This window comes from Phragmites australis, chromosome 21, assembly GCF_958298935.1.
Source record: "Phragmites australis chromosome 21, lpPhrAust1.1, whole genome shotgun sequence".
NCBI classification, from domain to species: domain Eukaryota; kingdom Viridiplantae; phylum Streptophyta; class Magnoliopsida; order Poales; family Poaceae; genus Phragmites; species Phragmites australis.
Genome location: NC_084941.1, coordinates 17,870,019 through 17,942,107, shown reverse-complemented (window position 1 = coordinate 17,942,107; position 72,089 = coordinate 17,870,019). Strand labels below are relative to the sequence as shown.

General features: G+C 43.1%; 1 protein-coding gene across 2 annotated transcripts; it reads left to right on the top strand.

The window, feature by feature from the left end:
* Positions 1-44,355: 44,355 nt before the first annotated feature.
* Positions 44,356-59,267, top strand: LOC133903056 (uncharacterized). 2 transcript variants are annotated; one of them, XM_062344400.1, is made up of 18 exons: positions 44,356-44,643; positions 44,732-44,797; positions 44,926-45,099; positions 45,821-45,895; positions 45,976-46,099; positions 46,178-46,242; positions 46,356-46,429; positions 46,559-46,668; positions 46,868-46,905; positions 47,165-47,279; positions 47,374-47,544; positions 55,002-55,076; positions 55,223-55,332; positions 56,202-56,277; positions 56,351-56,398; positions 58,348-58,580; positions 58,687-58,821; positions 58,927-59,267. In XM_062344400.1, exons 1-18 carry the CDS (start codon positions 44,434-44,436, stop codon positions 59,062-59,064), a joined length of 2,037 nt encoding a protein of 678 aa, XP_062200384.1. In that variant the 5' UTR covers positions 44,356-44,433; the 3' UTR covers positions 59,065-59,267. The 2 variants fall into 2 exon arrangements, with proteins under 2 accessions (XP_062200384.1, XP_062200383.1); XM_062344399.1 differs by having other exon boundaries at positions 46,556-46,668.
* Positions 59,268-72,089: the final 12,822 nt, after the last annotated feature.

Genomic DNA, 72,089 nt, shown 5'->3' with positions numbered 1-72,089 from the left:
TCATGATGCTCGTGGTAGTATAATAGTTTTTGGGTTTTTGATATGTACAACATACTCGTATGAGTGATGTTGTGCAGATTGATGTGAGTCAAGTTTGGAAAACTTATACTCGGATTGGTTGTTGTTTTTGTTCATGTGCAGTTATCGTCCCGAGGACAGACGTGGTTGGTGACAGGAGCAAGACTAGGTTTAGGTAGGACCGAAGGTCAAGACAATTAGAATGTCACATGAGACATTCAGGTAAAGAAGCCATGCATGTGAAAGCGATTACACTATTAAACGTATATAAGAGTTGTACGGGCTATTTTATGTGAAGTTGAATTGAGCCATAAGATATGTTGGAAGTTATATGGTCTATGGTGCGAAAAATCAGCGTGATGTTTGGCGTGAAAATATTTTGTTCCACGATGCATGCAGCATGTGTTCATTGAAATAAAAAGGATGAGTTGATGTCGATGGCACCGTGGAGATGTGCAACAACAGTGTGGCAGCATCACTGTGGAGATGCACAATGGTGCACAATGACCTGGGTAGCTGGATGCTCTAGTGTACTCGGGCGTGTGACCAGTGGCAGCCCAAGGAGGCTGGTCCAGGACATGGGATGTGCAGTGGTTGGAGGCCTCCAGCTCACGGGCCGGTGGCGGAGAATGGCCTAGAGTGGAGTGGCTGGAGTTTTTTTATTTTTATATTTTTTTGTTAAAATTTAAATAAATAGATTCTCGGTGAAGGTATTTGCAAAATTAGGCGCCTGTAGCCCTCTGAGAGGGCGGTTATGGGTCCTAACCGCTCCCTGAGAGGGCAGTAGGCCTAACCGCCCCCTCAGAGGGTGGGTGAGGCCTTCCTGCCCGGCCTAGAGGCTTACCGCCCCCTGAGGGGGCGGGTAGAGCTCCTTACCACCCTCTCAGGGGGCGGTAAGGGCTCCTCCCGCCCGTCGCTCCGCACCACCTGCTCGGTGCCCTGCTGCTATAAAAAGGTCAAAAATTGGCCAAAAAATCATAAAAATCCAAAAAAAAAGGAAAAGTTGAGAAGAGAGAGGAGAAGAGAGGAGAGGAGAGGGGAGGAAGAGAGGTCAGCGAAGCCCTGCTGCATTTGGGCCGCGGATTTGAAGGAAAATTTTGGGTAAATCTTTTTTTCCTTTTTATTGTTGTTAATTAGTGTAGTAGTAGTATATGACATAGATTTTAGACATTTATGACCTAGGGTTTAGAAAATTGTCAAATTTAGTTAGAAAATGGTACGATAGCAGTTCAATATAGAATATTTTTTTTAGTATATTATTTTCAGTATGTTATCTGTAGTATATTATTTTTAGTATATTAATTGTAGTATATTATTTGTAGTATATTATTTGTACCTACGGACGTAGGAGGCAATAGTAGATGATAATTTGCGAACCTAGGGTAGCATTTAAAAATTATTTTATCCGATAATCAGAAATATAGTTTGTTGTCTTAACATGGGTTTTGTTTGCGGGTGTTTCCAGGGATGGCAGATAAATTAATTTCAAATACATTATGGTGAGGGTGAAATTAGGTATGGTCCCAACGGTGTAGATCTGTCTGGTTTTCGTCATGTCATGAAGGGGCTTAGTAAAGCTAATGAGAGGACTATTGTGGGTGTGTGCAAATGGCTCATGCGGTTTTTCCAACTGGATCCGCAGCAATATGAGCTGAAGTTGAAAGCTGTCCTGAGCCGTGCTAGTCATGGATACTTTGGTGAGCTTGTTCCCATCGAAGCCACATCAACTTGGAGGCAGTATGTAGATATATGCTATGAACGTGGCCTGCCGCTTGTTTTGTTAGCTGAGGCGTACCTGAAAGATCAAAATGAGTGAACTCTGCAGAAGCAGTAGCAGGACCAAGTGAGGCAGTGGAAGATGAGTCAAAGGCGGCTAATGTAGGGTCTAGGGAGGAGGTTGGTGATGTTCCAGAGCTGCAACCGATGGGTATAGCTGATGAAGGGGAGCACATCCCTAGCATCATTGAAGATATGGATTTGGAGGATGAAGAGTTGGAGGAAGGCCTTGCCGATGGGAAATCTTCTGATGAGGAGGGTAATGCTACAGTTCCTGCAGAGTGGCGGGATCAAGAATTTTCGAAGTTGGTGGTTAGCGAGGCTGACCAGACACCGTGGCAGTACCATAAGAATGAGGTGTCACAGGGTGCTATGTACCCTACAAAAGAGGTAGTTATTGATGCAGTGAAATTCTGGTCGTTGTCTCTTCGTAGGCAATTCAAGGTTGTTAAATCAAGTAAAAGAGAGTATGATGTGAAGTGTTTGGTGCCTCAGTGCCCTTGGCGGGTGCACGCATTCAGAGGGAAATGGGCAGACTACTAGCAATGCTCAATAGTTAAGGAACATAATTGTCACATTGAGGAAATAGAGTTCGCCCACCGGAACCTGTCTTCTGCTTTCATTGCAAATGTTATGTACAAAGAGATTGTGGACAACCTAAGGTATGAGCCACGATCAATAATCCGTGCTATTGAGCAAAGGTTCCAGTACACAATAAACTATGCGAAGGCATGGAAGGAGAAACAAAAGGCTATTGAGATGAGGTTCGGTACATATGAAGATTCGTATCACAATCTACCTCGTCAATTAGACACAATTTGTGCAAGAAATCCAGGCAGCTACTATTATATCAAGCATTACCCCTCTACTGATGTGGAGTACATCGAAAAAAGAGTGTTGCAGCGTGCTTTCTTTGCATTCGCTGCAACTATCAAAGCATTTAGATATTGCCGACCCATCATATGCCTAGATGGAACATTCCTGACTGGGAAGTACAAAGGGAAGATTTTGTCTGCAATAGGGGTCGACGGTAACAACCAAGTCTTGCCACTAGGGTTTGCGTTCGTGGAGAGTGAGAACGGGGACAACTGGTATTGGTTCCTAGAGCGGGTTAAGCATGCAATTGTTCTTGACCGACCAGATGTGTGTCTCATTCATGATAGACATGCAGGATTGTTGCAGGCTTTGCTGGATATGCAACATGGTAGCATGCGACGGGGTGTACCAGTACAGTGGCCCGATCTCAAAAGCAGGTGGTGCATGCGCCATATGGGTGCAAACTTCTACAGACAGTTTAAAAACAAAGAGTTAATGAAGCTCTTCAAGAAGTTGTGCAGTCCGAACCATCAATGTAAGTTCAATGCATTATGGGCAAGACTTGATGAACTGACTCTAAAACAAACTGCGGAGGCTGCACCTAACGGTGATGCACCAATAGCTCTCGGTCCTCTCCCAACCGATACTCCGCAGATTGTAAGGAGATCGGGCTCATCTATTAGGAGCTTCTCACAATGGATACGCAAGGAGCCGAATGAAAAATGGGCTCTGTTGTATGACAGTGGTGGTACAAGGTATGGAGTAATGACTACAAACCTTGCAGAGGTTTATAACTGGGTCATGCGAGGAATGAGGTCCCTACCACTAGTTGGAATTGTAGAAGGCATTTTGCATGGGACCTGCAGGTACTTTATTGATCAGTATGCAACTGCTAAGGTTGTAATGGAGGACAATCGTATGCTTTACGGGCGGATGCTATGTGAGTATATGGAGAAGGCAAATAAGAAGGCCCACATGCATCGCGCAAATCAAGAGGGCACTGCAGAGCACAGGTTCAGTGTCCTGTGTCGGGATAAGGATCGGAGGGGGGGGGGTAGACGTGAGCGGCATGTTCAAGAGTGTGTGCTAAGGAGTGGGACATGCATATGTAGTTGTCAGAAGCCACAATTACTCCACAAACCTTGTACACACGTCATAGCTGCGTGCGCGGAGCACCATATGCTTCCCAGGCAATATGTGTCACAGTATTTTATGAAAGATCAAATACTCAACACCTGGAACTAGGAGCTGTATGGTTACGGCATTGTTGACACTTTTACAAGTAACCCAGGGCCTGCAAGAATATATGTGCCTATTTGGGAAAGATGAAGAACGCATCGGGCTGAAGACAAACTCATCGGATTCGCAACGATATGGATGAATCCGAGGCTGGCCCTAGGATTAAGCGATGCAGTCAGTGCAATGAATTAGGTCACACTTATAAATATTATCCCAAAAATGCAGGCGGTGATGCACCTATTGTCTAGGTGAGTTTTATGTGTGTTGTGCTAGTTTTGTACCATTTTAATATTTGTTAATTTCGCATATAGTTAATTTGCATTCAAAGTATATTGTTGTTGTATTTATTTATCAATGTATTAATGTACATGTCTTTCAAATGCAGAGATGGCTCACCCTCCGACCCCCGAGCTTTTGGACCCTGCCGTGGACAAGAAGCATCGCAGCTTCTTATCCGCCGAGCACCAGACGGAGCTAGGAGTGTTTCGCCCACGAGGCCCTAGAGAGCTGCTGACGATAGACGAGCGATGGAATCACATGTACTTAGAAAATTTGATACGAAATTGTAATATCACTGTTGTTGTTCCATATTATTGATATACTGCAACACTTATAGGTTGGCAGCGGCCGGACTCCTACCGCTTTGCCGGTTGGTCGAGGCCCGATCGACGGAGAACCCCGAGGTTGCGGCCCGTCATTTCTACTTCGATCGGTCACTGATAGCAGCACTGGTCGACCGTTGGAGGCCGGAGACACATACGTTCCACCTCCCGTGCGGAGAGATGACCCCGACCCTGCAGGACGTCTCCTACCTCTTAGGCCTTCCTTGCGCGGGAGCTGCAGTTGGGGTCATCGATATGCAGGCTGACTGGATGAACGACATGCATCAGCGATCTGGCCCGGTGGAACGAAAGGCGGACGCACTCCCTTACGTGCCTGAGTTCTTATCCGATGCACGAGGGCCAACGAAGAAGTGGATCCTACAGTTCCAGGTACGATAACATACAACCTATGGAATACTAACAAAGTATGTCGTAATGATCCTTTCTGACACCAATCATATGTGCAGTCGGCGTACATACACCCACACGCCAACGCATACACGGTCTCAAGACATTTGGTTCCTGCTTTGGTTGTTTGGGTGGGTGATGTTCACTAGTGGCTAAGGCCACCTGGTTAACAGGACGCTTGTGCCGTACGCCCGGTCGATAGCGGACGCTGATGCGGAGGACGTACCGCAGTTCAGCTGGGCATCCGCTGTTCTTACTGCGACGTATCGGGCGCTCTGCGACGCATGCACAAAGAAGGAGGCACTAGCCACTTTCGCCGGGTGTCCACTTCTTCTTCAGCTATGGTCATACGAGCATTTCACCATAGGCAGGCCGGTGGTGGACCGCTCTCCGTACCCAGAGGAATGGTACGGTGAGACGGACGAGGACGGGCCTACAATGGCATCGATGTGGTGTCGTCGTCGGGTACGTATTGTACATTAACATTTTCCTTCGTATTGTGTTTCTCTCTAAATATTTGTATTGATATTTGTCACTCAGCCACACTGGGCGCACGAGCAGCCTCGCAACGCGTATGAGCATTTTCGTACCCAGTTTGACAGGCTACGTCCTGACGATGTGGTATGGGAGCCATACAGCGGTCCGTCCGTGCAGGCACGTGCAGGGTTGGGTTTGTCACCCTTATGCACCCGCGACGAGGAGTACTGGCTCACGAAGGCGCCCCTTATCTTCGACATCTACGTCGAAGAGTACTCACCGCACCACGTCATGCGGCAGTTTGGCTGCCACCAGGCATTCCCGCTCGTCCATATCCGTAGCGTCCCCGTGCAAGTCCACAGGTACATTTGCAAAATTATAGTTCTAGCAACCTTCGTTTCACTGTGACTTACATTTACTGTGGTTTCAATGCAAGTACACGCGGAAAGGCCAGCCAGCTGGCAACCTCTGGGCGGAGCGCTTGGCCCCTTAAGTGGCAACATGGGCCCAAGCGCTACAGGACATCGTGGCGGAGGCTCGCCCACACAGCGAGCGGAACTTCAGGGAGTACCTACGGTGGTATGTACCACGTACGTGGACCCATGTCACCTACACCCCTGAGGATGTCCGGCGCCACATCGCGTCGACAGCGGAGACATACCTGGTGCATTGGGACGATGACGCCGCTTTAGCAGTAAGTAACTTTTTGAAGTCCGCACTCCATATTGAATGAACATAAACGTATACTGTAATTGTTCACTTCTTTTCATATCCCCAGACAGATATCCTTTATGACGTAAATAGGGATGCAGCTGCTGCCATGGAGCGCGTCCGGCAAGGGCACCACCTAAGTGCGTCGGATGTTGCGAGCTTCATTAAATAGGTTTTCGACAAGACGACGCGCGCCTTGAAGCTCACCTCCTGCCGATCTACCACAGATGTAGCAGGGCCGCCTCCCAGATCGAGTGGTGTACACGCCGAGTCATCTCGGCCATCAGACGTGCACCGACGTTTTTCAGTGTCGGCACCCACACGACCCCTTCTACCACGTCATGGAGGGTCGAAGCAACATGGTACGAATTATACTTTTGAATAATATTGAACAATATCCTTTACTTATTTTTATTAAACATTCATTAGGTCCTCCTGCACAAGTCTCGACGCAGCCTCGTAGACCAAGCCCTGTGCGTCCACCCTCAGGTACTTCGGGCACCCTTCATCCTAGTTTCTAATACATTCAGCAAAATAAGTAAATATTGTGCTCAAGTTACTTCGGTGACGAGGCCGGTCCATCTTCGACGGCCCCACGCCCTACCCCACCCGCAACGTACTACGGCACGTCAGCGTGGCCTTCTTCTGCTGCACTGTCGTACCATGCAGGTACAATTATACATTTTTTACTACTACTTTCAATACATATTGTTCGTATCTAACGTGATTATTTGTTCATAGGCCCCTCCAGCTAGTACACATGGACGCCTGCCGATCCTTCACAGTCCTCCTACCCTAGTTAGGAGGATGAGGCTGGCCCCGACACCGCATACGACATCGTCCGTGACTTCTTCGGGGGCACACCTGACTACGACGTCCTTCAGCGGTCCCAGGTTTCCAGTGCTCCCCTTTGGACACAGCCCACGTAGGACGAGCCCTCGACACCGGTGGTCCCTACTAGGCCTACCAGACATGTCGGTCCACCCGACCCCCTCACCTACTCCAGGGGTCACGTGAGGGTTAACCAGCGACATCGGGACCACGATGGGGCGCACAGGCAACGGCAACGAGGGAGGCATGAGTAGCATTTTACATTTTATGTAACTAACATATGCATATTCGCTTCGTGATGTACTCTTATGTATTAAGACACGTTTACTTTGTATGGTCGACTTAGCATTTCGTAAATGCATTTCATATTCAGACACGTTCAAAGAAGAAGTGACCACAGCACTAAACTTTAATCATGACTTGACAACACATGCCTCCTGCCACAGGTTAAACAAGATGTGACAACACTACCCAGCTTTTTGCAATCAGTAAATGCCAACACGGGAACCAATAAATGTAGAATCTCTGACCATGGGCAATGACACAACTTTCCCATTCTTCAAGATGGAATCCGATGCTCCTCCCACCAGCTACGCCCATGCCCTCACTCCTTTCTTCACGAGCGAATCCAATGCTCCTGCCTCCCCCAACTATAAATAGCCCAACCTCCTTACGGTGAAGCATCACTCATTTCTCATATCTCTCAAGTGCAATATCTTCCTCAGCTCCATCGAGCCCACCAAAAAAACATTGGGGGACTACCATACCTGAAGGTCTCGAACCACCAATGTACTTCTGTGGTGACCTTTGTAAGCTCCACGAGTCACAGGACATCTCATACACCTATGGACTGCGCTTTTTCATGTGTGCCAACTACGAGTATGACAAGCCTTGCCATGTAACAACTGGTTATCGACCGGTACGGTAATAGATATCCGCCTCATCTCTTCCGATTTCGCACCCTCTTTTACTAACCGCTCATCTTGTTCCATTTGTTCAGTCCCCTCCACCGCTCTGTGATTTTATTCAGTGACTCGATAATGAGCAAAATGACTCACAGAAGCAGTGGGTCGACATGAACATGAGGTGGAGAAGGGAAGCGTATGCATGTCGGGAGTATGAGCAACAGCAAGAGGAACTTCGCCTCAAGCGGGAGGAAGAAGAGCGCATGAGGAAGGCGGCGCACGACCTTACCGTGGCTCAGGCTCGAGAGGCTGAGAGGGAAAGGAAGCAGGAGAGAGTCCGCCGTGCTGAGGCGGCAGGTCCCGATGCCCTCCGAAAGGGAAAGTATCCTAGATGCACGCAATAGAGAGTACCTAATGTAACCCGACATACTTTCCCTCCCTAAGGCATGTTATGATTAGGATCGGCGCACTAATAAGTAGGTCTTAGTGCAAACCGTACATACCACCTTTGTTTCCTCATCGTGTCGTCGCGGTTACAGTGTATTGTAATGTTTTCACCCTATATTTAATACTATGTTTGTCCTCGTTCGCACCCTATACCCATGTAAAATGCTGCGACTACTAGTTACTGATTTTTTTCTCCCGCTATTACATAACCTACTCCAAATTTAAATTCTTAATTTCCTTACACCCCTTCCTTTTTATTTCTTTAATAACAAAAAAAAATACATTTTTAGAGGACAAAATAGGAAAAAAACATTTTTAAAGGAAAAAATGCCCCTAACCGCCCCCTGAGAGGGCGGCTAGGGGCTAACCGTCCTATCAGGGCCTAACCGCCCCCTAAGAGGGCGGTTAGCCCCTCTTGCCGCCCTCTGAGGGGGCGGTTACGGGTCCTAACCGCCCCCTGAGAGGGCGGTAGGAGGGCTGCAGGGGGCTGCAGGCGCCTAGTTTTGCAAATACCTTCGCTGGGAATCTATTTATTTAAATTTTAACTAAAAAAATATAAAAATAAAAAAAACTCGAGTGGCTGGCCTAGGTGGCCCATGCGCAGGCTGGAGCAGCTGGCTGAGTTGCGGGCCGGACCGAGCGTGGGAGCAGGCGGGTCCTATGGGTCCAGGTCGTGGCTCATCTGCTGGACCAAGGATGTGGCCCATTTCGGCTAGGAGCCGGCTACACGACCCAGGCTTTGCACGGTGGAGTTTCCAGTAGGCCTGATGCGCGCGTGACACGGTCTAACGGACGGAGGAGTTGGTTTTGGGATCGGTACTGTATCGATATAAAAAGTTGTCGGTTTTATAAAAAAATCTATTAATGATGAAATATTATCTTTACACTATAACAATATTTTTGATATAAAATAATAATAATGATGTATTTTTCCTGACACACGTTTTGTCACAGAATCTACGTCATAGAATGTACTTAGTGGCGAATCTTATAAAATCGTTATGGAATGTCTTACCTTTTATAACGATTATAGTGTCATCATGTAAGAGAAACTACTCAATGATATTTTATTTGTCATGCAAAGTGATATTAAACATCATTATTAGCTCATGATTCATCACTAAAATTCCCACAATCACTGCTTATCTGTGATGAAGAAATCGTCATATAGTTCTCTCTATATAATCACACATTCCATGAGAACGTTAGCAATATAGAAATATATTACAGAATAATCTAGATATTTGGACCATCTCATTACATCAAGTCACATAATCTTTCACAAAAATATAGACAACACAGGTCAAGTTCTATCACGGACCGAAAATCTTGATTTTTGGCATTAAGCATGCATTAGCATTAGGGCATCCTAAAAATCATGTTTAAGTATTTAAAAATGTTTTAAAAGTGCAAGTCTTTAGTCTATGCACCTTTTCGCCGTGTATGTTTTGAGTAAAAACCGTGTGGAGGTGGTAACAATGACCCAAAACATTTAGAAAGCAACTGGAAAGAAACCCTTCCTAGCGTTCCAATTGAGCCAACGCCGGTCTGACCGCCAATGGCGAGCAGAGCCATTTTTGCCTCTGGTCCGAGGTGGTCTGAGCACGTCGGGCGACCTGACCGCCAGTACTCAGAACCGCCACTTAAAGTCATCGTCCAAATCTTATCTGCCCACTCGCTCCTCATTCGTTCTTCCCTACCGAGCAAGAGAGGAAAAGAGAAAAAGAGAGAAGAAATAAGAGAGGAGGATAGAAGGAGAGATCCACCACCATGAGCTCCATGAAAGCCGGAGGTCGAGGAGGAGGTCATCCACGAGTCTCCCGCGTTGTCCCCGAGCTCATTCCCAAGCCTCCCCTTTGCCAGGGCAACCCCCGAGCTCTTCTTCAACCTCTAGGCCGGTCGGAGCACCCCGGAGCCGATCTCCACATTGGAGCTTCCCCGAAGTCAGCCAACCCACAAGAAAGCTTCCCCACACCAAGGTGAAGCTACCCAAACCCTTTTCCCCTTGTTTCCCCCGAGTTCTACCACTCTCCATAGCCATAGAACCGAGCTCCCTAGCCATGGATGTCGATCCATTGGGCCCTAGCTTTTGGTCCAATGAATTTCACTCAAACCACCCGAAATAGATTCTCCACGTCGCATAGAGCATTTAGGTGTCGGCCTTGGCCAAAGGCATCACCGAAATCATCATCGGTGAGCTCACCAAGTGCTCTCGGTTGAGCCCAGCGGTCTGACTGTGTTTTCTAGCGGTCTAATTGCCTTTCTAGGTGTCGGACCGCCCCTTGGGCTGGTCTGACTGCCAGACCTCAAACCCCTCTGCACATAAGCAGTCTGACTGCGTTTCCCCACGGTCCGACCGCCCATGTTGGCGATCTGACCACGGTCAACTCAGATAGTGTCGTTTCAGCGCAGTTCACTATTTGCTGAAACTTGTAAAATTTATAATAAATTCTCTGTAGCTCCAAAAATTGTGAAACCAATTTTGCTAGTCTTCTTATGAATTGTTCTAGCTAGGAAAAATGTTTTCATGCATTATAAATAATATTTTATGGAATTTCATCATATGCTTATTGTGATGCATTCTTTTCTTTAGTGATCGTCGAACCGGAGAGTAACGGGTTATCACAAGGAGGTTTTGTGTTGATCTTGATTTGAAGCTAAGCAGCAAGGCTAGCATCTAAGCATACTTCTTCCAATAATTTGGTCTCGTATAATATAAATTGATAAATATGCTTTATGTATGTTATACATGAGTTAGAGTTAAGTGTCAGGCACATGTGGGTAGAACCTATGTTGATTACATTAGTTTCACCTTGAAATATTGTGTATCCACATCCTTGTAGCCTAGGTAATATGGTTGATGTCTAATAACAAGTCGGTAGGGTACTTAGAAATGCTTAGGTCCTCAATAGAAGTAGAGCGACGGTGCCACCGTTGTTCGTGAGCTTAGGCTTATTTATTGTTCACAACATTAAGGATTATGATGTTGGTTGGATGAGTGGTGAGTATGAGACAAGATGTGAGCGGTGCTATGGGTGTCTTCTGCCCCGGAGGGGTTCCTCGGGGTAGTTTGGGAGAGGAGCCCGGATGCCGTAGACCGCCTTTCATCATTTAAGCACCGTCCGTCGGTGCCGTTGACTTTAGCACTTTCAGTACTTACTACATGTCGCATTATGGGAATGACAAGTCGAATACCTTTGTAACTGCGACCTTTTGGCATGCGAGTCGATGGTGTGAGCGGACGGGCTTGTAGGGGTATTTAGTTTTGCTCCGAGAGTAGTTCTTGATGACCCCCGCACCTATTGGTGCATGAGCAAACAGTTGGGTCTTATTGGGAAAGGTTGACTCAAGTACCCCCTTGCGTGGGCCTGTGTGGGTATGTGAGCCATATGGTCCTCAAGCCGTGTAGTTAAAGGAGTACCCCCTGAAGGGTGTAAAAACAATTTAAATTGCCGCGCTCTCGGTCATGAGCATGCTTATGTCCATTCGCATCGGTCGTAGAGTCACGAGTTATGGTTTGTGGTTGGTATGTTGGGAGTGGGTGTTGGTTATGATGTTTCCATTTAAAGTTATGTGTTATTATGGTTCCAGTTACATTTATGTTCAATTGATAATTGCAAGATAGTTTGGTATAGGTGTTCTAGAATAGATGCTCACACATATGTGTCAAGTTTGCTTTTGCTTATGAATTTACTTGACCTTGTGGTTGTTTCCTTGCTAACAACTAAATGCACAATTCTTGGAGTCTGGTTATTTATATAACCCAATATGGATTAAGTCTTGCGAGTATCTTTGTACTCACGCTGCTTATTTTCTTTTCAGGTGATGTTAGGTGCCGGCTACTCTTGCCCTCGGTTGGTTGCCTTGTGGGCAAATGGTGCCACCAGTTTTGTTTCTTAGGTTGTTTTCCACTGCGATGTATATTCGTTTCGCTAGTTGAAACTTTATCCTTGTTAATGTCTAAGTTTGTAATTCTTGTAATCTTAGTTAATCTTGCTATTTTGATATTTGTGTTGTTAAAGGTATGTGTGGGTAACAACTTTCCTAGGAGTTGCCAATGCACATATACCGGGATTGTTGGAATTTGATTCGTTTAATCATCGGTGGCTATGGTTGTGTGTGATGAGATGTGGGTTAGCACATGGCGTTTCGTCAAACAGGCATGTGCTAGCTCTCATCTTGTTAAATGATCGTTCTGATGATTAATTTGAATTTAATTTGGACGGATCTTGACAGCTTGGTATCAGAGCTTGGTTGAGCGTTGGTTAGAGTAGCATGGTGGTTTTGGGTAAAACATGTCAACTTCACTAATACAACTCCCTAACGTTTAATTTCATGCTCTAAGGATGTGCTCCCTTTGTTTCTTGCCTCTTCTTAGAAGTTGTATTGTGTTTGATAATAGGACTCGCATTGTTCTCTAACACATCTTATTCTCTCATGGGTTAGAGGTAGATTGGAAATACCGTTAGTTCCAGTGCAATGGCGGGAGCTACCGACAACAAGAAGATGCGATGAGGATGTACGAGGAGAAGATCTTCTACGCCGAAGTGTTCCTATGCACTCATTTAGGAAATGGGGTTAGATCGATAGGGGTAGTCTAGCTTAAGTAATGCAATGTTAGTGCGTAGTTGTTCGCGAGATATATAACGTGTTTAGCTATATTATGCCCCTAAGTGTAAACGTAGATGTTAGAGCGTTTTGGGGCTTTGTAGTTGAAATGTGTGAGGTTCGATTGTGAGCAGTGATCTAAGCAATGTGCATGCCCATGTTTCACCGTGTCATCGAACATGCATTCTCATAATTGCATATAGTTGTAACGTGCCCATAGTTGCATTGTCTTAGCAATGGAAAAAAATCAATCCCTTTAGATGTCTTTCCACTAAAAATGCCAATCCCTCACTTTGTGGCAGTGTGTAGCCCATCACCCTCATCCTTGAGTTATCGAATCTCAGGACGAGATTCTTTTTAAGGGGAGGATTTATCACGGCCTAAAAATCCTAATTTTTTGGCATTAAGCATGCATTAGCATTAGGGCATCCCAAAAATCATGTTTAAGTATTTAAAAATGTTTCAAAAGTGAAAGTCTTTAGTCTATGCACCTTTCCACCGTGTATGTTTTGAGTAAAAACCGTGTGGAGGTGGAAACAAGGACCCAAAACCTTTGAAAGCAACTAGGAAGAAACCCTTCCTGGTGTTCCAATTGAGCCAGCATCGGTCTGACCGCCAGTGGCAAGTAGAGCCATTTTTGCCTCTTGTCCGGGGTGGTCTGATCGCCCGAGCTAACGGTCCGACCGCCAGTAGGCAGAACTGCCACTTAAAGTCATCGTCCAAGTCTTATCCGCCCACTCGCTCCTCATTCGTTCTTTACCACCGAGCAAGAGAGGAAAAGAGATATAGAGAGAGGAAAGAAGAGAGGAGAGAAGGAGAGATCCACCACCATGAGCTCCACAAAAGCCGAAGGTCGAGGAGGAGGTCGTCCACGAGTCTCCCGCGTCGTCCCCGAGCTCATTCCCAAGCCTCCCCTTCACCAGGGCAAGCCTGGAGCTCTTCTTCAACCTCTAAGCCGGTCGGAGCACCCCAGAGCCGATCTTCACATCGGAGCTTCCCCGAAGTCAGCCAACCCACAAGAAAGCTTTCCCGCACCAAGGTGAAGCTGCCCAAACCCTTTTTCCCCTTGTTACCCCCGAGTTCTTCCACTCTCCCTAGCCATAGAATCAAGCTCCCTAGCAATGGATGTCGATCCATGGGGCCCTAGCTTTTGGCCCCATGAATGCCACTCAAACCACCCAAAATAGGTTCTCCTCATCGCATAGAGCATTTAGGTGTCGGCCTTGGCCAAAGACATCACCGGAATCGTCGTCGGTGAGCTCACCAAGTGCTCCTGGCCTAGCCTAGCGCTCTGACTATGTTTTCTAGTGGTCTAATTGCCATTCTAGGTGTCGGACTGCCCCTTGGGCTGGTCTGGCAGCCAGACCCCAAAACCCTCTGCAAATCGGCTGTCTGACCGCGTTTGCCCACGGTCTGACCGCCCATGTTGGCAGTCTGACCGCGGTGAACTCAGATAGTGTTGTTTCAGTGTAGTTCATTATTTGCTGAAAATTATAAAATTCATAATAAATTCTCTGTAGCTCCAAAAATTGTGAAACCAATTTTGCTAGTCTTCTTATGACTTGTTCTAGCTAGGAAAAATATTTTCATGCATTATAAAGCATATTTTATGGCATTTCATCATATGCTTATTGCGATGCATTCTTTTCTTTAGTGATCATCGCACCGGAGAGTAACGGGTTATCACGAGGAGGTTTTGTGTTGATCTTGAATTGAAGCTAAGCAGAAAGGCTAGCATCTAAGCATACTTCTTGCAATACTTTGGATCTGGTATTATATTAATTGATAAATATGCTTTATGTATGTTATACATGAGTTAGAGTTAAGTGTCAGGCACATGTGGGTAGAACCTATGTTGATTGCATTAGTTCCACCTTGAAATATTGTGTATTCACATCCTTGTAGCCTAGGTAATATGGTTGACATCTAATAACAAGTTTATCGGAATACATAGCAATGCTTAGGTCCTCGGTAAAAGTCGAGCGACGGTGCCACCGTTGTTTGCGAGCTTAGGCTTATTTATTATTCACAACATTAAGGATTATAATGTTGGTTGGATGAGTGGTGAGTATGAGATGAGATGTTAGCAGTGCTAGGGGTGTCTTTTGCCCTAGAGGAGTTCCTTGGGGTAGTTTGGGAGAGGAGCCCGGATGCCGTAGACCGCTTTTCATCGTTTAAGCACCGTCCGTCGGTGTCTTTGGCTTTAGCACTTTTTGTACTTACTACATGTCGCATTATGGGAACGACAAGCTGAATACCTATGTAACTGCGACCTTTTAGCATGCGAGTCGATGGTGTGAGCGGGCGGGCTTGTAGGGGAATCTAGTTTGCTCCGAGAGTAGTTCTGGATGACCCCCACACCTATCGGCGTATGAGCAAACGGTTGGGTCTTATTGGGAAAGGTTGACTCGAGTACCCCTTGCGTGGGCCTGTGTGGGCATGTGAGCCATATGGTCCTAAAGTTGTGTAGGTAAAGGAGTACTCCCTTGTAAGGTGTAAAAATAATTCGAATTGTCGCGCTCTCGGTCATGAGCATGCTTCTGTCCATCCGAATCGGTTGTAGAGTCACGAGTTGTGGTTCGTGGTTGTTATGTTGGGAGTGGGTGTTGGTTACGATGTTTCTGTTTACATTTATGTTTCATTATGGTTCCAGTTACATTTATATTCAGTTGGTTATTATGTTTTCGTTTACATGCAAGTTTGCTTTTGCTTATGAATTTGCTTAACCTTGTGGCTATTTCCTTGCTAACAACCAAATGCATAATCCTTGTAGTCGAGTTATTTATATGTACCCAATATGGATTAAATCTTGAGAGTACCTTCATAATCACGCTACTTAATTTCTTTTTAGGTGATGTTAGGTGCCGGCTACTCTAGCCCCCGTTCGGTTGCCTTGTGGGCAAATGGTGCCACCGGTTTTGTTTCTTAGGTTATTTTCCGCTGTGATGTATATGTGTTTTGCTAGTTGAAACCTTATCCTTGTTGATGTCTAAGTTTCTAATTCTTGTAATCTTAGTTAATCTTGTTGTTGTGATATTCATGTTGTTAGAGGTATGTTTGGGTAACAGCTTTCCTGGGAGCTGCCAACGCACACATACCGGGACTACCAGAATTTGATTCGCTTTAATCATCGGTGGCTACGGTTGTTGTGATGAGATGTGAGTTAGCACGTGGCATGTCGTGAGATGGGCATGTGCTAGCTCTAATTTTGTTAAATGATCGTCCTGATGATTAATTCGAATTTAATTTTGACAGGTGCAAAATATAAAGATATCTACATCTTACCATGTATGTAGTCATCACAGACTTTAAAAGGTACTTTGTATCATGTTCTAGTAAAAACATGATCAACCTAAACTATGCATTCATCAAAGATTTCAAAAGCTACCTTGACTGCATCTGGAACGTCCTCTTGCTGCTGCTTCAGCTAGCCTCATGATGCCCACTACCGATGAAGGCACGATTGTGGTTCACTGGGCTCATCGACGGCCCCATATATAGGACGATGGTCAGGACCCCGACAAGGCACAGAATCACGGCAGCAGCCTTGGCCATCCCCGACGAGCTCCTCAACCTCACCACTACCAACCTACATACATATAATTTTATTTTAACACAAGAGAATTAGCTATGTATTTTCATATCGAGCTACATTCAAATTGAGTTTCATTTTGCTATTGTTATATTGACTAAGAAATTAAGTCATATATGTGAACTAGTGTAGTAGGTCACTATTATTATAAATAAACGACAAGGAGATACTATAATTATAAGGGGCTGTCGAATTTGCTAACTAAGGGCTTGAGGCTTATATTGTATAGATTCATACTCACTGTATTTCTACAAATACAACCAATACCCACTTTAATAAGTTTAGCAGTAAGTTTTTTTTTTCATAGTTAAATATACATTCTGCCAGTCTAGTATTAGTTAATTAGGAATCAAAAAATACATAATGGTCTAAAAGAACACAAGCAGTTCAATAAAAAAAAACAGTTTGAAGGTAAATGCTTTGGAAGAACTTATATTTATTTTTTCTATGTCATTTTTTCCTAGACAAGAGCACCGGGCATTTGATTTGTCACCCACTTTCTGCTTTCTCATTTGTTTATTACATATTTCCTGTAGACAACATTGAAGCGTATTTTGAAGTACTGCTTCTAAAGAAAAAGAAAGGACATTCACATGCATTAACTGTTAAGACGTAAATATTTTTGTCCATCAGCACAAACATCCATCCCGAAGAAAACACAATGAAAATTTTGAAGGGAAGATGAACCTTGACAACAAAATGACACTCATTTGACACTTGTTTTGAGTATATAAAGGGCCACTAACACATAGGCAGCAAAAGCAGGCGCCTTCACTCTTTAACATCCTTGTTATCCTCTTTCTCCACATTTTCCTCCTTGGAGGCCTTTGTCACTGCTAACTTCTGTACCAATCTAGCAGCAGAGTAGACTTCCTTGTTTTATTTTTCCTCATTCGTTTCTTGCTGCTCAACAAAAACTTGTACAATATCTTTGACTTTCTTGCACTCTGAAATTGAATCACAAAAGAGTAAGCAACAAGTCTGCACTGGCAGAATCGATCAAATCCCCCCCCCCCCCCCCTGCCAAGAACGCATCACCAGATCAAAGCCTAACCCCAAGAACTGAGAGCAAGACAAGCCCGATGCAAGTAAATAGAGGAAGCCAAGTGACCAACCTACAAATACCTTCCTGATTCATTCTCCTCAATCTCTCCCTCCCCTTCCTGCTCAATAGAAGCAATTGATATAGGAGGAAATGAATCAAAGCCATGGCCACAAATTGGACTCTCTGAGTGGTGACGCTGCGCGAAAACTCACCCAAAAGATAGGATTTCTACGCCATTTAGAGGCTCAAAAAACTAGGGGAAATTCGAACCTAATCTACCCAAGATGAAACCCGGACTCAAATCCGGGCAAAGCGCTGAGATCCGAGGTGAACCAGGGCGCTTGAGGGTGACTAGATCAGGGCGCTAGGTGCTGGCAGGCTAGGGAGACGGCCGATTGGGGCCTGGGGGCGAGGTGCAGCCATGCGAGTGTGTGGTGGCTGGTGGTGGGTGTGGCATATGGCGTGGTCATGTGGAGCTTCTGCGGCTGGACTTTGGAGTTAGTGCTATACGTGTGAAGAGCTAGGGTTAGAGTTAGAGATGGATTATTGGGCTAGGCTGAAACTGGAAGTATTGGGCTGGGATCAAGACACCTCTGTGACAAAATAGATTTCATCATTGAGGTGTACTAGGCCCCGTTGCATATCTTTTGTGACTATGATACATAATAACATCACAAAACAATGAACATTTAATGATGACGGTAACAATTCATCATAGACACACCTGACAAAATTGCCCTACCACAGACTCATGATGAAATTTCTTGAATCGTCGCAAAATAATCCCCATTTGTGACAGTTTCAAGTTTTGTCACGACCATTTTGTCATAGATTATCGAATTTCTTGTAGTGTTTGTAAACAGCGCCGTGATGAGAGTAGTAGAATTGATCTAGTTTTAGAGAGAGAAAGATAGATGAAAAATTAGGGTTTCACAAGAAAACTTATGGGATGCTTTGGAGATGCATCTTGGAACTCATCCATGCAATAAAGAGCAAACTTAATCTCTATGTTCTTCGCTTTCGTCATTTTGTGGTGATTCTGGTGGATCCCTTGATCATTTCAATTAGTGTTGGCTTGATCCATCCAAAATTATCATCAAGCATCAAGGTCACTCTTTGAAAAATTTAGTTCAAATTTTCATAATTCTTGTGATATTTATGTTTGATCTATTTTCGTCATAGTATATCACCATCTTCTTGCAAATTTCATATCTTTAGACAATTAGATCTGATTGACTTGATTCACAATGGAATAGTTTCGCATGAGTGTCTAGTTTCTACAGTAAAAATTGAGAGCAATCCAACAGTTTGATCTTTCTAGGCATCGTTTTTAGTGACATGATAGTTTTCTGTCTTGAACCGAATTTCGCAATTAAATTGCATATTTGATTACGGTGATTTAAAATTTGAAATTAGCTTCTGCCATCATTCACCCCTCTTATAGGGTTTTTTTTTTTTTGCATCCTACAAGTGGTATCAAAACTAGCTACATGTCTAATTGATCTTAACCGGTAATTAGTAATATACCGTTAGATATTCGATAAAACCTTGTATTTTTTATGGTGTTGATTTTTAGTTCTTGAAGGCGAAGATGGAGGTATACATTCAAGCATAGGGCTTTACAATTTGGGAGAAGGACTACAAGCCGTATGAGGTTTCGGAGAATAATGAAGTGAGGCGAAGAGTATGGTGAGTAACTTGATCGTACAAGGCTAGGAATGAACGACTTTGATCGACTTGTACATCTCCAGTTAGCGCATGAGATATGAAAAGCACTTTGTGACTATCATGACAGTTCATCTACCATTAAAGAGGTATGCCAAGATTTATATAAGAAAAATTACATAAAATTTGAGATGAGGACTAGTGAGTCACTTGATGATTTCTTTGCTGACTTTAATGAAATTCATAGCAATTTGCTTGCTGTTAATGTTACATATACAGATGTTGAGAATGCATGTCAACTACTACGATCTTTTGACATCAATTTGGGAGATGAAAGTTACATCAATTAGAAAATTTACTGTCATAGGTACACTTACATTAGATGTTCATAACTCTAAATTGAAAACTCATAAGCTAGATGTCTTTGCTAAAAAGAATCCAAATAAAATCATTTGCCTTGATTTCCCAACGTAGCATGTCTAATTCTAGTTCTTCTTCATCAAGCTCTATTTTATCCTATTTATCTTCATTAACTGATGAATAGCTTGAGGAAATTTCTAAAGTAGATTTAACGCTACTTTCTACTCGTATTAATAAAGCTTTACTGAATGTGAGAGCGAGGAAGAAAGGGAGAAGAGAACCTTTGTGATGTTTTGAATGTGGTGAGCTTAATCATAGAAAAACAAATTGTCCAAAGCTTGTAGGTACAATATCGAGTGAGGAAAAGGAGAAAAGCATACTTTTATGATGAACTTTCTCGGTAGCAAGGTTGTGCATCAAGTTCTTGTGGCAATTGAGAAAATTGATTTGAGTGATGTTGATCTGGAGAGCAACGAAGATGAAACAACATCCAAGTGAAAGACAATACGTGATTTGACAGGGTTGTGTCTTATGGCAAGCAACAAGGAAAGCTCTACCGAGGATGAACATGACAACGATGGTAACTGTAACATCCTGAGTTTTTGCATACTAATTAATTGTAAATTTCATTTCAAATTAAAAAAGTTTGTGAATAATTAAGCCAATTAAAATCAAGGAAAAATACATGTTCAAATGTATTAAGTTGACTATATATTCCAAGATGCATTAGAATTATTTCCAAAATGCACTAGAGTTATCTCTAAAATAATCCCTGTATTAGATTGGTTCGTATGCATTGGTTTATGGTTTTTATGGTTCTTTGTGTGGAGATTTGAAATTGAATTTCTCTTAACTTCAAATATTTTTTATTTGAATCACCTTCCAAATCTCAGAGCTTTACTCCCATTTTGTAAATTCAAATAACCCCAATTGAATTTATGCCAAGACCAAAGTTAAAACTAAATTCAAATACCTCCATTTGAATTTAAACCCAACCCCCTTTTTCCTTTTCTTCTTTTTTTCTTCTTCTCAGGCCCAATCTCTCTCCCTCTCTCCTTTCACCCGCCCAGCCAACCAGTTAACCTCAGCTGGCCTAGCTACTTCCCCCTCTCTCACACCTGGGCCGCAAATCGCGCTGCCGGCCCAACCTCCCTCGTGCGCACTGGCTAGCCTGCCGCTCGCCCGTGCTGAGGCAAGCTCGGTCATCCACACGTCACCCATCCCACGGTCACCCGTCCATGCCCTCTCCTTCCTCCTCCAGGGAGATGCCGCACCGCTCGCCACCACGACATTTGTCTCCTCCTCGGGAAATATCCAACAACCGCATTGAATGCCTAGCCACTTGCTCATGTTCTCGCCCTCTCTCCTCTCTCTCCGCTCTCTCCCATGCGTAGCCCGAGCGTCTGCCACGCACAACTTTCGTGGCCTGCTTGTGTGGCCGGTGCAGTGATGCCATGCCGTGTGAAATATCCCTACCAGCTGTCGTCCTGTTCCTTAGGGAGAACATGATGCACCCACCGCCTATCTGTAGCTCACTTCCCCTCTAAAAATAGGGCAACTCAGTCCTCATTTCCCCATTTTCCCAGCTCACCACGACCAGAGCTCTACCGCTGCCATTACACACCACTGCAGCTCGCCGTCGCTAATCGGCCACCCGCGTGCTACCAAGGAACACTAGGAAGCCGCCGTTGTCCCTGTGTCGCGCTCCGTCGACCAGAAGCTTAATAGGAGGCCACCTGCATCGGACGTCGAGCCACTCCGCAGCTACTACACCGTCACTCCACCGACCGCTAGTCAGCATCTCACCTCTCTTGCTCTCGGTGAGCATCGTAGCCCCCTTGCTTTCTTCTCACACGTAACCGTGTGGAGCCATGGTTCTTGCTCCGCCGGTGTGCATATGCCACTGTGTGTGCTCTAGCCATTGTGACATGTAGTCCAGAGAGCTCTAGGCCCCCTTTACCATGCAGATTGACCACACCGATGCGGGGGGAGGAGGGGGTGCTGCCCAATTTTTTTACACCGCCACCGCCTGTTTTGACCATCGTCTGGTGCCATTCCGGCCATGGACTGTCATCAATAAGCCCTTAGCCAAGTTCCCTGTAGCACCTAGGTTGCCGGTATTAGCTTCTAATCATGGAACTCCAGCAGGAGCGCGTCTCCGACAAGCTTACTAGTGCGGCTCTGCCCCAATTGCTCGCTGCCAGTCATTTTTCCACATCACCACCTCGCTCCGTGTCCACGCGCCCACGCTCGTGGGTGGCCGATCCGTTACTTGTGCATCGCACAGCCGAGCTAAGAAGGTCGTGCCCCAGTGGGCCTACCCAGCTTCACAGCACGCTAAAACATCCGACCCATTCTGAGCATGTCAGGCACTATGCAGCCCCAGCCTGGCCTAGCCCATCCAAGCCCAGACCAGGCCCAATCCGAGCCCATTTTAGCCCAATCGAGTACAGTTCATGTGGGTCCACTAGGTTACTGTTCATGTAGGCCCTAGTTACTGTTCAGTGGTTTCCACCCGAGGGTCCCACCAATGAATAGTGCAATTTGGTATTTTTCTGATTTAAGTTTAGATTAAATCTTCCGGGAATCATAACTTCTCCGTTCTAACTCCGATTTTGGCGATTCTTTCACCAAAATTGATCTAAATTCGAGATATATCTATTCATCATAGTGTGATATCCATTAGGGATCATTTGAATTTCCATTTTATGTTATTTAATTCTTTCCTAGTATAGCTCGTTGATGATTGTAGTCACAATTGCAGAACCGTCAGAATTCTACGAGTGCTGCGCAGGAAGCGCCAAGAGTGAGGAGGATCCTGACTACAACCAAGACCTTAAAGAAAACTTTGAACAGGGCAAGTCTTATCTCCTTGATTATATTGGACCTATGTTTTCATGTAATGTACATGATCAACTAAAACATGACTTATTATCGCATGTGCTAGTATCATGTTTTCCTTAAAACTGCCTGCAGTTGTTAATCCTATTAACACTTGTCATGCTATAAATGTTATCATCCAAAATAAATATCACCCTAGGATTACCTTTTGCTATCTATATTAATAACAAATGATTCCTTGATATCTAGTATGCTTAGGATTGAATACGTCTGTTCGGAGATGTTGCTTTTAAAGCACCTCTCCTAGGAGATAAGATTTATTATTATCAATGATAACTCATAAACCATGAATCCTTGATAGTTGTAAATTCCGTGATGGTTGTGAAATCCTTGATGTCATGTCGAATGTCGAGGGTGATGTGTAAAAATAGCTGAAAACTATTTTGGCGAGGGCAGGTGAATGCTTTTGGGGGCTTGAGTTACCTCTATGGTATTCATTGCCAAACGATACCTGTCCTGGCTATTTAAGGACCGAGTCTTTATGACTTCATGCTTTGCCACCCCCGTGCAACCATGCATCCCGAATGGGTCGGACTTGACTTCTCCTTCACCGGACTGAGTTGGGTATCATACTAGGAGGCTAAGAGTAGTGAAAAGTCAAATGACCATCTGTCCCTCTGTTTGAAGGTTGCGAGAACCAGCCTAGGCTTAAAAAGGGGGTTGGACTTCAGTACATGGCCTCTGATACTTGGGGGTAAATCTCATAGAAAAGCCTGGCAGGAAAGGCGATTGGAGTGTCTCGGTATGATTCGCTCCTCTGCTTGCAATGGTTGGACACTGAGCATATCGTGTACAGTGCACAACCTCTGCATAGTGTAAATCTATTTGAATAGGCGTGTACGCAGTCAAGGACATACGAAAGCAATAACACTGATGACTAGGCTCCAGGTGCGTGTGTCTTGATGAGTGAGTGTGTGGACCAGATGTCCGTGAGATGAGGTTACTGGCTCAATCCGCCAGGAGCTATGTGGTACTAGAGGTACACCAGATGTGATGATAGGGACTATGGAGTGAGTTGTAGCCCCTCCCAAGACAAAAAAAAAACCCAGATATAGCTTGTCACCTTGTTTTTGAACTATTCAAACTGTTTAAGATCAATAGTGGATGATACTAATACCTGCATAAAACTGATTTGCGCTAACTAAAATCATAAAGTCTGATCCTTGAATTACCCTTTTATGCATCTATCAACACTTTAAAGTAGTATGGGGCTTACAAAGTATCTTCTGTACTCACTCTTACTATCATTCAGATGAGAAAGCCAATGCCGACTTCGCAGGAGGTGCAGGCGAGGATGAAGAGTAGTCGTAGAAGTCATGTTCGCACCCTAGCATCTTGTGGCTATGGGTCCTTACTTTCTGCTGTGTTTTGTTGGCCGTTCGGCCTGGTTCGTAATATACTATATGGTTTGTAAACTATTTGTACTCTGAACATTAATATTTATGTACGAAGTTTCACTGTAATACTATAACTATTATACTATACGTATCAGCTACTTGATCTAATGACTGACATAGTAGGCATAGGAGATTCCGGGTTTGGGGTCTTACAGTAATGAGGTATTACCTGCTTATGATGAATTATCTAATGTTGTTATTCATCTTGATACAATCTTAGAGAAAAGAAACATGAAAGTTAAGAAACATAATTTTTTAATTGAATCACTAAATTCTAAAATTGTAAGACTTAAAACTTTGATCACAATGATGATGCATGCAAATCATGTGATTTAATTTATTCTGAGCTTACTTCTTTTAGAGATGTTCATGCTTCCACTCTTGAGAAACTTAAAAATGAAATTGCGAAGAATGAGAAACTTGTTGTGTTGAATAGCAAACAAATTAATAATGTTATTTGTTCAACTTCTGATTTGCTTGATTCAAATTCTTGTTCTACTTGCACAATTCTTGAATTAAAGTTGAATGATTCTAATACTACAGTTTCTCAAATAGCTACTCACATGATTACTCATGAGGTTCTTTCATGCTCTAATTGTCGTAATAAAGGAAACGTTAGAACACTTTTCTAAGGGAAAGAAAAATATAAATCTAATTTTAGATACATCTAAGATAAGAACATGTAAATAAGGTTTAGGTTTTGATCTTATGCTCGTTCTAAGACAAATACACCTACCGTTATTAGAACTCTTGGTAGTGACAAATTTGAAATATTACTAAATCTAAAAAAGTTGTTTTAAGTCTACTGGATTTTTATCTTCTCCGTGAATGCAGATATTGCTTCTTCTTCTGAATCTAAACATCGTGTTAGGTATACTTGAATTCATTGCGGTAGAGATGACCATCTAGTAGATTTTTACTTTAGACTAGCTAAACAACAAAGAAAAGAAAGGTTTAATGCTATGTCTAATTTTAGAAAGGCACATTTTATTCCAAGTGAGGTTTTGGCACCTCATTTTGTGCCTTGGGTGAAATTGTTATCACCTTTTGTTGCTAGAAACACAGGAAAAGCTAAAATTGATTTTGCTAATAAATATACTCGTTGTTTTGCCTACTTTTGGTCAGTGTCTTAGTACTAGATTCGTTAAAGTTTTTTTATTAACCCCAGTACCGAGACCTCAACATCTTCTAGTGCTATGTTAGTTCTTGGAACGAGGGATGGAGAACAAAAGCTTAATGGATCTCGGTTATTACATAATCGAGACTTGGATGGTTTTTCGTACCCTTGTGATGGTCTTCAAAAGGCTTGTTGGACATAATAGAATTTTCACTAATTTTGTAAGCTATTCTAAACACTCACGTTTTTTTTCTATAGATTTCTACTTGTGGTATGAGTGAGATGCTTGTTCCTATGATTTTTTCTATATATCCCCGTATGTTCGATCATGTTATAAGATGCATCATGATTTTTGATATTTAAAATCTGCTTATCATGATTCATACTTGTAATTAAAAAGAACATACCATGATATTTCAAAGACATATCCATGTCTCACCCTTGATTTCATTGGTTATTCTGTTGAGGGGGAGTAATTTTGAAAATTCCATTTTTTTAGAGGGAAGAATTTTCTTTCACTTAACTGCTTTGGAAAAGGAATTTTTTAGAGGATTGGTTTGAGAGTTCTTGCTTTTTGAAAAAAACAAAAATGTAATGAGCATTGTACTTTATCCATATATGACATTTGAAGCCATATTAATGCTACAAGATTTTTATGCTTTCATACCTATTTGTGTAACTGTGTAGTTTTTGTCATGAATTTTTTTAATTAGAATGAAAATATGAATTAAATATTGTTATGGTCAAACTTTCTTGATTGCTATGATCTTTTATAGAAGTGCTAAATGTGAAGTATCAAAGTTATGTACTAAATACTAAGTTATAATTTATAGATAAAAAAATATCAAGGAAATATGCATTCTCCATTTTTTTATGAGACTGCTTCTCATTGCACTTTGATATGAATTTTAATAAGTTGTGTATGATTGAAACAATTGATCATAAATTTCTGATTGTCTTTTTAATATGGGGTTGGTTTGGTTGAAAAGTACGGCTGATGGTGCATATAATTTTTTGCAATGAATTTTATCTTATATGCTTTCAAGCAATCAATCAATCAATTTTTTAAGCACAATGAAGTGTTAAAGTTTCAATGTCTTCTAAGATTAAAGTAGTTGAGATTGTGAGATCATGTCTTGCAAATAAATTGTTAGTTAAACTTGATGACTTGTGCATACACTATATTTTTATATGTATAGACGGGTCCGTACAATTATTTAAGCACAATAAAGTGTTAAAGTTTCAATATTTTATGAGATTGAAGTAGTTGAGATTAGGAGGCCATGCCTTGAAGATAAATTGTTAATTATACTTGATGAGTTGTGCTTACACTAAATTTTTACTTATGTAGACGAGTTGGTACAATTATTTTTGGTAACATGGCTTGAATGAGTATTCGCTTCATATGTGGATAAATTATGATGCATGTTATAAAAAAAAATGATAAAAGGAGAACAAAAAAGTGTCTTTTGTATTTTTTTTTTTATGAATCCATTGTTAAAGGGGGAGAGATTTGCGGTTTTATTCTTTCTTTTTGTCAAAAGGGAGATTTTCTTTTCTTCTTTTTATTTCAAGGGTTGAATTTTGTTTATGAAGAAAAGGGGATATTTTTTATCTTTTGATTGATCTTTTCGGTTTTCAATTTGCTTCTTGATTTTTAAAAAACACTTGTTTGAAAAGGTGTTGCCAACCTTCATTTCAAGTGTTGCCAATATTTCAATCAAGGGAGAGATTATAAGATCATGTGCTGAAAAATTGGCAAATACATAATTTGCATAATTGTGAAATGGGCAAAAGCACAAAGCGATTTATCATTTCACATGATGCTTTATCATTTAATGTGATGATGACATTGATAATGTGCATGCAATGATAATATGTTGCTTGATTATATGCATATGATGATGATGCTCGTGGTAGCATAATAGTTTTTGGGTTTTTATATGTGCAACACACTCATGTAAGTAGTGTTGTGCGGATTGACGTGAGTTAAGTTTGTAAAACTTGAGCTCGAATTAGTTATCGTTTTTGTTCATGTGCATGTGTCGTCCTGAGTACGGACGTGGTCGGTGACAGTACCGAGACTAGGTTCAGGGAGGACCTGAGGTCAAGGATATCACGATGTCATACGGGACGTTCGGGCTAAGGAGCGGTGTACGTGAAGATGATCATATCATATGACGTATACATGAGTTGTATGGGCTATGGTGTGGTGGAGTTGAATTGTGCCATGAGACGTACATGAGAGTTACACGGTCTATGGTGTGGAAGATCAAAGCATGGCAGGGTGTTTTGTGCAAAAATATTTTGTTCCAGGATGCATGCATGAGTGTGTGCATTAGAATAAAAGAATGAGTTGTTGTTGATGGCATTGTGGAGATGTGCAGCAACAGTGTAGCAGCAGCACTGTAAAGATGCACAGTGCCCAAGGTGGAGCGCCTAGGCCAGGTGGCCCATGCATAGGCTAGAACGGCATGTGAGGAGCAGCTGACGAGTTTTTTTATTTTTACATTTTCTAACATTAATACTTAAATAAATAAACCTCTAATGAAAAGATTTATATAAATAAACGCCTACTATTCTCCGAAAGGGTTGCAGCCCTTTCAGAATACGGTTAGCATGCTACGGTGACACAAGTATCTCTTACCGTCCTCTCAGAAGGCGGTTAGACTCTACACTCCCCTTATCGCCCTCTAAGAGGACGGTTAGCGCCCATGCCAGGCCCCCCACTGATCATCCCTCCCTTACCACTCTCTACGAGGGTGGTTAGAGCCCTTGCCGCCCTCTCAAAGGCGGTTAGCCATCCACCCCGTGCACTCCTCCCCCATCTAGCACACTGTAAATAGGCTAAAAATAAGCTAAAATAGGCATTTAAATCCAGAAAAAGGAAAGAGAGGGGGACGAGAGGAGAGAGAGGCAACGCAGCGAAGCCCTACTATTTTTTATCTGTGGATTTAGGATTTCAGTTTCTGGTAATTTTTCTAAACTTATATTTTTATTAGTAATTAAAATATTACTTGATCTAAGGTTTAGCAACATAATAGTAGTTACATTATATAAGACCTAGCGTTTAGCAAGGTAATCAGAAAATGAGGTTTTTTCTGTCTTTTGTAGTATATTATAAAGATCTATTTCAACATGGTAGGATAGCCATCTAATGTATAGTTTTATTTACAGTACGGTAATTTTGATTATCTAGATTTTACAAAATAATGATGGAGATAATAATTATAGATAATTAGAAACTGTATTAAGTAGATGGGGGTTTAATTAGTTTAAATTGGTTAGTTTGCTTAGGAGCAATATTGATTTTAGAGAACTAAATATACTGTTAGGTGATCATCGGTTCTGGTAATTTTGTCAGAGTTTCGATAATCAAAAGTATAGTTTTTCGGTATTAACATTGGACATATTTTTGGATGTTTTCAGGGATGTTCGATAAGCTATATTTCCATATATATTATGGTGAAGGTCATATTGGTTATGGTCCTAGCTGATAAAGACATCACTCTTTCGGATACACACACCGAGTATTCCTCCAACAATAGGTCCATTGACACGAGCTCGTGCACGTCAACTAAATCATGAGGTGAGCTCGTTCCTTAGTGTTCCTTTATATTTTGATAAGGATGGGATGCTACTGAATAATTGTGATGTATTATTACTTAGGAACACGGGAGAAGAACAGCAAGGGCGCCCAAGCCAAGGTGGAGGTCCAATCAAATTCGAGTCCGTTTCGGAGTCCAGGACCAGTCTGCACTAAAATCGTCGCCCAGGACGCATACGGACTCCGATTTCGACGTTCTACACATGGTTGGAAAGCTAAGGAGATAAGATTTCCAACGGGACTGGTCCCATGTCTAAATTCTTTCTGAGTCAACAGGAATCATCAAAACAAGTGGACGTCCAGAATCTACCAGGGTGCTGCGCCACCATATTTTGGGCCGTTGGGCCGTGTAACGTGTTGGAGTCCATTAGGGACGCGTCCAGGGGTCCTTGGCCGACCCTAGTCTTTTATATACAGTAGCCGCCACCCTAATTAGGGTTGGGTTTTGCTTAGATATTGATCTACACATAGTTGTGAGATTTTCGCTCTTGTTCCGGACCGACTAGGCCGCCGCAAGTGTTTGTGGAACCCCGACTTCGAGTGCTTGAATTCAATTCGCAATATTTCAGATTGCATCTTCTACGTTCTTGCTTGTGTTCTTGGTACGCTTGCAGGGATTGAGCCTTCTTGGCGAGATCAACCGCGCGACATGGTTGATAACCAACGGAGCTGTGGTGTAGTGATTGCAAGGGAGATGATCTGTTTGGATCGAAGCCTTTGGATTATCAACGTCGAGTTCTCCACCCACCGACTTATCGCTACCTTTCGGAAGATCAGGCCAACATTACTCATCACTAGCGGTGTAGATCTCTCCGAATTTCAGCATGTTGTCAAGAGACTTAGTAGAGCCGATGAGAGGACCATAGTGGACGTGAGCAAGTGGTTCATGCGCCATTTTTTAACTGGATCCCCAGCAACATAAGCTTAAGCTGAGAGTTGTGCTAAGTCGTGCTACTTAGGGGTACTTCAGGGAACTTGTCCCGATTAATGCGACATCTACTTGGAAGCAGTACTTAGATATAGCATGTGAACGTTGTCTCCCTCTTGTGCTGCTAGCTGAGGCGTACCAGAAGAATCCAATAGAGAAAAATGTTAGGGAAGTAGTATCAGGAACAAGTTAGGCAGTGGTGGATGAAGCACACCCGACAACTGCAGGGAATAAGCAAGACATTGGGGATGTGCAAGAGATGCAATCGAAGGGTGTAGCCAATGAGGGTGAGCACATCTCTAGCATAATTGAAGAGATGGAGAGGGAGGATCAGGAGCTCGAGAAAGCCATTGTTGATGAGGATTCATTTGACGAGGAGAAAAATACTCCTTTTCCTACAGAGTGGAGGAATTAGGAATTTTTGAAGCTAGTGGTCAGTGAGGGTCATCGAACACCATAGGAATATCATGAGAACAAGGTGTCCCAAAGTGCTATGTACCCTACTAAGGAGGCTGTTATTGATGCAGTAAAATTCTAGTCATTATCTCTTACGAGGCAGTTCAAGGTTGTGAAGCCAAGCAAAAGGGAGTACGACATCAAGTATTTGGTGTCTGATTGTTTGTGGCGGGTGCACGTATTCAGGGGGAAGTGGGTTGACTACTAAGAGTACTCAATAGTTAGGGAGCATAACTGTCACATTGAGGAAATAGAGTTGTCCTACAGGAATCTGTCATCTACTTTTGTTGCCAATGTTATGTACGGAGAGATTGTGGATAAACTAAAGTATGAGCCACATTCAATAATCTCTACTATTGAGGAAAGGTTCCAGCACACAATAAACTACGCCAAGGCATGACGGGCAAAATAGAAGGCTATTGATATGAGGTTTGAGACATACGAAGATTCATATGACAACTTACCACGTTAACTAGCCACAATATGTGCAAGAAACCCTGTAAGTTACTTTGACATCAAGCATTACCCCTCGAGTGAGAAGTCTGGAAAGCGAGTATTGCAGCGTACTTTCTTTACATTTGCGGCAACTATCAAGGCATTTAGGCACCGTCGAGCCATCATTTGCTTGGACGGGATGTTCCTCACTGGGAAGTATAAAGGACAGATATTGTCAGCAATTAGGGTAGACGGGAACAACTAAGTCATGTCACTGGGGTTTGCCTTCGTGTAGAGCGAGAATGGGGACAGCTGGTATTGGTTCCTTGAGTGGGTTAAGCATGCTATTGTTCTGGACCGGGCTGATGTATGTTTGATTTATGATAGATAATGCAAGGTTGTTACAAGCTTTGCTAGATATGCAATATGGCAATATTCGACGGTGTGTAAGAGCAAAGTGACCCAACTTGAAGAGCAAGTTGTGCATGAGGCATATGGGTGCAAACTTTTATAAATAATTCAAAAATAAGGATTTGATGAATCTTTTTTAGAAATTGTACAGCCAAAACCAACAGAGAAAGTTTAACATACTATGGGCAAGACTAGACGAACTAACCACGAAGCACACAGCTGAGGTAGCAGACACCGGAGATGAGTTGGCTACTCTTGGACCCATCCCAACAGATACTCCCCAGATAGTAAGGAGGTCAGGGTCAGCTGTTAGGAACTTTTCGCAGTAGATGCAAAATGAGCGAAGAGAGAAATGGGCATTGATGTACAATATTGGAGGGGCAAGGTATGAGATAATGATAACAAATCTTGCTGAGATCTACAACTGGGTTATGCGAAGTATGAGGTCCCTCCCACTTGTTGGAATTGGTAATTCATAGCATGCTTAATCTCATTTTTAGTCTACCTAATGTGGTTGACTTGCAGGTGGCAACCTATGAGCAGATTGCTTGGCACCATACATCTCGGCATGGGCCCATGCCCTTGAGGATGTCATCGAGGAGCCTCATCCTTTCGCCGACCTGAGCTTCGAGGAGTACCTGCAATGGTACGTCCCGCGTAAACGTACATGGGTCATCTACACCCCAGGTAATGTCTGGTCGCACGTCGCTTCGACTATGGAGGCCTGCCTGGGCCATTGAGACGAGGACACTGCATTAGCGGTATGTTTAATTAACGTATCTTTTTCACATCATATAATCCTGTATGAACTGAAATTCCTATTTCATGTTTGTTTCAAAAGGCCGATATCATATACGATATCCACAAGGATGCGGTTGGAGGCATGGGACGCCTAAGGCAAGGGATTCAGCTTAGTGTGACGGATGTAGCGGGATTTGTGAAGCGAGTTTTCGACAAGACCGCCCGAGCCCTGAAGCTTATCTCATGCCGATTCACCGTAGACGTCTCTGGTTCTCCTTCCAGGTCCAGTGGGGTCCATGCAGAGTTGTCCAGGAGGTCTAATGTGCAACAATCTCCACCGGGATCGGCATACACATCACCACCTTGTCCACAGCCTCCAGGGACAGTAACAACAGATTAGCGATATCTTTTTGTTACTGATGCATTAATTTCACAAATTATACTAGGTGCACCTACACGCTTATCAACGCTGACACCTAGACCATGGCCAACACTGACACCTTCACCGTTCATAGGCCTCTCAGGTAATAGGCGCCAATATACTGCCGCATTCAATATATTCAATAGTATATCTAATGTAACCATCCTTTCCCAGGTTACTACGATGATGAAGCTAGGACGTCTTCATATGCACCTTCACCGTTCACACTTCCACCGTTTGCATCCTACTTCGGCACTCAGGCATGGCCGTCTACATCTACCCTTGCATACCATACAGGTGCAACATTGCATTTTTACTAATACATTTATTTCCATATTTACTGTATCTAATACATTCATCCATTTATAGGCCCCTCTAATGATTATGCATGGACGACAGCAGCACCATCATAGTCGTCTTACTCGAGTCAGGAGGATAAGCCTAGGTCGGACCCCCATTCAACCTCGTGAGGGATTCCTTGAGGGGCACACCAGACTATGATGTCATCACGCTGTCCCAGTTGCCCATTACTCCACTACCAACGCAACAGACCTAGGAGGAGGTCTCAACTCCCTTGATCGCTACGAGGCCTACCATGCAGGTTGTTCAACCGGATAACCTGACCTACTCTAGGGGCCACGTGAGGGTGAACCAACGGTAGCAGCGATATGACCATGATGGTGGGCACAGCCGACAACAGCGGGGGAGGTAGTAATAGGATTTTATCTTTGCTTTCGTAACTTAGATGTTTGTTTCATGATGCATGTTCATTCACAAACTAGTCTTATATATTTAGACGTGTCTACATTCTATGTACTACATGTGACCGCACGCTAGTGCCTTTTCAGATTAACAAAACTGTCTTTTATAAGCGATGTGGCCGTATACTGTCGCCATTTATGAGCGATGTAAGCACACATCTGATTTTTATGTATTACAAATTCAAACATTACTACTTACGATGTCATTAATGCATTTCTTAATCCCATGTGACATCACTCTACCAGTTTATCAGAGTGAAGTCGCCTCTCACTGCCACCTTTTTAGAGAGATGCGACCCCTCGCTGTCAACTTTTCAGACTGATGAAACCGCGCACAGCCACCTTTTTAGACCGATGTGACCGCACGCTACCGACTACTCATAGTCCAGTGAACACTCGCTGCGGGAAGATATCCAGTGCATGCACTATCTCTAAATTACATACCTACACTTGGTGCATACACCATCAATCCTTGCTTATAAAAGGCGAGGCCGAGGCAATGACAAGTTCATGAGATCGCAGTTTTCCAAAACATCACTACCATCTGATACCTAATACCAAACCATGGCTACCTCCTCAAAAAGACATTTCTTGTGGATATCCAAATTTTCAATGATAGCCCTACAGACTATGAGCGCGACCTAGGCAAAAGGTGACGATGTGTTCAAGGAGGAGAATCTGAACAAAGTACTGTCAAAATGGCAGACCATTACCCATTGTCACTGTTTCACCACGGAGGAATGGTAGCAAACGGTAAGCTCCATGACCTCCATGGACCTAAAGATGCACTTGTTAGAGTATCGTTAGAGATATATTAGAGTGTGCGAACTAGCTGACATAGCAAAGTATTTTAGCAAGCGAGCACACACGATATTTATGCACCCTCAGTAGTACGAGGAGCACATTAAGGTACGTTCATCGTTATTACATGTCCCAGTTAATTGTTATGTTGCACTTCTAAGACACATTTATATTTTTATATGCTATTTTTGTATACTAGGTATTCTCTCGTGATGAAGAGTTGTTGAACAAACCCATCGAGAATTTTTTTTTGGCTACATGTACTATTCAGTTACGGTTGCCTACCCAGTCATTCGAGACCTTCACGTGGTTGTGAAAGAGACAGTGGTTCAAGCCGATATAAAAGATATAAAAGAGGTAGTCGTTCGACAATAACCATAAGAGGACATGCTTCTACCACTTGTATCAAACCAAAGGGGTTGGTTTCGACGATGATGACTTCGTGCTTACTCCTCAGAGAACTCCAAGCCGTTGTGAATTCTCTGATAATAGGGCAGATGACTGAGATCATAACTTTGATTATTTTTCGTATATACCAGCACCACGTAGATTAAAATCTCCAGAATACGATTACCATTGAATATGTTGTACTTGTTGAATTTAAGTTGGTTATATCATTTTTAATCTATTACCTAAGTTGTGTATATATCTTAGATGTAGCCTAAATGCTATTAGTAATGTTCAAATTCCATATACTCATCTCATGTACATATTCTATCTAATATTCAGTGTGGTTTTTTCATTTCACTTACATGTATTTATTCTATCTTCACTTTAATATTTTTTTGTGATTTTTGTTATTTTTATCTTAAATAATTTTTAGAATTTTTATTATTTTTATAATAAAACTAGGCTAACCATCCACTGAGGGAGCGGCAAGGGCTCTAACCTCCCCTTGAGATGGTGGTAAGCGGGTCGCTCGAGGGGCCTGACACGGGTGATAACCGCCCTTTCAGAGGACGGTAAGGGGAGTGTGGAGCCTAACCGCTCTCTGAAATAGTGGTAAGAAGTATTTGTACCACAGTGACATACTAACCGTGTTTTTAAAGGGTTTAGTGGACGATAGATGCCTATTTGTACAAATTTTTTAATCATGAGTCTATTTATTTAAGTATTAATGTTAGACAATGGAAAAATAAAAAACTCGCAGCTGACTGGAGTTGTCGGCCGGACCGAGCGTGGAGCAGGCGGGTCTTGCGGGTCCAGGCCGTAAGGACGTGGACTAAGGACGTGGCCCATTTCGGCTAAGGACGTGGCCCACTTCGGCTAGGAGGCGGCTACATGGCCCATGCTTTGCGCAGTAGAGTTTCCAGTAGGCCTAGTGTGCGCGTGACGTGGCCCAGCCGACGGAGGAGTCGGTTTTGGAGTCGGTAACTGTGCCGATATAAATAATTGATGGTTTGTGTACAGCGCCGTGACGAGAACAGTTGAATCGATCTATTTTTGAGGGAAAAATAGATGAAAAATTAGGCTTTCCTGAGAAACTTTTGTATACTTTGGAGATGTATCTTATAATCTAATCATGTAATAAAGAGTAAAATTTGTAAGTTTTCTCTCTGCGTTCTTCGCTTTTGTCATATCACGGTGATATTTGGTGGATCGTTTGATCCTTGAAATTTGTGTTTATTTGATCCATTCAAAATCATCATCAAGCATCAAGATAATTTTTTGAAAATTTTGGTTGATCAAATTTTTTAACTATACGTTTGATCTATTTTTGTTACAGTCTATCATAGCTTGTGAATTTCATCTCTTTAGATCCAGATATCCTATTAACTTGATGCACATTAGAATAGTTTTATATGATTATCCAGTTTCTACAGTAAAATTTTAAGGGCAATTCAACGATTGGATCCTTCTAGGTATCGCTTTTTTTATATGATAGCTGTTTGTACAGAACTGAATTTTACGATTAAATTGCATATTTGATTAGGTGATTTAAATTAGCTTTCACAATCATTCATCTCTGCTGGTTGAGTATTTTGCACATATTCCATCCAACGCGAGCAGAGTCTCATCTTGTGTTATCATTGCCACTCTGCTTCACAGTGGCAGTGATCTGATTCCTTCTCGCGCTCACGCCAACTAGACAACGGAAATTAGTCGAGTGAGCATAGGCTTTTTGTTGACTAGTTCGATGAAGGAAAGCATGCAATTTGTTCGTCAACTAGACGTTTATTTTCTGATTATGCAATTGGATGAAAACCAGAGGACTTGTCTTGCTGCTCATATTTGTGTACGCCCTACTTGTCCAATCTCATTCCATGAGTCCAAAAGTTTTACCAATCCCTGTAGAAATGGATAACAAATATACAGAGCGTCCCACTTCAAAATGTATTTAAGTATTTATGTTGGTTAGCTTGTAAATTTGGGTTGGGTTCCTTTGAAAGTTTAAAGTTCATGTATCTGTTCTTGTCCTCCTCTTAGCATCAATTTACTGCAGAGTGCAGACTCTCAGGTGGCCTTCTGGTTTGTGTAGGGCAAAAGAATATATCCTTCCATTTTTTTTGTGAGGCTGAATGAGCATGGACCTTCATTGTTAGCAAAAAAAATATCTTCTACGAACAACTACGGTGAGAGTACACTCACACGAATGGTTTAAACTTAGAGAAGAAGTGGAAAGAAAGGAACACCAAATGTATTGATCGTCGAAAGATTCGTCCTCTGATTCGGTGGCTAGGGATTTGTATTTATAGTGTCATTCGGGGTGTAAACGTACGATATGCCCTTACGGAGATAACAGTACAAATTACTACCATACTGCAGGGACTCAAGACCGATCGAACTTACACAGCTTGAGTTCTAGTAAAAATACTCTTACCCCTACCTAGAAAATATTATCTATTATAGTAAATACAGTGGTACAAGCAACCGTAAGGGTGCGATGCTAAGCCAGTCGTCAATTATGGCACGATACCACACTGTTCCGGGTATCAGGATGGCCTCCACTTGTACTGGCATTAACTGCCAGTCACTTCATGTTAGATGACTGCAGGGGGTGTCCTTCCTTTGCTGATATTTCCTTCGGAGGCTAGCTGCCTCCTCCGCCTAGAGAAGAAGCGGCCTGATGAGCTCTTACGGCCTCCGGAGGTTGTAGTCTCTGTGGAGAGTCCGTAACATTAGGGCTCTGGAGTAACACCAGATGACAACTCCCTCGTAATAACTATGGGCTGCAGCATTTCCCCTAACAGTACCCCTCATTCGTTGGCCCTGAGTTTTGGAGGGGAGAGCAGATGTTAGAAGGAATTAGCTCCAGCCCAGCCTTATAGTCAAGATCTCCTGAACAACCCCTCGCCATCGGAGAGTCTCTCCGTAGTGACCGTGAGTGATAGTAGCGAGGCTCTAACGAAGACGATGTAGTCCGAAGGGAATTACTTGGTTCCCCTTGGGCTCTGGAGCCTATGTGGAGGCTGGGGGCGTGGTTGTCATTGGAGCCAAAGGCCGTCAAGGTTGTGACGGAGGCACGCGCTCCGGAGCCCATGTGGGAGCCGGAGTGAGCCCTTCAGCCCCCTGATGGTGAGTCCTTTCGCCACTTGAATTGTCGCAGTAGAGATTGCATGTGGAAGCAAGGTACTCTCTTCATTTTCTTGGCCTATGTTTTTAAGGACATGAAGCTGACTGGGTAATTCATGGGTTCACCGGGGGTCTCGTCCCTGCAGCCCTTGCATGCACCAAAAGGAGGCCCGAACTATAAATGCGATGAGACGTGCAGGAAAAAAGCAGGGTGTCGATGTAGGATGTTGCCACGTGTATGGGGATCGACCAGGATGTAGCCACGCGCCCTCAGGGGAGTAATGGGAAGTACCACGAAGCGAAGCTCACGACTATTCTGTTTCCTTCCCCAGGCATGCATGACTGATCGGTTCGTCTATAAAAGCCAAGGTTCATCCAGCTGATCCTTCACTGATGTGTGGGGGACCGCTTCTCCTTATCTTGAGTATGGCGCCCTCTTCCTTCTCATCATCGAAAATGATGATGGCCTTGACTGGTTCATCACCTCTGACGACTGCCCTGGCTCCATCAGTCGTGCCGCCTCCGTAAGCGAGCGATCTTGTGGGCATGCTTGAAAGGCTAGAGCTAGTGCTTGCATGGTTGGAACCGATGACCATCATGCTTCCATCATTGCAGAGGGGGCCGCTTCCCGCTACTCTAGCTCAACCTCCAATCTGAGTGGTCGCTCCTATTGAGATCGTCGATATCTCCGATGATAAAGGGGATGCCGACGGGGATCTCCTGATGAAGGAGATCGACGAGGAGGAGAAGGCGAAAGCGAAGAAAGGGGCGTCCCGAACAAAAAAGAGGCCAAGGAGGAGGGAAATAGGGTTGTGGAGGAGGTCTCTTTGTCCTCATCCTCATCTTCAACAACTCGGGGGCTGGCTACTGCATCAGCTTCCGCAGCAGTAGGCCTCAGATGAAGCACTTATGCCACTTTGTGCGTGGTCGCTGTTAGGGCTCGTAGTTTTTTTTGTCACCTTGTACTCTTTCTCCCCTTCGTTTGCTCTATCAGGATTTGTTTTTTGTATGGCAATGCTTCTCTTTGTAAGGGTTCTTTGGATGTGCAAGTTTTTAGTAATATAACTAAATTCTTAGAACTGCTTAGTGTTTTTTTTTCTCGAATCGAAGTGTATGGTGATCCTCCGAACATGTGGCTAGACATCTCTATGTGTGCTTCCAGCATGATATACCCTTTCTTCTATGCGATGTCGGTTCAGACTCCTCTCCAAATTTGTTCCAGATTTTTGACTCAAAGCGATCCACTCGGAGCTCAGCAGACGGGCTCTAGAGGCGGGGCCATCTGTTGGAAATACTCACGCGAGATGGAGATGCAAGGCAGAAAACTAGTTAGTAGAACACTGGTAGGAAGAGAAACACACAAGAGTTCTTGCGGCAACACACACACAACTATGCCTTTTCTCTTCTTATTATTCTACCTGATAAAACTTATTACACATACTCGTATATAAAGACACACACTGGTGACAGGTCGTTCCTTGCGACGTGCTCAACTAGCTGCAAGAACCAGATCACAACTGCTTAACCCATACACTGACTACATGCATGACTCTTAACTAACGTGGCCAGCCACATCGCCCATCTCTCCAGGAGTGCAGGCCACGCACTTCTCCATGGCCGGACCGCTTCCTCCTCCTGGATATGCTCCACGACTTGGCCAAACTCCTGGCCGCAATTTCCTGCATGGCTGAACTCCATGAACACCTGCATGCACTCGTCTCCTGGCTGGCTGGCAATCAGCTCACTACTCTCTTCTAATTTGCCCACAAGCCATGCATCACGCACTCTTCACATGGACTAGCCTATTACATGCCAAACCGACACATACACAAAGCTAAACATACTGCTAATGCAAAATCAACAAGATTAATCTAACACCATCTGGAGCTGCCCGGCGGTGCGCTGGAAGAGTTACCAGAGATTGGGGGAGGTAGTTCATGACCCCCTCGGCCCTTAGCCGCAGCCAGGCTCCAGAGGCAGGGCCATCTGGAGCTCCGTGGTAGTTTGCTGGTGGTGAAGCCAATGGCTGGGCCGGGGAGGCAGTCCGTGACCCCCTTGGCCCTTAGCTGCAGCTAGGCTTCAAAGGTAGGGCCATCTAGAGCCCCGCGGTGGTTTTCCAAAGGTGAAGCCGATGGCTAGGCTGGGGAAGGCGATCCGCGACCCCCTTGACCCTGAGCTGTGACCAGGCTCCGTAGGCAGAGCCATCTGGAGCCCCCGCGGTGGTTTACCAGAGGTGAAGCCGATGGCTGGGCTGGGGGTGGTTTGTGATCCCCTCGTCCTTTAGCTGTGGACAGGCTCCGGAGGCAGGGTCATCCATAGCCCTTTGCTGATTTGCCGGAGGTGAGGCTAATGACTGGGCTGGGGGAGGCGGTTCGCAACCCTCTCAGCCCTTAGTCGCAACCAGGCTCTAGAGGCAGGGCCATTCGGAGCCCCATGGCAGTTTACCAGAAGTGAAACCGATAGCTAGACCGGGGTGGGGCGATCCGCGACCCCCTCAGCCCTTAGCCACGGCCAGGCTCTGGAGGCAGGGCCATCCAGAACCCTGTGATAGTTTGCCGGATGTGAAGCCGATGGCTGGGCCGAGGTGGGGCGGTCCACGACCCCCTCAACCCTTAGCTATGGTCATGCTCCGGAGGTAGGGCCATCCGAAGCCTCGCGGCAGTTTGCGGGAGGTGAAGTCAATGGTTGGGCCGGGGTAGGGCAGTCCATGACCCCCTCAGCACTTAGTCACGGTTAGGCTCCTGAGGCAGGGCCATCCAAAGCCCCGTGGTGGTTTGTCAGAGGTGAAGCCGATGGCTAGGTTAGGGTGGGGCGGTTCGTGACCCCCTCGGACCTTAGCCACGGCCAGGCTCTGGAGGCAGGGCCATCCAAAGCCTCGCAGTGGTTTGCTGGAGGTGAAGCCAATGGCTGTGCTAGGGTGGGGCTGTTTGTGACCCCCTCGACCCTTAGTCGTGGTCAGGCTTTGGAGGTACGGCCATCCGGAGCCCCGCAGTGATTTGCCAGAGGTGAAGCCAATGGCTGGACCGAGGGAGATGGTCTGCGATCCCCTCAGCCCATAGCCAAGGCCACGTTCCGGAACCAGGGCCATCTAGAGTCTTACGGCGGTTGTCGGAGGTGAAGCCAATGGTTGGGCCATGGGAGGTGGTCCGCAATGCCCTCGGCCCTTAGCCGTGGTCAGGCTCCAGAGGCAGGGCCATCCAGAGTGCCATGACGGTTTGCCGGAGGTGAAGCCAATGGCTAGGTCGGGGTGGGGTGGTCCGGGACCCCCTCAGCCCTTAGTCGCGGCCAGACTCCGAAGGCAGGGCCATCCAAAGCCTTGCAGTGGTTTGGTGGAGGTGAAGCTGATGGCTAGGCCAGGGGAGGTGGTCCGCGACCCCCCCGGTTCTTAGCCGCAGCCAAGTACTGGGCAGTAGAGGAGTCCATACCAGCTTCCATGCCACACAGAGTGGACTTCTACTTAATATTTGGTATGTTCTTTATGTATGATATATATATATATATATATATATATATATATATATATATATATATATATATATATATATATATATATATATATATATGAAACTGTATTGTACTGACTTCATCTTTTGCCTTACATTCTTTTGTCGCACCAATGCTTCTGTTGTCTCCCCTTTCCCGACCCCTCGCATCCTGCAGCCACTTGCAGCCGGTGGGTGTGATTTTCTAGGGGTGTTTTGTCAAGTTTGGTGTGAGAAAAGCTGAATTCTTGTTGCCTTCTAAGTGACCCAGGCTAACAAGGACGTCCCTCTGGTGAGTGGCATCGACACTACCAAGGCTATGCAATGCCTTCCAGATGACCTAGTCATGCTGCGCTTGTAGGTGTGTAGGTTCCACTACCTGCTAAGGCTATGCAATACCTTCCAGGTGACCTAGGCTCGATGCTTTCCAAGTGACCTAGGCAATGCTATGCCTACAGGTGTATGGGCGTGTCCACCATCGAGGATGTCCCTCGGGTGCGTCGCATCTCCACTACCAAGGATGTCCCTTTGGTGCGTGGCATCCACACTATCCAGCTATGCAATACCTTCAGGTGACTTAGGCATAATGCCTTCTAGGTGACCTAGGTATGTTGCGCCTGTAGGTGTGCAGGCTCCACTACCTACCAAGGCTATGCATTGCCTTCCAAGTGACCTAGGATTGATGCCTTCTATGTGATCTGGGCATGCTATACCTACAAGTGCGTGAGCGTGTCCACCACCGAGGATGTCCCTCGGGTGCATCACATATCCGCTACCGAGGTTGTTCCTCTGGTGCGTGGCATCTACACTATCGAGACTATGCAATGCCTTCCTGATGACCTAGTCATAATATGCCTTTCAGGTGACTTAGGTATGCTGCACCTACAGGTGTGTGGGCTCCACTACCTATCAAGGCTATGCAATGCCTTCCAGGTAACCTAGGCTCGATGCCTTCTAGGTGACCTATGCATGTCATGCCTACGTGTGCGTGGGTGTGTCCGTCACCGAGGATGTCCCTCGGATGCATCGCATCCTCGCTACTGAGGATGTCCTTCTAGTACGTGGCATCTACACTACTGAGGCTATGCAAAGCCTTCTAGGTGACCTAGACATATTATGCCTTCCAGGTGACCGAGGCACGTTGCGCCTACAGGTGTGTAGGCTTTCATTGTTGTGTACTATTTGAGTGAAGGCATAACTTAAGTTTTGCTACGTACTGTTTAAAAAGAGATATAGCTTAAGTTTGACAGTCTATTGTTGTCAGCGAAAGGCTAGCTACGGCACAAGTGATGACTAGGTCGGACAGCTATTTTCAACACATGCCAAACTAAGATATAACTCAAGTTTCGTTGTCTATTGTGAACAAGAATATAACTTAAGTTTTACTATCTACTGTTGAAACAGAGATATAACTTGAGCTCTACTATTTCTACCTGGTAGCTACCTATCGTAGAGACTTACAATAGCTAGGCTAGATACCGGCTAGGCAAACTATTGTTAGGTGGTCATATGCGTATCTTTGCCAAAATAACATCTGTGCGGTAAGGTCGGAGGCCCAGAAACCCTTGTAGCTCCGAGGCGGGGGAAGGGTTCGCCCCTCCGGCCTGAGTTTGGTCTTGCGGACCTCCGAGCACCCTGGGCCTTCTTTCCAGGGCCCATTGTCCTTTCAATAGAGCACTTCTCACATACATTCTTTATAGCAGCGGTGTATACATGTGGTTTCCATCCATTCTGGGTATGGTCACCATTGTTGTGATGCTAAAAAAGAACTTCCAAAAGTGCATTGTCCATTTCATCAGTTCAAGTAAGATAGTTCCTAAAACATTTATTTCCCTTCTCTACATTCATGATGATGGAGACAATAGACAAAGTATGATAACTTTACAAAATGGTCACCATGCGATGATAACTTTACTCTCTCTCTCTCTCTCTCTATATATATATATATATATATATATATATGTATATATATATACATAAATTCTTTATAGCAGCGGTGTAGACATGTGGTTTCCATCCATTCTGGGCATGGTCACCATTGTTGTGATGCTAAAAAGAACTTTCAAAAGTGCATTGTCCATTTCATCAGTCCAAGTAAGATAGTTCCTAAAACTTTTATTTCGCTTCTCTGCATTCATGATGATGGAGACAATAGACAAAGTATGGTCTACCTTTTACTTAAGCATGGAGAAATTAAATATTCAGTTGCTTCAGGATGAACCAAATTGATGTTAACACCTTTCTTACATGTCATTTTATTAAATTGATGCATAATGTACTTGTGGTTTAAATAGCTTAGTAAAACCAGTTTACTTGTTGAGATTTTTCAATCTCACACTTGCATTTCTGATTTTTCAATCTCACACTTGCATTTCTCCCTCCCCAGGTTGCTCTTCTGGAAGCTAGCATGAAAGGGTTGTGTGAGCAACACGTCATCCACTTTTGCACCATCACAAATAATTTAGAGTAGTGCTGTAATAATAAATAATTGTTGCCGGTGTCGTTGCTTGTTAGTTTTATTAATGCCCTAGAGTAGTTAAGCTCTTGTTCTTTTATTGGTAGGATGTTTTAAAATATTAGTGTAATTGTTTGTTCATAAAACATATTTGTGGAGTAGTTTAGTAGCATCCTAGGCTTGTGTGGTTTTTGGGGGTGTTACACTAAGCCTATGCAAGTCCCAATAGTAAGCCCACTCGAAGAAATATTTGAAGTTTGCTTGAAGACATCAAGGTTTCCTTTCAGGCTTCTATGAAGTTAGCTAAGCCTATGCAAAGTCCCAATGGTAAGTCCACCTAAACAAAATTTTGAGATGCTCCAAAAGATACCCGACTTAGCCCGTGATGACCTTCTGCCGTGATGATCTTCTCAAAGCCTATGGTGTTCTTACAAGTAATGAACATAAATTTAAATCTCTTATGGCGTTCCAATGGACATGAGAAAGAATTGGCTACTCATGCAAATTTGAAAGAAGTTTGGTCGCTTGCTCAGGATGCTCATGACTTGTTAAACTAGTGCTCACCATGATGTACGAACCTAATTATTGACCATTTTATTGTGACATGTAATATATCTCATGTATAGACGTGTCGTGATGTTTCGAATAATTTAAATCAGCGCGAACTTTAAATCAGTGAGATGGATGATATTATGTATGTATGGACATATCGAGATGTTTCGAACAATTTAATTGAGTGCGAACTTTAAATCAGTGTGATGGAGGATATTATGTATGTATAAATATCATCATTTTTCATGTATGTCGTGAATTTGTACATATTTTGTATGCATGCTTGTGATGTCAATTTGCATATAAAGTGGTGGCTGTTGATGTTAGAGAAATCAATGGAGGAAGTAGGCGATTCCAAAAATGGCAAATCCAAACCAGTGAATTGAATTGGAGCTGTATTCCAACAAACAAATTTAGATTACAACCAAACAAAAGAATTGAAATCACAATCCAATTCTAATTTCACATGAACTAAAATTGCTTCTCTAATTTCAGGAAAAAAAAATCATTTTTAGGAACAAACGGAGCCTTATGGAAATCAGAAGGGCAATAAGAGGACGAGGAAGGCTAGCAAGCCAACATAGCAAAGAGGAGTGAGCATGATCGAGAGCGAGTGTGGACTCAATCCGTAATTACCAGCGGTATTTTCTGGCCCAAAACGGAAAACCAACTAAATAGCCAGGAGTGGCCCAAACTGTTTTTGGACATTACCGACACCGAAACTGTTTTAAAAAATTGCCGATTCTGTCTGAAACTGTCAGTAGTATTTGAAAGCTATCATCGACAAAACGGGAATTACCGTTTTCGTCCCTGGGGAGAGGTTGGAGGACGCAGCAGCAAATGACCAAACTCCTGTTTTATAGCAGTAGATATATTAGCGGAGAGTAGAGAAGATTATTCGACGGCACTAGCGCAGAAACCACCCCGGAGCCCTTTGCCGGAGCGGAGCAGCGCGATGTTCCGCAACAAGGTTCTCTTCCGCGCCGCCGCCTCCTCCTCCTCGTCGTCCGCGCCGCTTCCGCCGTTCCTCCTCCGCCAGCTCTCCCTCCCCGCTGCCGTCCCCATCCCCACACTCGATCTCGACATCCTCTGCTGCAGGCTCTCCCGCCGCCACCGCCTCGCCTGCCTCCCCCAGCCCCCCGCCGACTCCCTCCTCGTGTACCAGGTCTCGCCCCATCTCTTCGCACCAGAGGAGCATGTACGCGTCCGTTCTCGACGACGAATTGTAAGCCTGCGGCTTTCGATCGTTGCAGAGATGCCAGTCTCGCGAGGCGGCCGAGGCGGTCTCCGAAATCATGGCCGCGTTTCCCGGCGCCTGGGTGAGCACTTCCTCCCCTCTCGTGCCCCTCACATGTTCGACGTTTTGTTGCAATGCGCGATCGCTTGTAACTTTGTACTCGGTTTGTGACAAGCAATGTACCGGTTGGCATGGTGTTTGGCATTGTAGGTGGGCGAGGAGGAGGAGCTGGCATGTTCGGGCGCGCTGGTCGCGAAAGCGGTTGAGTGCGGACTGCGGTCTCTGATGCTTGAACATGGATGGAGGTGTCTAGGAGAGAGCATATACATCGAGTCGGCGTTTTTGGAGAATGAGGAGAGGAGTGATCTGTGTGCGGTGAATGTGGTGCGGTATTTTTTTTTTTTTTGGCTCTGCTTCCCCATAACTGGAAATGAGCATGCACGTTGGGATGGCACAATGATTAGTTAGAGGATATGGTGAAGCAATTGATGAGAAATGGTTAATTATGCAAGGCACGTGACGATTCTAGTGAACCACGTGCAACAGTAATCACAGTTTAGTTTGTGCACAGACCCGTTAGCATGGCTTGCGCTCAGTATGAAGCAAGCCTGATGCAGCTTGAACTGATGAACTTCTAGCAAAACTAACCCATAGATTGTTCAGAAACGTCAATTGTTAGTTTATTGTTAAACTTATAATTTTAAGTGCTCATTTATCTTTGATTATTTGAATAATCTTAATAACTCAATAGTTCACCTCTTCATAAGTCCTTGTGTACATTGTGGTTTCATGTCATGATCATGAACCTATAGTTGCCATCCAATTGTTTGTTGTCCAGCTACCAAAATTTAAATATGCTTTATTCAAATGGACGAACAATTTTAAATATGTAACAAGCAGCAAAAATGGGATGCTTCTTGCAGTGTTATATAAATAGATTTTCTCCTCCCCGTCCCCTTCACATGTTTGTTGCGATTCAGCTATTAAATGCTTTGGTTAGACTATTTCTACTTTTTGTTCTTTTCTACTTTACTATGAGCTTTTGATATTATGGTGTGGTTGTTATATAGTTTTCGTTATTATCTTAGTGGCCAAATTGCTACAGGAAGTTCGATTAGGGAGAAATGATGATTTTAAGTTTCTTGTATCACCTGATGCATTTCGGTTCACCACTCATAAGGTATCCCTTCAGTTTTGTTCCTATTTCCACTGTAGAGCAGAAAATAGTTCGAGTTACGAAATTCTATGTGTTGCTGTTAGATTTCTGGTGCTGCTAGCTCCCATATGATGGAAACATTCCAGCTTAAGGAGGTAGTTTTGGATAGCTGTAACTTTCTGACTGTCTGTACAACTCTTCCTACACTTCAGGAAGGACATGTTATAGGTAAATTAGAGTTTCCATATTACTTCACTTGTCAAAACAATATTTAATATTTTTTTGAGGATTTTTTTTTTTGGGTAGGATATAGTAAGATACTCCCCTCAGAACAATGCTTGGATAAGTTTATGGAGCTTTGCTCACTTAAGGTGACATACGATGTTTCTTGCCTTTTTTAAGTCTTTGTTCATTTTATGCTTCTTTTAAGAGTGGTTCCTTTGTATAACTTGTTTTCTCATTTTGCACAATTTGTGTTCTATAGCATGGGTTAGATACAAACTACAATTATCATGTAGCAGTCAAACTTACTCACGGAGCTTCATTGGAAACACAATGGTTATCTTTCCCTTAAATCCTCTCTGCATATATTGCGTTGCACTGTTAATATTGATATATTGAGCATTGCTACTTCTCAGGATCATCTCAATATGTGTCTGTTTTGTTTTGGTTTGTTCAATTAAGTAGGTTGCCTTCTTCATTTGTTCTTCAAGGTTCAGGGCTTCAACCAGCCTTAAAATCTGTAAGAGCATCAAAGGCAATGTCTTCCTTGCAATCCTTTATAGATGTATTGAAAGGTAAGGGGTTTGCTGTTTCTACCTTTTGTGAAAATATTCTGTACGAACTTTAAGCTGTCTTACATGCTTCTGGTTGTTGTGATGCCTTGAGTATATAATATTCTTTATAATCACATTTTAATGGTTCTGGAAATAATATTTATATGTGCGGGAAAGGATCGCTTGTTGAATCCTAATTAACCTTTTCTCCTTATTTCAGCTTGGAATTTCTTTGGCCAGAATCAACTAGTAATTAAGGTACATTTTGAGCAACCGACCTCTGTAACTCATTGTATCAGATTGAGTTCTTTTTCCACATCATATTATGAAGTGGCAACTAAACATATCTGCATGTGAATTGTTTCATTCTATGAATTTGCTTCATTTGTTTTAAATGGTACCATTCATATTGAACTATGATAGCTTTTATTTCTCTCTATATGGTTGTACATAGTGAGCATAGCAGCGGTCTGTTGTTTCCATGGTGGGTTAAACACTTAAACTTATACTGTTACAGGAACAATTACTACTGAACTGCACCGCAACTCTGCCTACTTGGGATAAAGCTGCAAGTAACTTGACATTACACACTGCAAGAACTGACAATTCCAAGGATCAACCATTTATTCTAGGTACATTGTGCCCAAAGAACTTACTTTCTTGTATGACTGAAAATTTTGTTTTATCACCAGCTAAATGCATACATATGTTTTTTTCTTCTACAAGACTTTCGCACCCCAAAACCTGCTGTCTTTTGTTCGTTAACTGCGAAATCGTGGGATACCAAAGTTCACAAGGTAGCTCATTCTTTGGATGACAATTACAATCTTAGTTGTACAAGTTCAATCAAGTATGGCTGTCAATCAAAACCGCATGTTCTAACCAGTTCATGCAAAGGTAAGATCAAAATGTTCTTACCTTTTATTTTTTAATCTTCATGATATACAGATAGATCAGTTCAGATGAATTAATGATGTTTCTCATTGCCTATAGTACAAATTTTATCTTTGATGAGGATTTTTGATAATTAATAATTAAGGATTTACTAGAAATACGGTATATTTTGAGGATGCAGTACTATCGTATACGTATGTGTTACCTTGTATGGTAGGCTTAACAACTGCCATGAGGTAAATAAGGCATGTGCAAATATTCTAGGCAGTTCACCATATGGAAACTATCCCCGGATCAGGAAATAATCCTCCATATAACACAATCCGGAAGGATACGCTTGAGACTTCGAGTATGGTATGTTTCCCTAACCCAACCATTAAAGGAGGGGAGAGGGTATTTCAAGGAGGGTGAGCTAGGAGCTAGAAGCCAGAGAGCCGAAAAGGAAGAGAGAAGCGATACGAGGTTGGGTACAAACAGAAACAACCCATTGAGATCCATGAAAAATTCAAGCTACGATCATATTCATCCGACAAGAAATTCAAGATCTACAATACGAGAGAACTCGTCGAGATTCATAGAAGTAGATCTAGACAATCCCATTGTAATTGTTTTCTCCCAAGATTGATCAAGGCAACACATGATATAGGGTTATTATTCTAAAGGAGGCTCGAACCTACATAAAATCCCATGTCCTCTTCGATACTCACAGTTGATGAACAAGTATCCTTACTTTAAATAAGTATTTGCATAATCGACTTTACTAATCGTTGACAACTGGTATCGCCGTGGGGATACAACAAGACATATCTTCATAAACTAAGCGCATCAAGTCTTCGACAACAGGCTTCTCTGATGTTGGGTTCTATGGCAACTTCGGACCCAACATCCACGTGAATTCCAATGAGTTGACAGAGGTCCCTCGATCTCCGATGCCAAATTTCACCTATCGAGCCCTGAAGCTCGAAGGTCAAAATGATTACTCATGTGATCATACGGCTAGTAGATCGGAAAACCCGACTAAGATTATGGCCTCAAATTCTAGTGGCCTCCACCACTGAATAGTCGCCAATATAGAGCAGGACATTCCGGAGGATGAACCTTGCTTCTCGGAGTTTGATGCAATTACAGACAAAGAAGATATGCAAGACTACTGTGTCAATATGCTCTCTGTTGATCAATAGAAGGACCTGGCGATGGTTAATCCTAGACATGAGAACCATGACGCAAGTAACAATGATGATGGGGCACGATGAGACGAGTCGAGTCCATCAAGACATCTCACACTAGCATACATTCAAGACGAGCACGAACGTCATGTGAATCTCAAGACGTTGCCTAGTCGGATGTTTTTTTGGCTCATTGGCTTGACAAGGTAATAAAGGCCAATTTATTTCTGGTACTGCCGAGCGCCTTGTGCAAAAACCCTACTCTCCGCCTAAGGGATGTTGAATACTCTAGAAGGGGCACGGTGGTTGGAGAACATTGCTGGGGTTATCAACGATACACAGCAACGAGCAGAAGCCTCTAGCTCAGCGAGATCTACCACTCAGACGAGTAGCTCATGCCGAAACAGTGCTGACCAAGTTTCCTTGGTTTTGCAGAGAGAGGCTAGACCAGCCCACAAAATGATGTACGCTCGTGACCAGTGAGCGCGTTGTACAACACCTCCCAGATATCAATCTATGCGAGATCTACGCCACAACATCAACAAACGTCGCAACAGGGTGGAACATCGAGATAGGGTTACCGGAGATCAACAAACGTCAGGCCAAGTTCCAGAAATCATGCCAATACGATGTTTTAGGGTGGGGCTACCGGAGAGCACCGCGGTGGTTACCGAGTGTTGGACCTTCACAACCAATCTCCGAGCAGTAGGCTAGCTGGATAGATTCCGACCGACACGCTGGAGAAGTACGATGGAAGCTCTAATCTGTTAGAATTCCTCAAGATCAATGCAACATCTACCCAAGAGATCGGAGTGGATGAGAAGGTTATGACCCATTACCTTCATACGACACTTAAGGGTCCGTCCGATCATGGTTCACCAATTTGTAGCATAATCGATCTACCTGTGGAAACACTTGTGTGATCTTTTCTTGGTTAACTTCCACAGATCAAAGCACTTGGTGAAAAGGAAATTGAACTTGGTCCAAGTATTCGCTAATGAATTGTCGAGTTTTCCTTCTCTGATTGCTCAAATATTTTTTGTTAGCGAGAACCTTATCATGTTGTTAAATATTAGTTGGTGTCTGTTCCCTGGTTAGATGGGTCGAGAATTTTGTTTGTTCGAGTAATAACTCGTGGGCTAATAGTCGAGTATGTTATCCTTTCGCTAATTTGATTGTTTCAGCCTAAGGATTTTTCGGGAAGGAATCTAATCGGGAAAGCACTCGAGAGGATTTAATTCAAGGCAATAAGGAAAAGGAAAGGACAATAAGAGTACATACCAAATGTAAGTTTATCTAATTGTCATCGGTTACATCATCATACTCAATATTGTTTACAATGGAGTTAGCTATCGGAGTACAACCATTGATAAGATGTCGTGCCTCCCAAACCCCATAATTGAAGTCCTTAGCAAACACCGATAAGTTGAGATTAGAATAGTGGCTCTTGAGACAACCCAACATATCAGAGATGCATTCAAAAGTCAACTCTTTTATCTACTTGATGCTCCATCGATGAAGGATGAGTGAGGCCTCTTGGACTTCTCGGCTAGCCACGTGAGGTGGAAAGTGTAGCCTTCCTATGTATGCTCGAGAGGAGAGTCAACTCTCAACTTAAATTTCTCCATCGAGGTGTTAAACAAGTTGAAAGTAGTCGCTAACATCGACTAGAGAGAAAAGAGCGTGGACTTGGCGACTATAGCCTCCTTTTGAGCCAAACTCCTGGTGGCTTGCAGTTGCTTCTTCTCGAAGGCAAAGACTGAAAAAGAATTTACTTAAGTCATTAATGCAACTTCGTAATAAAAATTCCGACTAGTTTGGTCGAAGATTTACCCAAGAGGTCCCTTTTCAATGCAACTACATCAGTCGAGTGGGCAGTGTCCTTCTTGGTGGAGGCGCCTAGAATCTCCATGCACTCCTTCTCGAGACGTGCGGTCTTGGCTTTCTCCTCTGCCAACTCAAGTTGGAGTCGTTGTACTTTGCTGGCAGAGGAAAGTGAGGCCTTGGCCTCAAGTTCAGCATACCACCTAGGCTTGAAAACGGAGTGGATATTTTCCGTTCTGTATCCGGGAAAACGGATACGCATGGTCTTATCCAGATAGGGATAAGGATATGGAAACGAAAACGCTTTTTGGGCCGGATACGGATACGGAAACGGATATTCAGTCAGATTCAAAACGGATAATATCCGTTTTCAGTTTTTCAGATTCAAAACTTAGAGATAACAAGATTCAAATGGCTATATTTTCCAAGCTATAAGTCTGATTTACAATATGACTGTACCATTATTATCCTTGTAATTAAATCTACAAAAAAAGACCTCACTTGGCTATATTTTGATAGGAAAAAATTTATATGACATGTCATACTCTCAATTGCCTCAAATTTTGGTATGGTTGCAATCCAAATTTATGCATAATTGAAGAAATCTTTATGATTTGATAGATATCCAGATCCGTATTTGTATTCGATTCGTATTCGCACCATATTTGTTTTCGATACTGTCCATATTCGTGATTTCCGTATTCATTTTCTTTTCTGATGAAAAATAAGGATAAGGATATGACCATTATCCATCTGTATCCGATCTGTTTTCATCCCTAATACCACCTGTACATCATTTGCAAAGCTCTTGCACAACGGATTATGGCCTACAAAGTAAAGTAAATGGTTAGGCAAAAAGAACTTTCAAGTAGGCCGTTCGTAAGTATGAGTAACTTGGACAACAGTTGAAGGTCTGTCTTCGTGAAGGGTTGGCAAGGGAGTCGAGCTAGATTACTTGATAATCTCCGACCAACTCGTCAGTGACTGGCCATCGAGCGGGCCAACTCCAAGAACACCACCGGCCATTGTTGTACCGGTGGAAATCTTAGTTGTTGTCCCGAGAGGGTGATCCACGCTCGGGGATTCCATCGCAGCCGCATTGCTTTCAGAGATGACTGTCACGACCGTTATCGTTTCCAAGAGGTTTCCTTGGACCCAGTTTCGACATTGGTCAAGGTTGTGGTAGCCGCCATTACGGGAACAATGATAGGCTCTTGTGCCTGCAAAACAAGTTGGGGATCACTCCCTGAGCTCGGAGCCGATGACTGAGACAAGAATATTGAAGAGAATTTCGATAAGGAAGAAAATCAAAATTGTAGCAAAACTATGAAACTTACCTTGGGGTTTTAAACATGAACTTGAGGGAGGGCTTCACCCTCACCTTGAGAGAAGGAACTCCCGAGTTGGCAGGTTCAGCCCCAGACTCAGGAGGGGAGATCACCAGAGCGGCACTTTTCTCTTCAGACCTCTTTTTTGATGACTCCAGCCGAGGCATCCTTTGCTTGCTTTGATACTTCTACTTGACGCAAATTCGAGTCCTTTTGGATTTGTTCCATAAACGAAGACTACTCGAGTTGCTGAAGTTTTTCAAAGGACGAGAGTGAACTTCGAATGTGGGGAACTCGGGATAGAAAATTTTACCTCAGGCAAAGTTCACAGGGGGGACGTGGACAGTCACATTCTCGAACTTCGTCTCCGAGTCGTCCACCGTGATACGTGCCTTCTTCTTGCATTGGGTCAGGGTCGGGTTACCTTGGGTTGGGGGAGATCTGGTAGTCTTTTTTTCCCAACCACTAGACCCTTGGCCGAAGACCTTTGTCGAGCCGCCTGTAGAGTCGGCACAATTTGGGGGAGGACCTGCAAGGACTAACATATGCATTATTACCCGGGGGATAACATGAAAAATACGATAAGATAAAAAAGAATTATCTGAACTTCCGCTACCCTTCGGGTGGCAAGTCGCATAGAGCTTTTGGAGCTTCATCTCTGATATCTGTTGGGGCCTTGTCGAGGAGATACCACTCTCTTATTGGCAGCACTTGAGGACAACTCTGCAAGAAGACAATTGCATTTAGGATCTGCATATGTACAGGCGGAGATAATAAGATGACGAACTTACTTTGTCAATGTCCCTTGTCGAGTCTTGATGTCCCGAGTAGAGCCACATTGGGTGTTCTCGAGAATTCAATGGACTGATTCGTCTAGCGCCAGTCCCAGGGCATCAGACCTTGAGCCTTGAGGTCCTTGATGTGATCGACGAGTACCTGGAGTTGTTGGCTCACCTCAAGAGGTTCTTGCCAGTTTGCAATTGGTTTCATTTGGACACCCTTGTACTCGAGCGTGCCCAGGGCAAGGTACTCGCGGTAGAATTACTGCTTATGCCATCTCGACCATGATGACTTCATCGTGATGTCAATATAATCGCTGATGAGGCCCTCGCGGAGGCGGAACCTGCAGCTCCTGCAGCTTAAATCTGCTTTAGGTGGTAGAAGTATCTGAAGAAGAGCACGAGCGGTTTCACCCTCATGAAGGATTCACAGAGGTGAGCTAAGATGCTCAACATTGTGATGGAGTTGTAGTTGAGGTTGATGAGATGAAGGCCATAGAAATTGAAGATTTCTTTGAAGAAATCTGAGGCGGGTGATGGAGTTGCAGTTGAGGTTGATGAGATCGAGGTTGTAGAAATTGAAGATTTCTTTGAAGAAATCCGAGGTTGGGAGATGAAAGTCGTAATGGACGAAGGCCTCAAACACCACGATCATTCCAATGTTTAGGGTTGGAAACTTTTCCCTCTACTTGCCTCCAAGGAATCAGACTCTTGGGGGCGATCTGTCCTTCTTTCACCATCTTTTGGGTGTGAGCATTGGAGATCTAAGGTCTCCAAGATGGTCCACATGTTGTTGGAAGACGCTATTGGAGATTCTAGGGCTGGAGGTTGAAGAAAGGGGAGAATATTTGCTCGAAGACGAGAAGTCTGAGAGTTTTGAGTGCAGGAATGCAGAAGGTAACCTTTAGGCTTCTGCGGTCGGATGTAGTTCCCGACTAGGTATGCCTATACGAGTAGGACTCTATTTGGTTGGAGGAGCTTTTCGATTATAAAAAGTTCCATTCAATTGGAGATGATTCCTAACTAGGAAGAACATTTTTTTTTTGCCAAGAACCATCCCAACTATGTGAGTTCTAGTACGATCGGATCCTTGACTATGTATAATCCAGTCACCCTCTTCTGAGCAAAGTTAGAGGGCTAGCTGATTTGATAATTAGTAATTAAGGATTTACTAGAAATACAGTATATCCTAAGGATGGGGTACCATTGTACGCGTATCTATTACCTTATATGATAGATTTAATAACCGCCATGAGGTGCAGATATTCCAAACAGTTCATCGTGTTTCACACGGAAATTATCTCCGGACCAGAAAAAAAATCCTCCAGATAACACAATGTAGGAAGGATACGCTTGAGACTTCGAGTATGGTATGCATCCCTGACCCAACTATATTAAGCAGGGGAGGGGGTATGTCAAGGAGGGGGAGGCAAGAGCCAAAAGCCAGAGGGAGCCAAAAATGAAGAGAGAAACGATACGAGGTCGAATAGAAGCAGAAATAACTCATTGAGATTCACAACAGATTCAAGCCACGATTATATTCATCCGACAAGAACTTCCAGATCTAGAACATGAGAGAACTTATCGAGATTCATAGGAGAAGATCTAGACATAACCCTCATTGTAATTGTCTTATCCTAAGATTAATCAAGCAACACAGGGCATAGGGTCATTAAGGGAGGCCCGAACCTATATAAAATTTTGTGTCCTCCTTGGTACACATAGTTGACGAACATGTATCACTACTTTAAATAAGGATTTGCTTAATTGACTTTACTAATCATCGACAATATTAAAAAGAGGTTGTCTATCTTTGTTTGCCTCGTGACATTCACAATTGGAGTGAGTGCATTTTTTTAGGAGAACAGTAGGGGAGGACCCTACTGAGTATATTGATATATAAATAGAGGTATCTGTAGCAGGGGTCTTACAAGACAAAATTTTCAAGGATAAACAAGGCCCATAGGACTTGACTGCTAAACATGATGACATTTAAGACTACTCTTCAACCAATGTTATTCGAATTTAGTCATCTTTCCAGATGTGGTAAAAACTTCTTAGTAGCCCTTTCTTTTAGGAACACTATATCTGAATCCAACATTATCTTCCAACTATGCTAGTTAGGAGGCACCTTGTCAAATATTTTTATATTCCTCTGCAGCCAAATATTCCAGCATGCCAATATAATAATCTCTTTGAAGATCAGTTTTCCTGTCAACTGTCCTCCAATCTTACAATGATCTCAAGAGAGCGATTCCAGCTAACGTCTGTTAAATCAGAATACTGTCTTCTATGCAGTACTAATTGTATTGCAGAGTGCAGATTTAGACCATCTGTTGCTTCTATACTAAAATCTTATGCAGCACAAGTTACTCTGTTGAAGCCTTCGTTCAGCAGAACTAAACCAGCAGAAAAGAGGAAAATGAGATATTCATCAGGTAAACATTATTAGTTTATTACAATTATAAATGCACATGCATCAATGATCCTGATCACATTGTTGATTCATATTTCTTAATTATTTAATTTTCTATTCCATTAAAAAAATGGGATTTCCCCTCACTTGTAATTGTTGTTGCATTAGAACATCCTGATGCTGATAATTCAAACAAATCAAGTCATCCTGATGCTGCAGCAAGCCATGCTAATCCTGTTACTTCATCAAGTGCAATTCTACACATGCCAGTCATTCAGGTATGGACTTAGCCAATAAACACAATAGACCCAGTGTGCATGGCCAATTATAATTTGCCAAATGAAATACTGTTATGTGTGGGGTCCAACAGAGGCGCTTTTGTGCCTGATGCCACAATAGCTGCAGAGAAGGTGCCTGGCAAGGACATGCTACTGTAGCGTGTCTGGCAATGGAATATGATGGGAAATTGAAGGAAACCGATGTGGTGTTGTCATGTGGGGTTCAGCAGGTTGACAGCTGGGTATGCAGCGTGAGTAGTAGTGGGCCATGTTGGTCAGTGTATAGACGAACATGTATCTGTATCAGATTATCGGTAAAGAAATGTGGAATTCCCTCTGCCCAATCTATTTCTTCCTCCTCCCCAAGTCTCTCCTTCTATATATCAATCTACTCTAAATCTACCTAAAATTCACTGGAAACTTCCCATGGCAGAGTCCACCGACGTGGAACATTTCAGGTACGATTGTAACAGGTTCTGTTCATGTGGCAGCAGCAGTTATAGGGTTAAAAAGGTGTCTATTTTTTTGGTAAGGTTAGTTTGCTATGATCAAGTTTTTTTTCCCCCTTTCTATCCTCTTTATAAAGGAGGGTTTTTGCTGCATTTGAAAGGCAATCAGTTCCTTTAGTTTCTCTGCTTTCTTCACACAGCTTTTGGGCTCATCACAGATTGGCATATCTTTTTGAATGACAATTAGTACGTCAAACTTGCTGTCCATATCATGATCCGCTTACTTCATATCATGATATGTATGCAATTGTACTAGACTTTCCTTTTCTATTATAAAAATAAGAAAAATATTTATATCAATGTGCATATCTTTTTCTATTGGAAACATGATTTTTGAGCATGTCTCAATCATCATTACAGGTTTCTGAAAATCATGAAAGAAAGCATGCAGAGTTATTGAAGAACAGTTGTGGAGGAGGTGGAGGAATTGCAAAAGGTAAACTGTTCCATCTTCACATATCTATTGTTAGACAAAGTATGGAATCTAATGTTCCTTATTTACTGTGCAGTGCAACAAGGTTATCTAGAAAAGAGGAATTTGGACACAAGAAAGAAGATAAGTCCTTTATCTTTTCTATATTTGCGTTATAAGAAAATACTGCTAATTGTAACAAATAATAAATTGCAAAAAATAAACCTTGATCTACAAAAGTGTAAAAACAATTTGAGTATTTCAAAACCATTGTAGAGGAAAACATCTTGAGATTAGCCTCATAGATATCTCGTACTTCAGTCTAACCATGCATCTCGATGTACTCAAATAAGGGGGAGCAGCACAGGTCAATGACTCTGTTGCTTTGGTTTTATTTTTATTTTCTGGTCCATTTTTGTGATACTCATGATCATCCCGTTGGAATTTTCAGATAGAAAATTTGTAATCTTGAGGCTTTCCTAAATTCTAGAAACTAGTTACAAATTGGGGAAGAGATAGGGGTGGGACCCACTTGTCATTTGGAGGAAGATAGGAAGGAGCTCATCTGTTGCAACAAACAAATAGGGAAAGCCCAAGATTGGAGTCTACTATTCCCCACCTCCACCATCGAGAGAAGCTACAGTTTCATTGAATTCGTACTGTCAGGACCGCTTCTCACCTCCACCAACCACCTCACCTTCTGGGGTGCCCCATTTTCATCTAGGTGGTTGCTGGCATCACTGTGTGCGCTCCAGTATGGCGTGGTTAGTCTTGCTTTGTGCTTCTCTGTGATGTACGAGCACTTGACCTGTGCTTGTATTCCTTTGGTGCATGGTGCTGCTACTTCCTTAGCCTCACTCCATCGTTCATCTTGCCACGTTCGTCAGATAGGGGAAGCAACTAAGGCAAATATCTGTGAATCTGGTTTTCCTGTGCTGGAATAGAAAACTAAATACTGCTCTGTCACTAATGCTTAACTTCCGATCTTCTTTAGTTGTTTGTATGGGATTGCACTGCATCTTAAGTTGGAGTCATAGAGTATCAGCTTTGTTTTGTTCTTTACACTGACGCATTACTTAATTTAGTGAGCTGAATTTTTGACATGTTAAGGTGGATTCTGGCTTATAACCTATCTTTACTTACTCTAAATATTTCGTGAGAAGCAAACACTAGAATGATGCAAACACTAGATAATCTCCTTTGTAGTTATGTTACTGTTCAGAAATAATCCTGTGAAGGTTTTCTGGTCAAATTCTTTTTACAGTTCTTTCTGTTCTCCTCTGTCTGTGAATTATAGTAGTGGTAGGAAGACCAATAGGAGCAACACTTGAAATGGCAATCCATAAAAAAACACCAATACTAAGATCAGCTAAAACAAAACAATATCCCAGAGGGATAACTAAAAAACTTAATGAAATGGATATGACCGCTATAGAGGATCCAATGCTAAATAAAGGAATATCTCCTCATGATGGGAGGATATCCTCTTTAAAAAGTAGCTTAGGTCCATCTGCTATAGCTTGAAGCAGTCCCAGCCTCCCAGGGGGGCATCATATTCAGAACCAATACGTTGTTGTATGATGCGGATATTTCTCTAACCACACAATCTAGTGGTTCACTGAATAAGAAGTTATGCAGTTGACTAGAATTCTCCACTTTCATCATTTTCTGCAAAGCTGCTGTTATTTTGAGTTTCATAACATGGTAATCCTTTCCCTGTAATTATACTAGAGTCGGAGTGGCAGCTTGCACTTGTTTCTTGGTCTTGCATGCTGATGACATAAAAAGGGAACTCTGGTCTTCTTTTGCTCCATTTTACATGCTGTCGGCTGTCAAGCCTTGCATGTCTGGACTCTAGAGTGCCTGCTTCACTCTTTACAATTATTTCGAAGCTAATTTTGGAATTAAATGTGCAGAAAACCTTTTTTCCTTATTCAAATAGATTTCCTCCCTAACTTTATTGTGTTTCTTAATCTAACAGATGCATCATAAATATTTTTGTTTCTGGACTTGCATGCATTAGAGTGGTCCAGCGTGGTTGGCTGGTTGCTAGTTCTCTAGGGCTAAATCAGATGTTAATTTCTTTTTTGCACAGCAAAGAATATACACCAGGTATGCCGGAAGTGGCAAAAGCAATACAAGATATTGACAAAGTTGTGCTTACCACAAAGGTACTAAACCCAACATTGAAGTCTGTGGTTGCCAAGGATGAGGTAACTGCAGAAGCAAAGACAACGGCCAAGAAAGATCTTGACAAGAAAGAGTTAATTGCTGTGACGAAACAGAAAACAGTGTCCGAAGCTGTCAAAGATGAATTTGCTAGAAAGGTGATTAATCAAAATTTCTTCTGTAAATGATAAACTTCGGTAACTATATAATTATATATCTTGTGATTTGAACAATGAATTCATAGTTTGGGTCGAACTCTTTCAGGTCAGAGGTTATCAAAATGATGAGCTTAACAAAAAGGTAACAAAGGCGAGAGCAAAGCCAGTTGACAAGGATATTTTGAATTCAGCAGCGAGGACAAAAGCAAAGCCCGATGTCAACGATGAGTTAATCGCAAAGGTGGCAGTCAATTTTTTCCCTTTTTCCTCTCATACAATACCTGAAGATAGTTATATATGTATCAGCTGCCTTTAATGACAAGTGCTTGACGTTGAATACATTCAGGTGATAGATCATCATCGGCGAGGTGAGCTGCGTTTACTCACGGTTGCTGATCTGAAGTGCTTCCTTGGTGCGAAAAAAGCAAAGGTTGGGGGAACAAAAGAAGTGCTAATCCAAAGGGCGACTGAACTCCTTGCTTGACAGATGTATTGCTGTTAACATGTTACTACGTAAGACGTTCAACCTAACATGTGAAGTTATGCAAAGTACATAGTTTTTTTGGATGGCTACTTGGTGCTCCTGTAAAGTGAAGCTACTTCCTCTACTACATGTTCATTTTTATAGAATGTGAATATGATGTTGCTCCCTCCAGTAAACAATACTCGACAATTTGGACATTCCAATATGTATTTTGACCACTACTTTATATTATAATATATTTGTAAAATCCAATAAATTTATAAGATGAAAGTATTTTTGAGACAAATCTACAAGTGACTTTCATGACTAAATATTTTAAAAGTTATTGATAGGCAAAGTTTTAAAAATTAAACCTTTTTGTTCAAAATGTAACTATTGGTGACTAGAGGGAATAGTTCATTTTGTATGCTACTTGCTAGGCTGCAACCCTCATTGGATGATTGATGTGCCTATTTGACACTTCAATTTCCATGTAAAATACCAAAAGATCTCTATTTAGCACCCGTCCAGTTTATTTCTTGCTATATGGCCCTCTGGTTAAACTTTTTCTCGCGCCATAAGCTTATTACATTCAAGGCAGAGTTTGTATTGACACTATTACTCGCTTGAGCACTTCTACTAGACAAAAAAACGAGTGAACGAACCACAACCGGAATTGCCACTTAAGTAACACCAGCTAGACATCACAATTTACTTCCCAAAATGGACCCAATTTTGGTTGGAGTAATGACGTATGTTGCACCCAGCAAGTGCAGCCTGCAACAGGCGCTAACCGTAGCTCTGAATAAACCTCGTGAATAAATTATAAAACCTCGTGAATAAATTATATGCAGCGGTGCTATAGATACATCCTCATGCAGCACCACTTGAATGACCATCACTTGTCCTCAATATGGATCTCGAAGCGCTGGTGAGATTCACTCAACGCTAATCATATATGTCAAGTAACAAACATATATGATAATTTTTCATTTTGGTAAGATCTACCGTTTTGATATTCACATTGAGAGCAAGTGACGACAATTTAGGTGGTGCTGCACGAGGATGCATCTGTAACACCGTTGTATAGAATTCATAAACCTGTGTCACGGTCTGCAATAGGGTTGCTAATGTGTAGGGTTTGGGTTACCCAACTAATATCCATGCCCATACCCTGAAGTTTAGCAGCAATGGGTAAAGAAATGTACAGTACATGATCGATTCACGTAATATTTGATAGGTGACTCGTTATAATTTACCTATAAAATTGTATTAATAATTTATGAATTTCTGAATATCTCATGCAAATGATCGCAATTTGATAGGTGCCCCGGAGTGCCTCCGGTAAAACAGGTATAACTTTTGTATACGAACTCCGATTTTGATTTTTTTGTACTCTACGGTCATAGATACAGAAAAAGTTACATCTATTTCTCCCTCACTTTGACAGGTTCGGCGATTTTTTTGAGGCCAAAAATGGTTTGGAAGATTGAGTTCTTGCACCAGAAGTTTCTGCACCATTTTCGGAACACGCGTTTATGTCCATAGCCGCCACCCTTTACATCAAACTTGAGCAAAAATTATATATATATTCTATTCTAATGCTGCTGAGGTAATAAAAAATAAGAAAAAAATAAAAAATTAGTGAACTAAGTATCTATGACTATTATCATTAGTGATGGGTCATAACATGATATGTCACTGATGTCAGCTCATAAGTGATGGGTCACAATTTGACCAGTCACTTATGAGTGCCCAAGATGACCTATCACTTATTACTTATCATAAGTGACGGGTCAAATTGTGACCCATCACTTATGACCTGTCAATCCCCGTGCTCTTATTGATTTCCTACCTTTACCTCCTTCTGAAACTCTGAATTTGGATCCTACACAACGTGCTGAATTTATTCTAAATATGCATGAAACAACTAAAGAAAATATTAAAAAAATGAATGAGAAATATAGAGCTTATGGTAGCCAGGGTAGAAAACATTTAACTTTTGAACCTGGTGCTCTTGTTTGGTTACACTTGCATAAAGATCGATTTCCTGAGTTGAGAAAATATAAATTGATGCCTCGAGCTGATGGTCTTTTTAAAGTTCTTCAGAAGATTAATAATAATGCATATAAGCTTGAGTTGCTTGTAGATTTTGGGGTTAGTCCCACATTTAACATTTCAGATTTAAAACCATATTTTAGAGAGGAAGATGAGGTTGCGTCGAGGACGACTCCAATTCAAGAGGGGGAGGATGATGAGGACATCACTCATTTAGATACACACACTACATGTGATCCTCCGGTGATTGATCCATTACAAGGACCGATTACACGGGCTCGTGCACGTCGTTTAACTCATGGGGTGAATTCGTTACTCGTTGTCCATACTACTAATTATAAGGATGAGATGCTACTCAATTTTTGTGAACTTTTTATGCTTAGGAATATGGGAGAAGCACCTATGGAACAGCCAAGTCGGACGGGGCTCAAGCCAACTTCAAGTCAGAGTCGGAACTCGGTTCGGATTCAGCAGACAACGCCGCACTAAAACGGCCATAACTACTTCATATGGAGTCTAAATAAGGTGTTCTTTGATGCGTTGGAAAGCTAAGGATGATAGCTTTGTTTTGGTATTGGTCCCAGCTCCAGATTCACGGTGGATTATTTTGTGTCATCAAAACAATGTGCTGTGTCACAATTTTGGTCCATATCGGGCCTTGTAAACGTGTTCGTGTTTAAGACCAAGTTGTGGACGCCCCCTGGTCGCCCAAAACCCTAGCACGCCCCTCTTCATATATCTAGCAGTCATCGTCATAGACTTTTTAAGTTTTGCTTAGATTAATCTGTCATTGAACAGTTTCGCCGTCGTTTGGTTTGTGAAACCCCAACTCGTGAGTTTAATCATATTTGCAATTTCAGATTGTGTTCTTCCGTGTTCTTGCTTGTGTTCTCGATTTGCTTGTAGGAATTAGCCTTTTGGTGAGGTCAATCGTGCCACGCTCGATTGATAACCAATGGAGTAGTGGTGTAGCGATTGCAAGGGTTGCGTTCTGTCCTGATCGGAAGCCTTGGATTGTCAACGTCAAGTCTCCACCAATCGACTTACCATTACCTAATGGAAGATCGGGTCTAATCCTCTCATCAACTTCGACCACAACTAGAGCTCAACCTCGAGTCCGAGTAGACTTAGTCTTCGAGGGGTGATGTCTGGGTAAGGTTGTGGTGCTTCTCCCACGTTCCTAAGCAATAAAACATCACAAAAATTTAGTAGTAATCCATTAAAGGAAGCATGAACAGCAAGGAATGAGTTCACCTGGTGGTCTAATTATCATGCACGTGCTCTTATAATTGGACCTTGTATGATTTGAGTAGTGGTGTAGTGGTTCCGTGCTTCATGCATGTACTCTTGTAATTGGTTCTTGTATGATTTGAGCACGTGCTTCTTGGCACGGTTGATAACCATAGAGTAGTGGTGTAGTGGTTGCGAAGGTTCTCGATCTGTTCTGTTCGGAGCCTTTGGATCATCAATGTTGAAGCTCCACCAATCGACTTATCATATTACCTTTTGTAAGATTGGGCAAACGTGCATCAAGTGGTATCACAGCCTCAGTTGCCCGTTAGGTAATCTCAGTTATCCCCTTTGTTTTGTCGTTTTCCATTACCTAGAGTACAGAAAATTGCACCACCAAAATATTTATATCTTAGTTTTTTCGCTGTCCAAACCACTTTGAGCCTTCACAATTTTGTTTTTAGTATTTGTGTTGTTGAGTTTGAGTCCTTCCTCGGTGTCTTTGTTGCTAGTCGAGTCATTGTGATCTAGTTTCTAGAGTCGAGTCTTGCTGTTTAGTCGCTTTAACCATCTACTCAAGTTCGACCACTAGTCGAGTCGACCATCAAGTCGTGTTTGACCACTAGTCACTTTAACCATCTACTCGAGTTTGATCACTAGTTGAGTCGACCATCAAGTCGTGTTCGACCTAGTCGCTTCAACCATCTACTCAAGTTCGACCACTAGTCGAGTCGACCATTTGCTCGGGGTCCCAACCAGTCACACCGACCACCCACTCGGGGTCCCAACCAGTCACTCGGGGTCCCACCACCCACTCGGGCTCCCGACCAATCACTCTGATCACCCACTCGGGGTTCCGACTAGTCACTCCGACCACATAGTCAAAATCGCCCAACTTCTTGAATCTGACCATCCTTTGAGGTTCGACTACCTAGTCGGATTCAACTATCCACTCGTTTTCGCCTCCACAACCTAGTCGGAGTCTATCTATTTCTGGCTGCTCTCGGACACCCTACAAACTCATCATATCAAGCATTGCCCGATGAAGTTTGAGTATCACTCGATAGCCCGAACAGAGGTAGCCAAAGGTTAGAGGGAGGGAGGGAGTATCTTTTTGTTACCTTTATACCCCTGCTCTCCGAAAAATGTTTTTGAGTTTGTGTTACATGCTCAAAAAAAGAAAATAAAAAGAAAACAAAAGCAAGAAAGAAGCAAAGAGTACCAAAAAAAGAAGCAAAGAGTGCAAAAAAAGAAAAAGCAAAGAGTGCAAAAGAAGAGAGAATTTAAAAAAAGAGAATCAGTTTGCTTTGCGAATTTTGTTCCATTATGCTTATGTTTGTTATAGTTTTTGGCTTGCTTGAGCTAGTTCTAGGAATGTGTACGTGCCAACAACTGTGACGAGTACTGTGCACTTTTATTCAGCTTTGCTAATCTGATTTCAATTATTGCCATTCCTTGCTACTAAATATTATCTATCCAAGCTACACCTTCTCTCGATCAGAACAGTTTCTCCCCTTGCAACTACCACACTCGCACCCAATGAGGTATCACAAACCAGCCACCAGTTGTGCCAATTGCGGTGATTGGTAAGAATACTTGCAAGAGCATGGTAAGACGCTTGTAAGTGTGTGACTCCACCTCCAGTACCTAGTAGTCGATAGGGATAATTTATCTTTCATTGTTTTCTGTCTTCGACTAACCATAGCAGGAGAAGCATCAAATGCGAAAGAGTGTGTATTGAGGGAAGAAATCACAATGTTGTTGGAAGATCATCGACAAACTATTAATGACGACATTGACAAGAAGCTTGCGGGAACCAATACAGCATTGCAACGACTCAATGAAAGCATTGCAATGCTCAATACACGCTTTGATTGATTGGTTAATCTGCCGTCGAACAATGGTTAAGTGGATCCTCATGGTGCAGCCTATGAACAAGAGCAGTCCATCGCAGATGACGAAATTTTTAGATAAGAACGTGACACCTTTGATGAACGACAAAGGAACTGATTGAACTTCAACCGTCAAGATATGAGAGGTAATAATTTTTAGCAAGATATCTCATGTATTAATGATGATCCATTTGCTAAGGTTAAGTTTACTATACCATCTGTTGAGGGTGCTTATGATGCTGAAAGGTATTTAGATTGGGAGATGACGGTAGAATAGAAGTTTAATGCTCATTTAGTTCTTGAAGTGCATAGAGTTAGGCAAGCTACTAGTGAATTTAAAAATTTTGCAATCATCTGGTGGAATAGGGTATGCATCGACGAATTAGCTCCTACTACTTGGAATGCTTTAAATGTTGCTATGTGTAACAAACTTGTTCTACCCTCTTTTAAACATGATTTGCAAAAGAAATTGCAGAGCTTAAGCCAAGGTGATAGATCCGTAGAAGAATATTACCTGGAGCTACAAATTAGTATGTTGCATTGTAATATTATTGAGGATGAAGAGGTTGCAATGACACATTTTTATGGAGGGTTAAAGCGTGAAATTCAGGACATAGTTGATTACAAAGAATAGAATAGTGTTTCTAGATTGTTCCAACTTGCATGTCTGGCAGAAAAAGAATTGCAGGGACGACAATAGAGACCAAGGAGCAATTTTGGAAGCACAACCACTTCAAAATCAAAATCGGAACAAGTCAAAACAGCCCCACGTTTAGCTACATGGACTGCTGCCCCCTTCTCGAGTAGGGCGCGTTCAGCAGTACCTTCAACACCGTCGCATGCTCCCGAGGTAAGAAAATTCGTAAGTATGCAGGGTCCAACCAAGAGCTCTTCTTCGGTTGCTTCTACAGGCCGATCGGCTGGGATTGTATGCTGCCGATGCAAGGGAATGTGCCACGTCATGAAAGATTGCTCAAGTAAGTGAGCGTACATTGTAATAGAAGACGGTGGATATGTAAGTGCTAGTGATGTTGAGGATGAATATGCTCTTGCAGCTAACCATGCAAGAGATGAGGAAGGATGTGAGATGGATAGCGACAATGAGGAAGAATTGAGTGCAGCTGCTACGGAGAATTATAGGACACTCATTATGCAGTGAGCGTTAAGTACTCAAATAGAGCAAGCGGAACAGTTACAACGCCACAATTTGTTTCAGATGTTCCTCATAGTCGAGGATTATCGTGTTCGAGTTATTATTGATGGAGGAAGCTGCAACAACTTGGTAAGTTCAGATATGATCAAGAAGCTTGCCTTGGCAACAAGAAACCATCCTTACCCGTATCATATTCAATGGTTCAACAACAATGGTAAGGTGAAGGTAATGCAAATAGTTAAGGTGCATTTTTCTATTGTTCATACCATGATTATGCTGATTTCGATGTAGTACCCATGCAAGCATGTTCACTTTTGTTAGGATGACCATGGGAGTTTGGTACTGATGCAACATATCATGATAGAAGTAATAAGTACACTCTTATGCATAAACGAAAGAAAATAACTTTTCTACCTTTAACCCCTGCTGAAATTGTGAAATATGAACAAGAGATAACTGAAAATAAGAGAAAAGAGCTTGAGAAAGTATCTAAAAATCAGCAAGTCTGTGTTATGTTTAACCTTCCTGAAATTGTTGATAATGAGCTGCCATGCTATGCTTTGAAATGCAAAAATTCCTTAGTTCCAACAGAGGATATTTCTAGTTCTTTATCTCCTACTATCATTAACCTTTTGCAGGATAGCAAAATCAGCAAAGCAATGGATGAAGAGAAGAAGAAGTTGCTTGACAGCCCCACCACCACTGCTACATCTTCTTCCACAGGTCGTAAATATCCTTTCCTCACCTCCTTCTTATGATGATTTTGGTGCCAAGGAGTACATTGATTGGGAAATAGCCATAGATAAAATGTTTGCCCAATGTCGAATTCGTGAAAAGAGGAAGATTAGGAATGTCGCTTGTGTTTTAACTAGTTGTGCATCCACTTGGTGGAAGAATTTGTGTGCATCTAAAAAGGTTCCACGAACTTGGAAAGAGATGAAAATTCTTATGAGAGAAAGATTTATTACTCAATCTCATGCATCTATTTGTAAAGAAGAAGTGCATCTTTCATAGGAGGGAACCCTTGTTGCCCCTCCACCTGTGACTAATATTTTGTAGAAAAAAGTGAACAAACAAGTAAAGGAAAATGAGAAGAAAAACAAGGAGAATGAGGAGACATATGCCGCATCATGCATGTTACAACAAGGTACAAATGCTAACGCACCTATATCAGCTAAGAAAGAGAACAAATGTAATGAAAAAGGTGCTGCACTCACACAAGGTGATGTGATAAAATTACCCGCTACTCATGCTATTGTAGAGCAACCATTACTGGTCCATATTGCTAATTTACCTTCGTCACATGATGATTTGCTTGTTGTTCCTTGTGAAAAAGAAGAGTTGTGTGATAATGCTTCATTTATATCACAACCATAACTTGTGCATAAACGTGTTAATTATGTTTTACACATGAATACTTGTTCTGAAATTAAACAGGTTCAATGCATTGCTAGTGAGCAAGAAGAGCTAAAATTGCTAACTTCTCTAAATACTAAAGGTTATATTGAATTTGATGTTCTTTGTGAACTGAATAGTTTAGAGGAGAATTTAAAACTTAATTCTAATTTTCCATGCTTGTCACAAAATACTTTCCATGTTATCAGCAAATACAATGATAAATTAGAATATATGGTGCATTGAGTTTATATTTGTTCACATCTGAAACTTCCTACCATTGTTCCCCAAAATGATCATTTAGAGGATTGCAGTAGCACTATTATTGTTATGTCAAGTTCTTCTAGTTCTATTTGCAATCAACAGAATAGTTCTCAAGACAGGAACTGTTGTTGGATGCTACCATACACGACCACCATTGTTTCACCTTTCTTTGTACAGAAGATGCAAATTGATAACAGATTGCCATGCCATATCACTTATTTTAAAGAAGGGGAGAAAAAAGTGACATGTGCATACATTGTACCAATGCTGTTTGCTACAACTAATTATGATCAGGTACAATCATTTCAAAGATAATTACAATTGTTTGATAAAGAACTTATGATATTACATAACGAGAGTTCCTTGCGTATTTTACTTTGTGTAGAAATTTATGGGCAAGATAATGCTATACGCAAACTGAGGACAGTTTGTTGTAAAGAAGGGGAGGAAGATGAGCCCATGGCTCCCTCAGATACACATAAGGTGAATTCGTTTCTCATTGTCCATATTTTCTTCATAAAGAATAGAATACTACTAAGTTTTTATGCTATTTTGTTGCTTAGGAACCTAGGAGAAGCACGACAAGCTCATCTGGATGCATCTCTCGAGGGACAAGTCTACTTGGACTCGAAGTTAAGCTCTGGTCATGATCGAAGCCGTGGTCATGGTCGTGGTCGAGTTCCAAGACAGCACGTCAGTAAAATGGGTATAACTCTCTCATACGAAGTTCGTTTTAGGCAATCTTGGACGTTCTGGAAAGTTTACGATGAGCCCTTTCTAATGGGTATGAGCTTGACCAAATATTCTTAATAGTTTAGTCAGAGTCAAATAAATAAGGTGCTACACCACCGTACCGGACCCTGTTGGGTTTTGTAATCGTGTCGGAGTCGGAGTCCAGGTTGTGTACATCTCTTTCCATGGCTGCACAACCCTAGGTCAACCTCCTCACATCCCTCCTATATATACACAGTAGCCATCATAGTTTTGGCTCGGGTTTAGCTTAGATTATCATGTTTTAGGTAGTTTCGCCGTTTATCGGTTTGTTGAACCCTACCTCGAGTAGTTCATTGGTAATTAGTAGTATTCAGATTGCATCTACCTGTTCTTGCTTGTGTTCTCGATTTTCTTGCAAGAAAAACCTTCTTGGTGAGGTCAATCGTGTCTTGGCACGGTTGATAACCATGGAGTAGTGGTGTAGTGGTTACGAGGGTTCTCGATCTGTTATGTTTGGAGCCTTTAGATCATTAGCATTGAAGCTCCACCAATCAACTTATCATATTACATTTAGGAAGATTGGCCAAACACACATCACTTTGCATTCAAGATGCTGGAGGGTGCATGCCACAGCTATCATGGAGGCGGTCCGATTTTGATCTGGCACAAAGGCTTTGCATTCATGACACAGGAGAGTTTTGCACCTCTCTGGCATTGAAGCTTTGCCTTCAAGATGCCAGAGGGTCTATACGATAGGTCTTTAAGACCTCTCTGCCACCGAGGCTATGCTATCGGCGTGGAGATTTTTAAGACACCTCCTCGTGCAGAGGTTTTTAATGCATATCTGTCACCGAGGCTATGCTATTAGTGAGGAGGGTTTTGATGTCTATACACTATTTGAGCAAAGGAATAACTTAAGCTAGGTTTCGTACCTTACTGTTATCGGTGAATAGCTAGTTGTAGTATAAGTTATGACTAGGTCGAATGGCTATTTTTAGCACATGCCAAACTAGGATATAACTTAAGTTTTGCTATCTACTATGAATATAGCTATGACATAAGTTTTGCTGTCTATTGTTGTCAGTGAATAGCTAGTTGTAGCATAAGCTATGACTAGGCCAGATGGCTATTCTTAGCGCATGCTAGACTAAAGTATTACTTTACGTTTTGATGTTTTACTTTTGCTAGTGAATAGCTAATTGCAGTAAAATGCTAGAGTCCAGTGATGCTGAACTTGAAGCGGCAACATGGGGCGTACCTGGTGATCAGTAGGAGTTTAGGCGCGTTACCTCAGGCACGTGTGGCTAGAGTCCTGCTGGGCCGGAAGCGGAGCTGGTGAGGCCGGAGGGGCTCACACGCGCTCCTGGAGAGGGTCCACCAGTTTGGTCCTTGCGAAGCTGGGTCTCAACCATTCCTTGCTCCCAGGGCCACTCAAGATACTGCTTCCGGCTCCCAAAAAATAGATAAAGCTATGTGCGCATGCATGCATATATCACAAACAGCAAGAGCTACGCGCAGGCATGGTGTTCGTGGCCTAATGCCCTGCTCCTTTTATGTGTGAGAAAAAGAGTGATTGGCTACTAAGCATTAAATAGACATGCTACACTCAGACGCCTAGCACACGTTGGCAGGTCACCGGGTTTTTTAGCCTGTGATGGACATGACCATGTACCAATACTACCTTGTAAAGGATATGCATGCAAAGAACATGCACTGGTGGTCTAGCATGTACCTTATTATATCAATTATGCATGTTACCAACCTGCCCCATGTGGCCCAAGATACTAACTCGCATTGCTGCTCATGGGTTGCAGGGGCAAGCTAGCTCGTTTGAGCTCCTGCGGCAACCGGCGTAGCCTGAGGAGGCGAGTTTTCTCGGCCAACGAGTGTGGAGGGTTGCGGCTGAACTGCGGCCTCTGTAAAGGTGGGAGGTCAGAGCTCGACCCCCAGCAGGGAATATGGCCGGAGCACCTCCTCTGGCGAGTAGCTCGGAGCCCGCAGAACGTGCATGCATGGGGAAGCTAAGTGATGAAGGCTAGCAAGAAATAGATATTAGCCGGTCTAATGCATGAGCACCCAGGGCGACGACGTGAAGCTTCAGCGAGAAGCCTGACTCTCAGTGAGTGGCCTCTAGGTGAGGCCTCTGGCAGGAGCATGAAAGCTTCAGTGAGGTGCGCGGAGGGTTTTTCGCCAATGCGAAGCTCGGCCTTCAGCAGAGAGTCATCCGAAGGGCAGCACGGCCTCCGGCGCGGATGTCCGGAGCGCTGCCTGGCCTCTGGTGAGTACGTGTGGCCTCGGGCGAGGTGGGTCGAAGCTTTGACTTTGGCATAGAGGTGGCCCAAGCCAAAGGAAGCCTCTAGTGCGATAGGAACTTAGATGAAGTCTCTGGCGTGGTAGCGAGCCAAAGGAGGCCTGGCCACAGTAGGAGACTTCAGAGCCAGTGTAGGTGACGTTGGAGTGGATTGGTCGAAGGCTTAGGAGCTGGTGTAGGCGACACCAGAGTGGCACGACCAGAGGCTTTGGAGGCTGCTGTAGGCAGCGCCGGAGTGGCGCAGCTGGGGGCTTCGATGCAGTCATGGCCAGAGGCTCCTGAAGTCGGAGTAGGTGTGGCTTGGAGGATCTAATGTAGTCATGGCCAGAGACTCTGGAGGCCAGAGTAGGTGCAGCTGGAGTGGAGCGGTCAGAGGCTTCGTTTTAGTCGTGGCCGAAGACTTCAGAGGCTGGAGTAGGCACAACTTGGAGGCTCCGGTAGCCGGAGATGGGCTCCACCAGTAGAGTGCAATTGGTTCCAGAAGCTGAATGGAGCTCTAGCGGTGAGGTGCTCCCCTCATGTGTATTCAGTTTGTGAGCTTCTATGGTGTGAGCAGTGTTAGCTTTCTTCTGAGTGTTAGCATCTCTTTAGTGCTTGCGTGTGCTCCCTGTTTGGTGCTTGACCCAATAGTGAGTGCGGAGGGCTCTGGTCATAGGCACGAAGGGCTCCGACCGTGAGCGCAGAGGTGGTCTGGCAAGCGGAAGGGCTCCGCGTGAGGCTGTGAAGTATGGCGAAGCATAGAGGTGTCATAGGTTAGTGAGGCTAGAGCCCGTCGAGGCTCAGGAGTATGGGGGATGCTCCGGTCCGACCAGGCTACGAGCTAGGCTCCGGCATAGTGGCTCAAGGAGGCTCCCCCTAGGTGGCTTCGCGTGGGGAGGTGCGGAGAAGCGAAGGTCGTGGAGGCATCATAGAGCATGGAGGTATCTTAGAGTGCCTGTTCTCTAGCGTTGTCTATGGAGGTGAGCGGAGTGCTCGGCCTCCGGAGTGGCCCAACGGACTGCATGCTGATGCGACTTGAGGACCTATCAAAGCTAAGCACTCACTTGAGGTCGCCCTTGGCCAGTTACATGCATTTATTAGAATATGCGTATGGTAGTACGACAACCCATAGGAGCTAGTGGCCATAGTAAAGGTGAATTAAACGTTCTGACGCACTGACACAAGATAAGCTTGCTAGCAGCAAGAAAACATGGGTACCACAAAAGTTAAGAGCTATCCTCCCATACCGTCCACATGCATGCCACTATCTCTTCTGCATATGGTAAAAATATACTACTATTTCTTACACCACAAGAGTAAATATCCCAGGGTCATGGTGTGAACGCAAACGCTTTTGTCAAGTGTTGCGGCGCCATGCTCTGCTATGGACACTATGTGCATCAGGTGGGATATTCAATTTTTTACTGGCTACCTGCTCTATGTCTGCCACTACATGTACGGTGGAACATTTATAACCTTATATCATGGTATTTGAATGGGTCTACTCCATTTTTCACTATTATCTTTCTAGCTTGGGCGTAGATCTTTGGTGTTAATAAACGAAGGTTTCCAATGCTCCAAAGCTGATAGCGACTAGGTGCAGTGGACGCTTGCCCAGAGAATAGCACGTAACGATGAAAATACTAGCAGGAGTACTAGCTAGTTCACTTGCAGGTCCAACTGACCACCAGCTGACACTAGTAATGAACATGGTATATCTAACTGTTGCACAATAAATAGGTGCATGCACTTACCTTGTGTGTGGAGGTTCGTATGGGTTTTACCTTTGCTTTTGCTCTCACATGGATTAGCCTTCTCTTGAGGCTAGAGGGGCATGAGGAGCCACACTCGTATGTGCTTTTGCCTCTGGATGGTCTCAGGAGTAGCTTGCAGCATGCCATAGTTGTCGTTCACGCTTGCCCATGCCGATGCAAGCACAGGCTCTTCACTCGCAGGACGCCAATGGGGTCGTGCTCATGGAGTGGCGCTCGCCGCTACATCCCCTTTATCCTGAACGTGTTTGGAGGGGCCCAAGAGGCCCTTGCGTTCT

What these genes read in the sequence shown, in the direction of transcription:
- LOC133903056 (XM_062344399.1), top strand. Translation starts at nt 44,434, where the DNA reads ATGTTCCGCAACAAGGTTCTCTTCCGCGCCGCCGCCTCCTCCTCCTCG. An exon ending in ATCTGTGTGCGGTGAATGTG is followed by an intron (nt 45,100 to 45,820) that starts GTGCGGTATTTT and finishes AAATTGCTACAG; the next exon opens with GAAGTTCGATTAGGGAGAAA. An exon ending in AGAATCAACTAGTAATTAAG is followed by an intron (nt 46,906 to 47,164) that starts GTACATTTTGAG and finishes ATACTGTTACAG; the next exon opens with GAACAATTACTACTGAACTG.